Below are 72,089 nucleotides of genomic sequence, written 5' to 3'. Positions count from 1 at the left end.
AGTGATGTTTTTATCTCTTCCCTTCCGATTTGTATCCCCTTGATCTCCTTTTGCTGTCTAATTGCTCCAGCCAGGACTTCCAGTACTATGTTGAATAGGTAGGGGGAGAGTGGGCAGCTTTGTCGAGTCCCTGATTTTAGTGGGATTGCTTCAAGTTTCTTGCCATTAAGTTTGATGTTGGCTGTTGGTTTGCTGTATATTGCTTTTATTATGTTTAAGTATGGGCCTTGGATTCCTGTTCTTTCCCGGACTTTTAACATGAAGGGGTGTTGGATTTTGTCGAATGCTTTCTCAGCGTCTAGTGAGATGACCATGTGATTTTGGTCTTTGAGTTTGTTTATATGGTGGATTTCATTGATGGATTTCCTTATGTTAAACCATCCCTGCATCCCAGGGATGAAGCCTACTTGGTCATGATGAATGATCGTTTTGATGTGTTCTTGGATTCGGTTTGCAAGGATTTTGTTGAGTATTTTTGCATCAATGTTCATAAGTGAGATTGGTCTGAAGTTCTCTTTCCTTGTAGGGTCTTTGTGTGGTTTAGGTACGAGGGTTATTGTAGCCTCAAAAAACGAGTTGGGTAATATTCCATCTGATTCTATCTTTTGGAATAGTTTGGCGAGTATTGGTGTTATATCCTCAATAAAAGTCTGATAAAATTCTGCACTGAACCCGTCTGGACCTGGGCTTTTTTTGGTTGGGAGGCTTTTGATGACTTCTTCTATTTCTTTAGGTGTTATAGGGTTATTTAGATGGTTTACTTGGTCTTGGTTTAACTTTGGGACCTTGTATCTGTCTAGGAATTCATCCATTTCTTCCAGATTTTCCAATTTTGTGGAGTATAAGTTTTTGTAGTAGGATCTGATGATTTCTTGAATTTCCTCAGTTTCAGTTATGTCCCCACTTTCCTTTCTGATTTTGTTAATTTGGATACTCTCTCTTTGCCCTCTAGTTAGTCTGGCTAGGGGTTTATCAATCTTGTTGATTTTCTCAAAGAACCAACTCTTGGTTTTGTTGATTATTTCAATGGTTCTTTTTGTTTCTATTTGGTCTATTTCTGCCCTAATTTTGATTATTTCTTGCCGTCTACTCTTTTTGGGTATATCTGCTTCCTTTTGTTCTAGGGCTTTTAGCTGTGCTGTCAGGTTGCTGATGTGAGCTCTCTCCAGTTTCTTTTTGGAAGCACTTAGGGCTATGAGTTTTCCTCTCAGTACTGCTTTCATTGCATCCCATAGGTTTGGGTATGTTGTGTTTTCGTTTTCGTTGAATTCTAGAAAATCCTTAATTTCTTTCTTTATTTCTTCTTTGACCCTGCTATCCTTTAACAGAGCGTTGTTTAGTTTCCATGTGTATGTGGGCTTTTTGTTGTCTTTGTTGTTGTTAAAGACCAGCCGTAGACCATGGTGATCTGAGAGGATGCATGGAGTATTTCAATCTTCTTATATCGATGGAGGCTCGTTCTGTGTCCAATTATGTGGTCAATTTTCAAGAAGGTGCCATGGGGTGGTGAGAAGAAGGTGTATTCTTTTACTTTGGGATAGTATGTACTGTATATATCTATTAATTCTAGTTGGTTCAAAGTCTTTGCTAGTTTTGCAGTGTCCTTGTTCAGTTTCTGTTTCCCTGATCTGTCCATTGGTGAGAGTGGGGTATTAGAGTCTCCCACTATCATTGTGTGGGGTGAAATGTATTTTTTGAGCTTTAGTAGGGTTTCTTTTATGAATGTGGGTGATTTTTTATTTGGAGCATATATGTTAAGGATTGAGAGTTCCTCCTGACAGATTTCCCCGGTAATGAGTAAAAAGTGTTCTTCCTTATCATTTTTGATAACTTTTGGTTGGAAATTTACTTTATTCGATATTAGAATAGCCACTCCAGCTTGCTTCTTGGAGCTGTTTGCTTGAAAGTTTTTTTTCCACCCTTTTACTCTGAGATAGTGTCTGTCTTTGTCTCTGAGATGAGTTTCCTGTATGCAGCAAAAGGCTGGATTTTGTTTATGTATCCAGTCTGATAGTCTATGTCTCGGAAGGACACTTTTTACTCAATGGAAAAAGGACAGCCTATTCAACAAATGGTACTGGTCCAACTGGCACTCAGCTTGCAGAAGAATGAAAATAGACCCTTTCTTATCTCCTTGTACAAAGCTCAAGTGCAAGTGGATCAAAGATCTCCACATTAAATCAGGTACACTGAAGAGAAAGTAGGGAAAACCTTAGAACGCATAGGCACAGGAGAAAATTTCCTGCACAGAACACTAATGGCTTGTGCTCTAAGGTCAAATATTGACAAATGGGACTTAATGAGATTGCAAAGTTTCTGTAAGGCTAAGGACAATGTCAAAAAAACAAAATGGCAGCCAACAGATTGGGAAAAGATCTTTACCAATCCCATATCTGATAGGGGCCTAATATCCAAGGTATACAAAGAACTCAAGAAGTTAGACACCAGAGAATCAAACAACCCTATTAAAAAATGGGGTACAGAGCTAAACAAAACGTTCTCAATTAAGGAATATCAAATGACTGAGAAGCATCTAAGGAAGTACTCAACATCATTAGCCATCAGGAAAATTCAAATCAAAACAACCCTGAGATTCCACCTCACACCAACCAAAATGGCTAAGATCAAATATTCAGATAACAGCAGATACTGGTGAGGATGCGGAGAAAGAGGAAATCTTCTGCACTGCTGGTGGAGTTGTAAACTGGTAGAACCACTTTGGAAATCAGTCTGGCGATTCATCAGAAAATTGGACATAGTATTACCTGAAGACCCAGTTATTCTACTTCTGGGCATTTACCCCAGAGATGCTCCAACATACAATAAAGACACATGCACCACAATGTTCATAGCAGCCTTATTTATAATAGCCAGAAGCTGGAAAGAACCCAGATGTTTTTCAGTAGATGAATGGATATAAAAACTGTTGTATATTTACAGATTGGAGTACTACTCAGCTATCAGAAACAATGACTTTACGAAATTCTTAAGAAAATGGATGCATCTAGAGAATATCATCCTGAGTGAGATAACCAAGTCACAAAAGAACAGACATAATATGCAGTCACTGCTAATTGGATACTAACCCCAGAAAGCTCAGAACACCCCAGAAACAACTCACAGACTATCTGAAGTTCAAGAAAAAACAAAGGCCAAAAAAAAAAAAAAAAAAAAAAAAAAAAAAAAAAGAAAAAAAAGAAAAAGAAAAAGAAAAAAGAAAATGAAAAACCTATGCTTAATCTTTACACACCAAGAAAACTTTGACTATTTAGGTTACTTCTTGTTTTACATGTACTGTATGCTCATTGTAACTAGTAAGATTTTAATGCATACTATCAAACCTTTAAAAAAATCAAGTACTGACAAAAATGTATTCATATACTTTTATGCAAAAATGCTTAAAATCTGTACATTTCTCTTTGTGTTTTAAAATAAAGTTGTTCAATTTAAAAAAAAAAGAAAAAGAAAAAAAGAAAAAAAGGGGGGGCATATTCTCAACCATCTCCTTTCCTCTTACTATACCCGTGCTGGGTTGAATATGTTTGACCCCCACCACAGACTCATGTGTTTGAATCCTTGGCCCACGGGGAATGGCACTATTAGGAGTGTGGCCTTATTGGAGTAGGTGTGTCCTTGTGGGAGGAAGTGTGCTAGTTACTGTGGGGGCGGGCTTTGAGGTCTCCTATGTTCAAGCTCTGCCCAGTGTGGGACAGTCTTTTTCTGCTGCCTTCAGATCACGATGTAGAACTCTGTGCTCCTCCAGCACCTTGTCTGCCTGCACACTTGCATGCTTCCCACCATGATGGTCATGGACTAAACCTCTGAATCTGTAAGCCACCACCAATTAAGTGTTTCCCTTTATAAGAGTTGCCTTGACTGTGGTGTCTCTTCACAACAATGAAAACCCTAATACAATTCCCTACCTCACAAAGATTCTACAACATTTTAGTAGAGCCACAGACTGGTAACTAAGTCTTTAGTTCATAGATATTTGGGGAACATTTGTGAGTAATCTATTGCATGGTTATTAGGGTTCAGTGAAACCCTGTTTCTATGCCAAACCCCATTCATTCTTCGATTCTCAGAAGCCCCAACTTTAAAGCCATAGCTTATCTTCAGTGTCTAAAGATGTATCCAGGAATGATGAAGGCATTGATTTTAGCTCAGCCCAGCCCAAGCCCTTGACCTCTGGGCCCTCATATAATCTGACTAAGCACCTAGTTTAATGTAACCAATGTGAGCTGAAATAGCCTGTTGAGAAGATCAGCCTCTTCGAGGCTAGTATGCAAATCAGAAATGTCAGAGAATTTCTTCACCGTCTTCCATAACATTCATTATAAAGGCGTCCCAAATGGCAGGAGGCTATTAGCTCATCGTGACCTATATAAATGTCAAATGCAAAACTACTGCCCTAGCAAACATCTTAAAATAAATAACAACAGGAGGGACGGGAGTCTGTTGTCATCAATATTTACAGTGTATGCATTCTCGAGCTGGCAGAGAGATACATCCACCCCACCAGGGAATTCAATTAGCAAGTGCAGCACAGGAAGTGGACTCTCACGAGAACGTTGCACACAGAAGAGGAATGTCTGCCTTTATAAGGCAAGCCAATGACTGGAATGGATGGGGTGGCCTCGGGGCATCAATCAGCCCATATTTGGAGGCTTTGTCTCCAGATTTGTGTTCTTGTGGCCAGGTGTGCTAATGCTAAAGGAAGGGATGTCTTCATCATCACATCCGAAATATCCTAGTGGGAGTATGCGTTGTCATCAAAGGGAAGCTCATGGATCGATATGAATATGCATACGTACATACAGTTATATGGCATTTTAATTTTGTTTGAAGCTTAGAGAATCAACTTCTTTCTTATTTGAAATGCACATAAGCTTTGCCTGCCAACTTCTAGCATTACAAAAAACTACTTCTCACCATGCTCTGTTTGTGTGGGTGCATGCACATGTGAGTGCATGCGCGTATGTGTGTGTGTGTGTAATGCATACACACAATTTATATATACACATATTATATATATATATATGTATTTTTAAAAACATATCAATGTGTCTAGCACAACACAATTTAAATCTCTTTCTCCAGAGGAACAACTGGAAAAATATTTTGCCAATCTGTTCACTGAACTGAAATCAGCTTACATTGTTTTGCTGAGTCTATGGTATAAGGACTCTGCTTGGATTTTTGTCTTATATTTCTAAAGGCTGAGGTGGCCCCAGAAGCCAGGAAGTTAAGCTTAGTGACAGGGAACGGGGAGGGCTGGATGGAAGAGTTTCACATGGGGAACTCCCTGAAGGGATGAGGCGGTCAGGTTTTACTTTGTGGTGTATGATTCTTGAGGTTCTTTGTGCATGGAAATCAGTTAAAATTCCTTCCAACTTACTTTGCTCTGGTTTTTATGCTTTCAGTTAATCTTCTCAACTAACACAGCACGCAAAAACTAGAGGTAAGAAAAAATGAAATTGGAGAAACATTGCTCCTAAAACGGCAGTTCTCAACCTGTGGGTCTCGACCCCTGGTGGGGGCGTCAAATGACCCTTTCACAGGTTGCCTAAGACCATTGGAAAACACAGATCTTTACACAATGACACGTAACAGTAGCAGAATTACAGTTATGAAATAGTGACAAAAATAATTTTATGGTTAAGGATCGCTACAACGCCACAACATGAGGAACTGTATTAAAGGGTCGCGGCTTTAGGGAGGTTGAAAACCACCATCCTAGGGCTTGGGAGTGAACTTCATCAGAAAACCCTGAACAAGGTGGTCTAAAAGTTTCGAGAATGCTTACATACTCTACCTTCCAGACTGGGGAACTCTGAAAGTCAAGGCGGTACAAATGGCTCATCTTAACTGTCAACTCAATGGGATTAGAGTTGTCATGGAAACTAATGGACATGTCTGTGAGGGAGGTTCTAGGCTGGGCTAATTGAAGTCAGAAGACCACTTTAAATGTAGGAGGCACCATTTCACGGGCTGGGGTTTAGATGGACTGAAATGTGAGCTAAGTGTTGTTATTCTCTTTGTGCTTCCTGCTTCAGCACGCCAAGTGACCAGCTACCTCATATTCTTGCTGCCAAGCCTATGCAGCCATGGGGACTGTGCTCTCAAACTGTGAGCCAAAACAAAAGCCTTCTTTAAGTTGATTTTGTCAGAACCACGAGCAAAGTAACTATAAGAACAATGCTTGAATAATCTCACCAAGACAATGGAAACTCCCAAGGCCTGTGCTAAGGTCATCTTTTTCAATGATGAGTTATAGACATGGCAGATAGCTTATTTAAACACTGCCTGCATTTATATAATAACAGTGTTCATTATAAGAAGGAACTAGAGCAGGGAGCCGTCAGTGTGTAGAAGAAATAACTTTATAATTTGACAGCACTTTGTTTTTAAAAACTGGCTCTTTTCTGACTTGCTCTGTGACTTTAAGCCTCTAATTTCTCATTTGCAAAGCAAGAATAGAGTACCTTGGAAATCTGTTGTCAGAATTAGACAAGGTTAAAAAAAAACGTAAAATGTCTAACATGCGGCTTGGATAGAATAGGCACGTAATTTTTATTTCCCTTTCTGGGGAATGATCAGGCCTTACTTAAACCTGTTCCATTATTTTAGTTCTTCGTTTTAAACTGAAGCTAATAAAATACCCCCAGAAATCAATTTCCAATAAAGCATTTGTTCAGAAATGACAGCTGGTCAACTGTAACAGGGAAACCCATGTGTTTATTTTTGTGAGTCCTACTGTGAAATGAAGTCTCTGATGCAAGTGTTAGTTTTATTTTCGCTTTTGAAGATTCCACGAGGCTGATCTTAGTGCCTGAGCAACCGGTGTTCTTTCTGCTCAGGAAATTGTCTCCTGTATCAATGAGTTCAAGGATGTTCCCACTTTCTGTTCTATTAGATTTAGTGTATCTGGATTTACATTGAGATTTTTTTGATTCGTTTGTTTAGGGTGACAAGTATAGATCTATTTGTATTCTACAGGCAGACGTCTAGTTAGGCCAGCACCATTTGTTGAAGATGCTCTCCCTGTTCCATTGTATGGTCTAGGCTCCTTTGTCAAAAGTCAAGTGTCTGTATATGTATAGGTTTATTTCTGGGTGTTTGATTCTATTTAATTGATCAATCTGTCCTTGTCTATACCAATGCCATGAAGTGTTTATTACTACTGTCCTGTGGTATAGCTTGAGGTGAGGGATGGCAATACCTCCAGAAGACCTTTTATGGTTCAGGATTGTTTTGGCTGTTCTGGGTTTTTTGTTTTGTTTTATTTATTTATTTTTTTGTTTGTTTGATTTTCCAGATGCAGTTGAAAATTTTTCTTTCAAGATCTGTAAATAACCATGCTGGAATTTTGATAGGAATGGCACTGAATCTGCAGATTGCTTTGGGTAAGATGGCCATTGTCCCATGTTAAACCTTCTATGAGCAGGAACAATCTTTTCATCTTCTGATACTTTTTTCAGAGATCTGAAGTTCTTACCATAAAGGTCTTTCACTTGCTTGGATAGTTATACCAAAATATTTTATAGTATTTGTGGCTATTGTCAAGGGTATTGTCTCCCTAACTTCATTCTCTGCCCGTTTATTGTTTGTATAAAGGAGGGCTACTAATTTCTTTGAGTTAATGGGTCCTCATGAAACTGGAAAGTTCCTGTAAGTCAAAGGACGCTGTCAACAGGACAAAACGACAGCCTACAGATTGGAAAAAGATCTTCAACCTTGTATCTGACAGAAAGCTAATATCTAATATATATTAAGAACTCAAAACACTAGACACCAACAATCCAAATATCCTAAGTAAAAATGGGGTATGGAGCTAAACAGAATTCTCAACAGAGGAATCTCAAATGGCCTAGAAGCACTTAAAGAAATGTTCTAAGTCCTTACTCATCAGGGAAATGCAATTCAAAGTGACTCTGAGATTCCATCTTACACCCATTAGAATGGCTAAGATAAAAAAACAAAAACAAACAAACAAAAATCCTCTCAAGGAGCAGCACAAGGGGGCAAGGTTGTGGAGCAAGAGGAACACGCCTTCATTGCTGGTGGGAGTGCAAGCTTGTACAACTACTCTGGAAATCAATTTGGAGGTTTCACAGAAAAGTGGGAATAGTTCTACCTTAAGACCCAGCTATGCCACTCCTGGGCATATACCCAAATTATGTTCCACCATCTCATAAGGACACTTGCTCAACTGTGCTCAGAACAGCTTTATTCATAATAGCCTGCAACTGGAAACAACCCCTAGATTTCAACTGAAGACTACGTGAAGAAAATGTGGTTCACTTACACAAGGAAATACTACTCAGCTATTAAAAACAAAGACATCATGAAATTGGAAGGCAAATGGATGCAACTAGAAAATATTGTCCTGAGTGAGGTAACCCAAACCCGAAGGACATGCATGGTATGTACTCACTGATAAGTGGGTATTAGCCATAAAGTACAGGAAGCCCACACTATAATCCAAGGAAGCTGAATAACAAGGAGGGCCCAAGGGAGGACGCTTGAATCTTTTTTGGAAAAGGAAATAAAATAAATGTCAGAGGTTGATAGAGGGAGGGTTCTGGGTGGAGGAGGGGATGGAAAGGGGTTCGGGGCCAGGGGGATTACGTGTAGGGAGAACAGGGTTGGGAGAACAGAAATCGGCGGTGGGTGGGGCATCTCTAGGACATGGGATGGGGGAGACTCCAGGGTGTTTATGGGGGTGACTCTAGCTGAGACTCCTAGCAGTGGGGGATATGGGTCCTGAAGTGACCACCTCCTGTAGCCAGGCAGGACTCTCAGTGGAGGGACAAGGACAGTAACTCACCCATAAAACCTTCCACCAAAAATGTGTCTTGCCTACAAGATGCACAGGGACAAATAAAGATCAGAGATGGAGGGAATGGTCAACCAATGACTGGCCCAATTTGAGACCCATCCTGTGGGCAAGAACCAACCCATGACACTATGATAGGGTATGCTTGCAGACAGGAGCCTAGCTGTCCTCCGAGGGCTCCAGGAAGCAAACAATGGAAAGAAGCAGAGCCCCACAGTCAAACACTGGATGAAGTTTGGGGAGTCTTATGGGAGAGTTGGGGGAAGGAAGGATTGAGGGACCCAGAGGACAGGGACTGCACAAGAAGACCAATAGAGTCAACTAACCTGGACCCTTGGGGGCTCCCAGAGACTGAACCACCAACCAAAGAGTGAGCATGGGCTGGACCTAGGTTTCCTGCACAGATGTAGCAGATGTGCAGCTTTGTCTTATCCGTGTCCCGTAATAACTGCAGCAGGGACTGCCCTGAATCTGTTGCCTGTCTGCCTGAGGCTCCTGTTCCTCTAACTGGGCTGCCTTGTCTGGCCTCAGTGGGAGAGGATGCACCCAGGCCTGCAGTGACTTGATGTACCAGGTGGATGTGGGTAGTGGGAGGTGGGGGAAGGTGATACCCAGAGGGCGGGCTCCCCCTTCTCAAAGGAGAAGGGGAAGGAGTAGTGAGGGCAGGATCTGTGTGAGAGGGCACTGGGAGGAGAGGGGAGGAGCTGATATTGGAATGTAAAGTGAAGGAAGGGAGAAAACAGGAAATTACAAATTCCAGGCTTTGCAAATGGAAACTGAGGGATGTTGAGCCAAGGTTTTGATTAGAAGCAGAGGTGTTCATTTCTAAGGAAAGCCCCCCAGTTCATGCAAAGGGTGCATTGTGTAAATCACAAGCCATGGATTTTTGTTATGCATCTAGTGATGTGGGATGGCTGCTAACGCGGAGGGCCTGAGTATCTTCCCACATACACATACCTTCCATATATTGCAGATAGAAATGTTTTATAGTATAAAGTCAGCATACACTATTTCATTTATTTCCAATCATCATCATCATCATCATCATCACCATCATCATCATTATCATCATCATCATCATCCTCAAATGGCTCCATCTCAGGTGGCTCCTTTGGTGCCCATTCCCAAGTTCAAGTTCAGGTTACTGGCCCTTACACACCTGTACTTAGAGAATAGAATGGAAAGCAGAGATTCGGGCTAATCTGTGAGTCTTGGGATGGAGACTTCAGGGAGATTTTTGAGGAAGGAGAACCCTGGTGGTCTTAGCGGCATATGCCTATAACCTGGAAGGCTGAGAAAAGAGGACCATCAACTTGAGGCAAGTGAAATGGTAACAGAGGCTAAGGCCACAGCTCAACTCAGCATCTGCCTAGGATGCGCAAGGCTCTGGCTTCTGTTTTCAATACCACAGAGAGGGAAGAGAGAGGAAGAGAAGGAAGAAGAGGAGAGGGAGGAGGAGGAGGAGGAGGAGGAAGAAGGGAGGAGAAAGAAAAAGCGAGTCCTTCAGCCCCGGGGTGAGACACATCAAACAGGCTGGTAAAGAAAGGCTCTGAGAATGCCCCCCCCACCCCCAGTTCTTGGCTTGAGGGTTATATGAATTGTGGATGAGAGAAGAGAGGGGGAACGGGAACGTCTCCGATGAGCACAATGGTCTGCAGCTCAAGAGAGGCACAGAAGTCACCCAGGTTCAGGAGGTAGACATCTGGAAGACCTGGTACCAAGCTCTGCAAGGAAAAAGAGAGTAAGGGCGCTCCCTAGCTGGGATGCAGTCTCGTGTGACTGGAGCCCAGCGGACCTCTGTGCTTCGAGTGGCTCACGCTTCTTGATGGCTGTGCTACTTTATCCCATTCAGCAAATGAATCCAGGCATTAGCTTTCTCACCTGCCACTTAGACTTAATACCCCACAGGCTGAAAATTTTAAATGGAAGCCAACATCCAGGCCTTAGGATGGAGGGAGCGTCGAACAAACACCGAACAGGATTGTTACTTGTTTTACCTTATCAGACGGAACGAAGCCAGAGGAGGCACAGCTTCAGAAGGGCAGAGTCGTCAGCCTTAGGGAGAAAGGGGACTTAGGAAAGGGGATAGAAGTGGACCGCGTGACCCTGCAGACGGACCAAGCACATTTCAAAGATACTTTTGGTAGTTCGCGGAGAAGGCGAGGAGCGGCAGCGTAAGAGACGTTAAGGATAAGGTGGGGACCACAGGAAACCAGGGGGTCTCCACCATGGCTCAGGACCTAGATCTTTACTTCGCCGTCCTCTGTAAAGTCGGGATACTCCAGAGCTTTCTACCGTATATGGGCAACAACAGGTAATGAAAGTAAATGCTAATCATCTGCCATTGTCTCTTCTTTCTCTGATGGAGATGCAGAAGGGGCACAGTTGTGTCCTTGCTGTTGGGTGATGGATGGATGGTATGACCACACTATTACATGGTGATGGAGAGAAATACAGATGGGTGGGAGGAAACTTCAGGTATCTATAACTTTAGTTTGCATACTATCCCCAAACAAGCATGAAACTAACAATCCACGGTATTCTGTTGCTGTGTCTGTTTTTGCTTCCTTCTGTCTGGGCTTCCTTCATGTTTCCATGCTGCCTACCATCCCATAGTAAAGGCACCCACCCATAAACATGCTTTCTTTATACTGGTCACTAGCAAAATCAAATAGTATGCTCACAGCGCTTACCCAAGCCTATGTCCCATTGAGTGGAAATGTGTGATTTTGATTTTGGCCATAAATTACTATTTTAAAGGAAATATTAGTTTCTGGACCCCCCATGAATTTCTTGCCTAGGTACTTCAGTGTCTTAGAGCCCCAAGTCTCCATAGCCCCCATTCCCTCTTAGTATCCTGGGAGCTCTCAGCTGCAAAGTGAGGAGCTGGTTCTCTCCCGCAGAGCCTAGCCTCATACCTTCTCTTCCTGCTCAGCCGCCTCCCCCTGGACACAAGGAGAGCTTGTTTTGGTCTTCAGCAGATGAAGACGGAGTTAACATGACCCAGAAGAAATGCAATAAGGGCTTCCTTCTCTTGCTTTCCTGGCATGCTCATTCTTCCCCGCCACATCTATTTGCACAGTCGTAAACTGTGAGCTCAGGAGGATAATCCCAGCCAAAGTCTACATTCGCCGGATACCATAATGTAAGCTGGCTACGCTGTGAGGAGCTGTTAAACAGGGCCAAGCAAAGGAAAAAACACAGGCAGCGCCACTCTTGAGGTTCTCTCTGGAGTCCTTATTCCTTTGCAAATCTAGGCCTTGCCCTTCCAGTCTGACTTTCTCAGGTGTCCATAAATAAGAGCTGGCTTGGCTATCAGATCCTATAGAATTATCCAGGACCGGGCTCAATGCCAGAGTCAAAGGCCAGGCTCTGGTGCCTGAGAACCAACAGCAATGCCCCCATCAGGGAGAAGAGACAGCAAGGAGCACCAACTAGAGCTTAGACTGCATTGGCATTCCTCTCAGACCCATCCCACCGCCTTCTCCCTGGCACTCTGTCCTGCTTATACTGAGAAGTGGGCACACCCACTCAGAATGCTATCCAGGATGGCTCTAGCCAATAGATTTAGTCTAAAGGCAACTGAGCCTCCTTTCTACCAGGGAAACAGACTCATAGGAGTTGTGTCAGCCTTCTTGGCCCCTGTCCTGCCCAGAGTTTCACCAAAGTTCATTGCAATATCAGAAATGAGAATTACCAATATTAAAATCAAGCAATATGAGACATGAGGCAGAAGACATCTGGACTTCAGTACCTATGGACCCTGGTTTTCTCAAGTACAGGACCGCCCATGGGACTGTACATTCTTTCTATCTCTTTGCTGTTGGTTAATGCATGGTGATGCTAAACCATCATCTTTGTCCACATGAGCCTTTAAGCTTCTACCTCATTCTCCTAGCTCCATCTGGGGTGGGCTGTTGGCATGTCTGCTCTTCTCAGGCCCCTCTGGCTTCTAAGGATTTCTGTGGATGTTACCTTTTTGGTGCTTTGTTGCCTGCCCAGCCCCTGCATGTGAAACAGATCCCAGGAACTCAGTGGTCTGCTAACTCCTATACTCTCAGTACCCTCATCCCACCCCCACCCCAGGGCATCAGGCTGTGCTGCAGTTATGGCAGGATAACTGCTGTCCAGTGGGGTTTTCATTTCACAGAGAAGGAAGAATTACATCCCTGGAGGCCAAATGAAAGTTTCCCTCTGTACTGGCTCGTTTTTGGATCAACTTAACACAAGCTGGAGTTATCACAAAGGAGCCTCAGTTGAGGAAATGCCTCCATGAGATCCAGCTGTAAAGCATTTTCTCAACTAGTGATCAAGGGGGGAGGGTCCCGCCCATTGTGAGTGCTGCCATCCCTGGGCTGGTGGACCTGGGTTCTATAAGAAAGCAGGCTGAACAAGACAGGGGAAGCAAGCCAGTAAGTGACATCTCTCCATGGCCACTGCATCAGCTCCTGCTTCCTGACCTGCTTGAGTTCCAGTTCTGACTTCCTTTGGTGATGAACAGTAGTGTGGAAGTGTAAGCTGAATAAACCTCTTCCTCCCCAACTTGCTTCTTGGTCATGATGTTTGTGCAGGAATAGAAACCCTGACTAGGACACCTGAAAGCTAGTAGTTCAGATTCCTGGCACACATGGCTCTCAGCATTTCCCTTCTCATGCTTTGTTTTTCTTTAGCAAGAGGTCCGAAGCTGATTCTTATACTTGAGTGTGACTCTTTACGCTAAAAGAACGAAAGAGTGCAGGTGTTCAGACTTGTAGTTTCTATTGCTTGGGGGCAGGCAGTACTGAAAGGTTGCACTCACTGGGAAGTCTACAACCTTAAAAAGGACAAATGGAAAGGTAAACAGCAGCCATTGAAAATATTTCATTGACTAGACAATATAGATCTGGGTAAGAGAGCCAGTGTTCACACACACACACACACACACACACACACACACACACACACACACAGAGAGAGAGAGAGAGAGAGAGAGAGAGAGACAGAGACAGAGACAGAGACACACACAGAGAGAGACACACACAGAGAGAGACAGAGACAGACAGAGAGAGACAGAGAGAAGAATCTAGAAAGACCTTGATTCTGAATATTGGAGTCTGAAGAAACAACTATTCAGTTAGTTCCCAACAGTGCCAGAAAGCTAAGAAGACTCACAGACCTTTACCAAGTACAGATGCAGATATGGCTGAGTTTATGGGCTCCACTGCCAGGATTCCACAACCTAGAAAGGCTAACACACATGTATGTCCCTCACAACCTTAGAGAAAATACTGGTGAACATGTGTTCTCTATTCTCTCGCGGCAGCCCGTGCTGTGCATTCATTTTTGGTCAGGTGACTTGGAGAACTAAATTATCCAATCCTGCTCAAAGCAAGAACACAGGGACTGAGAGGCAGCAAAAGAAGCTCACAGCAGGAACACGGAAGGGCAGGAGACATTTTTTTAGAAAGGAAAATTAACAGTCACTGAGAACTCTGTAGGCCATACTTGCAGCCCTTCAAACAAAGTCTCCCCAACGTTTATTTCATTGGATGGGTGTGAGAGTTTTGCACACAAGTATGGACCTGCACATCATATGTGCCTGGTGTTGGAGGCCCGAAGAGGGCATTGGATCCCCTAGGACTGGCATTACGGATGGTTGTGGGATCAGAGACCTGAACCTAGGTCTTTTGCATGAGCAGCCAGTTCTCTTAACCACTCTCTGGTCCCAACCACTCCTGCTTTTAAGGAGTAGGAGTGTGTTCCTATTTCACATCTGAGGGCATATTTTGTTTGTTTTTTCTGAACCCAATGAATAAGACTGAATAAGTGATTTAGATTTCTTTGCAGGCTTAGTATTTCTTCACATTCATTTTCAGTCACTATTCAGTAGTTTTCCAGTGATGATCTTCTTTTGCTCTGTTGAAACATAGTTTCATCATGTATCCCTCGAAGACCAGGAACTTTCTCTGAAGACCAGGCTGGGCTAAGATCCATCTGCTCCTGCCTTTCCAGGGTGGGGATTGAAGGTGTACATTACTATCATATCCCGCTCAGAGATGATTTTAATATATGCTTGGTACACTGTGTCTCAGTGATGATTTTAATATATGCTTGGTACACTGTGTCTTTGAAGAAACTCTGTCTTCAGGTTCTATTACACATGGTGCCATTATAATATTATGATGCCCATCTTACTCACCGCTTTAATTGTCTCCATTTGGAAAGCATCCCAACAGTGAAATAGCCTGAACAATTAGTTCTAAGCAGTTTGATGGGTGCCGCCAAATGATCCACTAAACATAATCCCAGCAGCCCACCTGCTAGATTTTTAAAATGCCGATTTGGTTATCCATAAGCTCTCAATCCATGAACATACTGCTGAAGACTTTAAAACATAACTGATTGCTAATTGTGATAACTGTGTAATGACCTCTTCAAATGTCTGTCACAATCCCCAAAACACTGAAATGTTGTCTTACTTGGAACACAGGATTTTCATGTATAATTGTGATGTCTTCGAGGTAAAGAGACTGCTGATCGCAGGTGCTCCCACCACCTCCCACCCCCGAGAGAAAGAGAGAGAAAGACACACACACACACACACACACACACACACACACACACACACAGAGAGAGAGAGAGAGAGAGAGAGAGAGAGAGAGAGAGACGGAGACAGAGTGTACACTAGGACACGTGTATTTATGAATAGCCTCATTTCTGTGTTAAAAATGCTTTTTAGTTATGTTGCTCATCTCTTATTATAAGACTTGTTTTTCTTCTGGATTGCTCAAGTACATTTACAGTCTTATATGCATAAATTTGTGTTTACACATTTCGTCTTTGCCTACATTTTAAAACTTGCTTTGTAGTTTTTGAATAAATACAGATTTGAAGTTAGATTTCGTGTTAGACAATTCAGTATGGTCCTCCAGAGTCTCATACTTTTCTTTATGTGAGGTTACATACCTGACCCCATTTCTTTCTGAGTCACCATTGTTTTATTCTAATATGTTTTATTCAGTTATCGCTCTGCAGTGCTGGAGATGGAATCCAGTTCCCTTGCACTGGAGGCAAGAGTTCTGTGCCTGAGCTGTTTTTTTTTTCTAGAGGTTATATGCATGTGTTTAAGTTCCCATCTTGCCTGAAAGTTCAAAACTGTATGTTAGAAACCATAAAACGCAACGTAACCCATTTCTGTCAGTGCGGAGACTGCCTGCCGTCATCTGGGTTTTAAATTGCTGTTCCTTGGATTCCTTCCCCATCTCAGAGAGGTTTGGAAGCAGTGCTTGCATATCAGACTATTCTGCCTCCGCGGCTGCTGACATAAACTTCTACTGTTTTCCGTAGTGAAACCTCTTGTTCTAACATATTCCCAGCCTTGCTCTCCACCCTGGTCTGCCCTAGGTGTTCCTAAATGTCTCAAAGCCACAAACAGCTCCCATTTTGAGCTGGACATAATTCCTATGCTTTTAGGTCTCTTGGTATCCCAGTTCCTTCCTATGAAAAGAATCCCTTTAAGCCTTTCTCCTCTGCCAGCACCCCGCCTGGGAGAGGCAACGTTTGACTTCAACTCCAAGCTACTGCCAGGCTTCCCAGCCCGTACTGATGCTTTCCTGGTCCCCCTGTGTCAGAATGCAAGCGCCAGGTAAATATGGTCATGGCATATTTATCCCCCTAAGACCTACCGTACCTAGGTCGAAGCGTTAAACAAGTACTTATTGTCATGTTAATTTCTGTCTTTTATATCTTCTCTGGCATACAATAGCATAAGCTTGTGACATCTTTTACAAATACTCAAGGCTTATCCATTGATCTGGCTTCATGCTTTTTAAAATTATTTTTAAATTTATCTTTGGGACATAATGCAGATCAATATTTCATAAATGTTTTATCGATGGTGAAAATAAAGGGTATTCTCCATAGAATAAAAGGATCAATATCTACACATCTACACATAGGGCTTTATTAATTATATTATTCGGGACTTTGATAATTGGCTTATTTTTCTATTTGCTCTATAAGAGATGTAGAAGTGTGTGCTGAGGCTTCTGCTACCTTTCCAACTCTGTTCATCGCATTTCTTCCCGTTTCATTCTCGTTTTCTAAGTCCCATTGTCTGTGCCGACCAGATTTCAATCAGATAGGCATATACTGAGTTCTGACTATGGCTTTATCGTAAACATCAGACATTCCTCCGCTGAGGGGGAGCTGGGGACTATGGCCCTGAAAGACTTAGGATGTCACCCTGTGAGGCCACGAGGAGAATACATGGAACATGTCCGTATCCACAGCTAAGAGCCTCGCTACTGACTTGAACAGAGGCAGGAAGTGGATGGGCGGGGCTAAACGTGAAATGGGCGGAGTCAAAAGCGGTCTGGAAATCTGGTCTCCAGGAAACACTTGAGACACACTATCATAACCTAACATCTTCCAAATTTCCTGTAAAAAGACGGCTTTTCAATTACTACCTCAGATGGGGTGTGGGTGGGGGTGTCGGGACTGTTAAGGAAAACGATGAGAAAGAGTCCAGGGTAGTGTCTCCCCTTGTCAATATGACATCCACACACTTCTCAACAGCAATGAAAGACATAACTGTATTTTAATGGAGACAATGTAAATACTATGCCTCATACAACACGATGCAAACATTACTTATGGAACCCTTTCATCAGCAACCCTGCAGCGTGGTACAGGAGCACCTAACTCTTCTCATATGAGTCTTGGAGGCGAGAACACACAAATCTCAGTGACCATACGGGACGTGGGGGACAGCTCGGGGCTTCTTTATCCTGTGAGTTTCTCCCACGTACTCCGACTGATACGACTGAGAAAGAAAAAAAAATCACCCAACCATCCACAGTTCCTTTTTCCTTCTCTCTTTGTTCAAATGATAGCGCTGCTTTACCGGTGTCCCCAATGTGTTCCCAAATGCCTTAGAGGCAGAAGCCTGTCTCATTCATCCGTCATCAGGGCTTAAGACAGACACAAGCGTATGCGTCTAATTAGCAAACAGAGCATCTTCCTAGTTCCTTATTTGTCTTTCACATTTTGTTACATATCTTCTCCCCCACTACCCCAATTAGTTCAACGTGCCTGATAGGTATCAGTTGTGGTGACAGAAAGCAAACGTCTTCAGAAGAGGCGCAAAGATTGCTTGAAAACGGACCCTGCTAATTGTCCAAAGCAGGAGGGCACACTTCGGCTCCTTTCTTTTTTTTGCAAGAAGTTTATTTTACGACATTGCACCGTAACCGTCTTTTGGATGAAACTTGGAGAAGTCGAGCAACCTTTGAGGGGTCTGATGAACTTTGAATGAAAGAGATAAGCCTAGATTTTAAGGATTTTAAATGCTATCCCCGTTCTTGAGCATTTCCACACAGCCGTTCTGACAAGTCACGTTTTTAACATCCGTGGTGACGAGAGTCAAGGGCTGGATGGCTAAGTATAGAAAGCAGACCACACACTCGCCTTTTATCTTCTCTTCTAGCATCGGCTCCTCCTGACACCCTGCCAGCTTCCAGTGATTGAAATTTGAAAGCATGTAACTGTTCATCTAGGAGTGATTAAAGAGTTTCATTTCTCGGAAGACTCTGTGCTCATCATCGGCTCTGATGAATGGGCCTCTAACATCCCCTCAGACCATTATATTGTGATTAATTGTGCCAGTTTAAGTCAATAATTCATCTGTTAAAAATAGGCCTGCGAAGTCTCATTTGTCTCATGGGTGATATCAGAATAAAAAAAATTCATTTGATAGTTCTCATTAAATTAGCGGTGGAAGTTATATTGGAGAACCCTGTTCATCAAATTCTTATTGCCAGCTTATTTGATAAGAAGCTGTACTTGCCTAAAATTATGTCTGCTAAATGTCATAATGGGCTTCATGTTCCCTATGTTAATAAAGGAATAAAAAGTCTAAATATGTGAATGACTGGAGAAAAGGGTGGGGCTCGAGACTGGAAGTGAACTGACTCCCGTTCTCTTGAGAAAATAGGTGTAAGTGATGTTCTGGTTTTCATGGCACACATTAAGAGAGAGAGAGAGAGAGAGAGAGAGAGAGAGAGAGAGAGAGAGAGAGAGAGAGAGAAAGCAAACGGGTTATCTTTCTCTCTGAGCTCAGAGAGCGACCTGGAAGTGTCAAGCTGGTTTCCAGAGAGATGGATCTTCCTTCTTGCCACTTATCTAGAGGTTGTTACCGACATTGCTTTTGGCCTAGCTGGACTGTGAATGCATTTTCAGCTATAGGTGATTCTGCAGGAACGTAGGATCAAAGAACAGCTCCATAGGGAATGATAACAACGGCCATCCTCCAAGACACAGGATTAATATCCCGGTATTTCCAGAGCTCTGTCCACACAGTCTTAGAAAGACTCCCCAGATGCTCCTGAAACTCTTAGATAAGGGGGTGGGGGATGATTTGTAGACACTCTCATGCCTTTGAAGCTCATTTGTTTGTTTACAACTTGGGGTGTCTGTGTCTGGTATGGGTTTTTTGGGGGATGATCTTAGAATGGTGCAGTTGAGTAGATGAGGGCAGGAAGTCAAGTACCAGGTACAGGTGGGAAACCTTGCAATGATTGGAGGACAAGGTAAGAGAGAACAGCAGGCAGGCTCGAGGGGGGTGCATTGTAAACAGGGAGAGGTAAGAAGGTGAGAGATTGGAGGGACTGGCCTGGCCTTAGCAACAGAGCTTCTACAGCAGCTTCCAAAGTCCCTCCTGAGAACAATGTCCTGGACACAGCATCAGTAGCTTTTAAATCTCAGAACCCCAGGCTCAGCATCAACCGTCCCTTCCCTGGTTCTTCTTATTACAAGAGGAGCCATGTGACCCTGGAGACAGAAGGGCAATGTTTAGATGTCTAAAGAATCCTCAGATCTACCTGGATAGGAGATCTGTGAGCTGACTCCTACTCAAGTCACTTTATGCAATCACTACGGAGATGGCAAAGCGCCACACAAATATAAAGGGACAGGAGAGAGGAAAGGGCAGCCTGAACACAGAGAGGAGAGCCTCTCTTGGTCCTAGAGCTTAGGCAGAGCTCCTTACAAAAGTAGGACCAGTCAGATTATTAAGACAAGTTGAAACCAGAAAGTGGTTATTATTTTTATGGTTCAGAAGTGAACACAGACCCTGAAATAAGGGACAAAAGAGGAAGCTAACAAAAGTTTCAGAACCATAGTGAAAGTGTCCCCAAACTCTTACAACTGTAGGTGGCTGAAGGCTTATGGATACTCCCTTGTGGCCAGAAGTTTAAAGACAGAACCTCAGTCACAAACGTGCTGCACTGTGTAATGCTCCTCACACCAACACTACTGTTTCTGTGGTATAGATCACATTAAGCTAATGAACAAGGAAGGGTATGCCCACACATGAGGAAAGCCACTTCATACACACACACACACACACACACACACACACTTTGATAATGATAGTTAGAAGAGATTACAGTAGGCCATTATCCTGTCTTAATCTCATGTCCCTGAAACACCTTCTCTTTTCAACAAATCTTCCCACTTTCATGTCTTTCTTCTATGCCCATTGCATTAACGGTTGCTTGCATGATCAGGGTGAGGGCAGTAGTTAGTTGAACAAAGGCAACTTACCATTATGTATAACAGTGAAGAATATGGCATCCCCTCCCCAGTAAAAGCTTACAGCAGAAGCTCCCCAGGGAGGGGGTGGAGCCTCATGAGCCCTTCCCCCAGCTATGATAAAAAGTTGATTCGCCTGTTTTGGACAGGTTACCACTTCTGCTATGAGTTCCAGGATGCAGTAACCACATCATGTTTAGAGACAATTTTTCATAGCACTCCTCCCCATCCCCTGGCTCTCCAATTTTTGCTGTACCACCTTCTGCAACACCCCCTGAGCCTTAAAGGAAGTGATAAAGGTGTCCCACTTACTGCAACCCTCTATCTGTGGTGCCACATTAGTTCCCAATAAGTTGCATATTTCAGAGGTAGGGGAATCAGATTCCCATGACAAAAATGTTTGAAATAATCAAAAAGAAGAAAGACTTATTTTGGGGCTCACAGTTTTAAAGATTCCAGTCCATGCCTGCTTGACCCTGACAGTTTGGGTCTGTAGTGTCATGCATGGTGTTTGGTGGCAGGAAGGAATGATAGAGGAATTTTTTTTTCCTCACAATTTCTGGGAAGTAAAAAAAAAAGGGTAGGAGTCTCAATATCTTCTTTTCCACTTACCTAACTTCCTTCCAGTAGGCCTCACTCCTGAAAGGTTGCATCTCCTTCCAATAGACCTATGTGCAGGAGACCCAGGTTTTGGCACATGGAACCTTGGGAGACACTGCAGACTCTAACATGGCACTTCAGAGTTGAGACTTTCTGATTGTGCATGCTCAGATTGCAAGGCAAGAGAGAGCAGATGCAGACACTCAAAGAAAGTAGACACAAGATGGTGACAGGCTGCAAAGGCCATGGGACATTCTGAGATCCATTCCCCCTGCAAACCTAAAGGGTGCTGGAGTCTTTGAAAGTATCAGAGACATTACAGTTCTCTTAAGCAACCCACAGGTAGGTGTGCTAGATAGTTTTGTGTCAGCTTGACACGGTGAAGTCATCTGGGAAGAGGGGGACTCAGTGAGAAGTGTCTCTATAAAACTGTGCCAGACACAAGACTACAAGGTATCTTCTTAATTAGAGATTGAGGGGGGCAGGACAACCCATTGTGGATGGTGGTTCTGAGTTCTATAAGAAAGCAGGCTGAGCAAACCATGGGAAGCAAGGCAGTAAACAACACCCCTTCATGACTTCTGCATCCGCTTCTGCCTCCAGGTTCCAGCCTCACTTGAGTTCCTGTTTTGACTTCCTTTGACAATGAACAGTGATATGGAAGTGTAAGCTGACTAAACCCTTTCCTCCCCAAGTCACTTTTTGGTCATGGTGTTGCATTATAGCAATGGAAACCCTTAAGACAGCAGGCTTCTATTGCCTTCACACATGGGATTCACATAGAACAATTTGCCTCTCTCAATTGACATTCCTTTCAGAGGGATATAGGCATCACCAGAAGCATCTAGAACCTACCACCTGAAGCACCAAGAACCCACCTTTCCCATACAGCTTTCTTGTACATCTCAGTAGACATCCCTACTTCCCTTATAATTTTCTCAAAAATATATTCTTAATCTCAAGAAGAGGCATTAAAAGCAAATGAACAACACTTATTAAATAGTTGCCTCTTGAGATTACCATTTCTACTTGAACTGGATTTTAGCTATTTTGACTGTCTGACTGACAAGGCGTCACACTGCCAGCATCTGTATCTCTGTTCTGTAACTTAAGACCCAGGCATGGAACTCCTTGTGTATGAATTAGTAATGCTGTTTGTACCTCCACTAGGGATAAAGATGCTGTAATTCTTAAGGAGCCTCAGAAATGCCATTAGCCCACCACATTTTAAAGTTTCTTGGGACTGATCTGTAACTTCAGTTTTATTGCTTTTCTTGCACGGTAGTTAGCTGTAAGTGAAGCCTAGCCTCACTATCTCTAAATAAAAAGGGGCATTTTAGAATGTGGGCCCAAAATGAAGCTTCAACAGCTACCTGGTGAAAGCTGTTTTGCTTTGGGGGGGTTTAAATTTGAGTGTTTTATAGATGAGTAGATGTGTTTGTTTCCTTTCCATCCCTGATCCCCTCTGATTTCCTTGCCTCTCACCAACTACTCTTTCTTGAATTCATGACCTATATTAAATTTATTTTTTGTTACTCATGCACACACACACCTGCTGATGGATGGAGAAGACAGCTTTGTTTTTCCTTTTCAAAGATGAGACCATAATACAAAGAGTCATTTGTTGTTGTTGTTATTGTTAATGTGTAAAATTGGAAGCTTGTACACTTTGACTAAGGCTGTGTATCTCTTGGGCGTTATAATGAAGCTCATGATAGATACATGAATCTCACTTACCCATTGATAAATATTTGCTAATGAAATTTCATGTGCCAAGTTCTTTCTGAACACTGACTTATAGATAGAACACAAATACCTATAGCTTCATAAATATGGTTTTTGATTATAGGTCCCTTATCACAATTAAGTGGTAGGTTTTGAAGTCAACAGTAGTCAGTGACTCATACTCTCAACCTCATTGGGATTTGGGTGTCAGTAACTCATGAATATATAGTTCGTTTTAAGAAGGCTGCTGGTAAGTAGATGTTTACATCTCATTTTGGAGTGACAGAATTGGAGACAATTGCATTCTCAAAGCCATATTTGTTCATCTTCCTAGAGCAAAGTGTTCAGTGACACAAGGCCGAATTGGTGTGGTGATTTGAATATGTGTGGCCCAGGGAGTGGCACTATTAGGAGATGTTGCCTACTGGAGTAGGTGTGGCTTTGTTGGAGAAAGTGTGTCACTGTAGGGGTGTGTGGGACCTGGTTTCAGGAGTCCCACACAGATCTTTGCCTGGGGAAAGGCAGCCTCTGTTACCTTTACCACCAAGTCTAGCAGGCGAATTCAGGCTTGGACGCGTGGGAGCAATGCTCAACGCGGCATGGGAACTCTGGCCTGAGTCTTTAAGACCGATGCAGGGAGCGTGAGATTGAAGCTCAGCGAGGCATTTGAACTCTGACCAGAGTTCATAAGAATGCCGTGGCTGAGTTCATAAGGATGCAAGAAACTTCAGGGAGAGAAAAATCTCTTCCTAATAGAAAGTGTTACCAGCTCTTTAGAACAAAGGAACTCAGGTGGAGGAATTATTTCTACATGTTTTTCTTTTATTTTTGTGCTCAACTCCAGTATAAATATAGTTTTTAAAATGGCTTGGGGTCTGACAACCAGCACTTCCTATTGGCTTGGCCTGAGGACTTGGGAAGACCTTGTCTTCATATTTGGGGGCAGTCCTGCTTCTGCCTAGAGCTTACACCTGCACAGTCACGTCTACGTGCAGGGGAGGGACTTGGGGCTTGGCTGATCTGGCTGGGGTTTACGTCACATCCTCCTGCGAAGATGGGACTTGGGGCATGGCCAGTGCCTAGGGAGGCACTGTTTATGGCGGCGGCGTAAAGATTGTGTACTGTTTATGGCAGTGTGAGGATTTCTGATTTCCCGAGAGTCCGGGAGGCTCCTTCCATCTCGTTATCACTTCCGGGGCTTTCAACCGGTCTCAATTGAGAATCAGGGTTCCAAACATGGCCTATCTGCCCCACAAGTGTGGGATTTGAGACCCTCTCCCACCCCCAACCTAACCGCCTGGAAGATAATCTGCTCCTGGCTTCCTTTGGATGCAGGTATAGAACTCTCAGCTCCTCCAGCGCCATGCCTGCCTGGATGCTGCCATGCTCCTGCCATGATGATAATGGACTGAACTTCAGAACCTGTAAGCCAGCCCCAATTAAATATTGTTCTTATAAGAGTTGCCTTGGTTATAGTGTTGCTTCACAGCAATGGAAACCTGAACTAAGACAGTTGGGTTCCAGGTTTAGGAACTCTGCAGCATGGTAGGAATGGAAAAGGAGGGTTTGAGTCTCGTTTCCAATGCCATTGTTTCCAAGGCTGTAGAAGTTGATATTACATTAAAAATCCATCAGGATTCTGAAGAATAATGTAGCTTTAAACTAAGGGGCAACTAGGGACCCGGCCTGCCCCTGCAGAGCAAGCCTGCAAATATAGCCGCTTAAATAGCCGGTGCCTAGTCTTGGCATAGCACTGGCATGGCAGTGACTCAGTGGTGCCAGGCAGATTTCATGCCTCCTAAATTAGAGTGCTTGGGATCTGCCCAAGCAGGCACTTATGTCCTGTCTAATGCCTTCATTGTCTGGAAAGGACCTGCCTGCATATTGATACAAGGCTCTGAAAATAAGTCATCTCCCCACAGAGAAACCCAACACACTTCAGATCTCATGTCTCAAATGAAGTCATACCCATGAGAACTTCGTGGGACAGAGCTTTGAGGATGGAAGTGGATGCTTGGCTGTCAGGGGCGTGGTTATAGAATCATTGGCCCAGAGGCACAGGAAGGCACACATGGCCACAGTACTGTTTAGAGACAGGGGTCTTGATTTTGGCTGCTTTGGAGGGACTCAGTTTCATAGCCCTGGGTCCTTGGCCTTGTGCCAGAGCAGAGATGGTCTGGTTGAATGTTTTACAATTTTATAGATCACATTAACTTGAAAGTCACTTCCAGAAAATTCAATATATGAAGGAATAATTACCAGGTTTGGACCAAGAGCTAGACATGGGATGAAGCAGTCTAGGTCTTTCTGTCTTTGGAAACAACCTTTTCCTGAATGACTAAGATCTGGAGATACAATGCATTTCTATCTCAAGGGTTTGCAACCTTTGGGACCAATTATGCCCCATCCCTTCCCAATCAATTTTTTAGAATAAAGCCAAGCTTCACACATTTCATGTAGATGCATTCTGGGAGACTTAAGACATTCCATTATGACACTTGTCAATCTTTCTCTTGGTCAAAGAATCATCTCACATATGGATATCACAACTTGTTTCATTGCCAAAGCCAGCATATTAAAAATATTTGTCATCCAGCTCTGCGATTGTCAGGATGGCATTTCCGTGCATCATGGTGACCTGACCATACTTGGTTTTTCTTTAAACACACTCCTAGAGGCCTTATAGGACCCTGAAATATTTGTTATGCTATTCTTTGGAAGTTACTTCCACTGAACTTTCTGCCATCTCAGATGCAAGGTATAGTGGTTTGAATAGGTATGGCCCCCATAGATTCATGTGTTTGAATGCTTGGCTCACAGGAAGTGGTACTATTGGGAGGTATGGTCTTGTTAGAGTAGGTGTGGCCTTGTTGGAGGAAATGAATCACTGTGGGGGGTGGAGGAGGTTCTATGCTCAAGCTCTACCCAGTGCAGAAGAGACCCTCCTCTAGTTGCCTGCAAGAGTCTCCTACTGCTGCCTTTGGATCAAGATGTAGAACTCTTAGCCCCTCCAGCACTATGTCTGCCATGCTTCCCACCATAATGATAATGGACTGAACCTCTGCAACTGTAAGCCAGCCCCAGTTAAATGTTTGCCTTAAAAAAAGAAAACATTTGAAGGGATTTTCATAGCCTTGGACTAGGATACATGAAGTCTTGCTCTTTTTTCAGTAATATTGTTCACCTGTGCTGGGCCATTTGATATTGTTGATGCCATTCTGAAAAAGAAAATGAGAAGCGTACTGACTTCAGAGGTGGCTGAGGAACAGGAATCAATTGGAACATGAATCAAATTCTCTTGTCCAGAGCTCTTGGCCTCTGACCAGGAATCGGGGCATGATGAAGCATAGCCCAGCCTACATTCCTGCCAGTGGTACGCTAGCAAAGAGGGAGTGAACATCGTGAAATGATGCCCAGAGCAGCGCTGTGTTCCTCGTGTAAGTTAAAGGGAACAGGCCATGGTTTTTAGAACCTCCACTTCCGGGCTTGTTGTAGGAGATGGAGATCAAGTGGGAAACAGGTCCTCTGAGCAGACACTTGGCAGGGTGTGCTGGGAGAGGAAATGGCAGAACTGGGGGCAGAACGAATCCTTAGCTTCCAGCAGTGTCCAGCAGGCAGTGACAATGCCTTTGTCTGGCTGTGGTTTTCTTTTTGGGGTCTGTGTTACTTTCATGGTTTTCTCTCCTGTTTACTCCTGTTGGGTCCACGTGAGAGGGATGAGGAAGGAAGATGATCTAGAGCCAAGTGGAGGGTTTGGGGTTTCTTCTAGGTCACATGTCTTCCTGACTGCTAAGATTCTTATCAGTGCATTGAGTAGGAAGTTTACTGCTGGACCAGATATGTCCAAGCAGTCAAGTCCTGGTCCTCATTAATTCTGAGTTAGAGTTTGTAGGGCTCCATCAAAGGTTCACAGAGTGTGAAATTACTCCATTGGTATATCTTGAGAGTCTGCAGAGAACAAAGTGCCATAGGAGACTGGCCTGGCATTTCCTTGGTGCACAAAGTGCCACCAGACTTCTGTGACTGCCTGCTGTGTCCATGTGGACAGCTAGAGTTCCTCGAAAGCCACCGGATTTGGAAAGATGCTGACAAATCTTGAGTGCCTTCAAAGCATCAAGAGACATTCTGTTATTTGGTTGGTTTCTGCTGCCCCTGCTGCCTGTTTTTGGAGATAGAGAGTTGCTATAAAGCCTTGACTACAGGAAATAGATGCTCACATCTTGGATTAGCAGCCTGCAGAACATGCCTGCTAATGCCCATTCCTTAGTCAGTATTTTAGTCCGTGACTTACAGTCATAACTGATGCAAGCTGCCTCTGTGTTTTAAGAATCACACACTCTTTTTTTTTAAGAATATAAAGATGAAATCCAAACATAGTTCTGTAGTTTGAGTGTGTCTCCCAGAGTTTCAAGGGCAGGACCTTCGGTCCCCAGAGTGGGACTGTGGCAATGCTAGATCCTTTGAGATGCAGGACTACAGTTAGGCAACTGCGGCCATGCCTTGGGAGGAATTAGTTTAGTGTCCCTCAGTCCCTGTACAATCTGTTCCTCAGTTCTTTGTGTAATTTGTTACACAAAGAGAAAGCAGAACTTGTGGATGTTTTTGTCCCTCCTGTCTTACCCTGTGATCTTTCCACACCTGCTCCAAACATGGTGAAGCCAGAGGCTGAATAGATGGAGGCATTCAACAATGAGATGTTCAGTCTCCAAAACTATGGCTTCCATTATCCTCTTTTCTTTATAAAGATTCAGCCTCTCGTGGGTTTTTTTGTTGTTGTTGTTTTGTTTTGTTTTTGTTTTTTTTGTTATGGTAGCAGAAATTAATTGAGACAGAAAGGGCTTCAATATGCAGATATTTGAGTATTACATCCTTGATAGGCAGTATATGAGCAAAGAAGCCACTTGTTTAACATTAACCCAGGAATATACTGATTGATGTTGCTATATTTTATTGTAACATAAGCAATACAATGATATTGTCTTTAATGGCATATTTTTATAACTGATAAGCAGTTCTCAACCAAAGCTCCAATAAAGCAATAGATTCTGGCAATTTATAAAACTGATGTTTCATTGAAAAAAATCTACTCTTCTGGCTGCTCATTGGTTGGATTATATTCTCTAGCCCTACACATTTAGGTGAATTGTGGGTTGAGATGCTTGGGGCTAGCAGAAATAACCCCCCAGCCTTCTCATGAGTACCTTTCTCATCCCAGCAGCTGGGTTCTTGGAGCTTGCATAAATGCAGTCTGAGGTAGATTAACTGGCCATGGGATGGTGGTGTGGAACACAGTAAATCCTCTGGCTATGATCCTGTTATGCTGAACCACTAAAATTTGGAATTCTGCACTGTAAGAGTTAGCTAGTAACTCTGTGGCTAGTAACTTGGTGGCATCATTTGCCTGTCTTCATCTGACTATCCAGAGGGTACAATGTAGGACCTAAGTACATTTGCGAAAGGTATGGGCCATGAACACAGTTGATGAAGAATATATTCTAAAATATAAAATATAAAAGAACATATCATAGAACATTCTTTCTTACAAAAGAAAGACTATATGGGGATGAAGAGAACCTCAATGTAAAGAGATTATTTAAAAACTGTTTGGGTTCTGAAAGTATCCATCCCATGTGGATGTGGATGGCATTCTGTTGTGAGTTTGATGTAGTGAGACATGTCAAGGACATGTCAAGGACACACACACACTTTTGGCTATGTGTACATTTTTCTCAGAACAATGTTTAGTAAAGTTTCTTACCCAGTGTTTATTACCCATTGGATGATTTGGGCCTAGGCTAATTGATGTCCTTCCTCCCTCCCTGTTCCTTCTTTATTCTGTCCTCCCTCCTCTCCTTTCTGCCCTCTTCATAGAGAACTGTAGGAACTCTCTGTGTACACTGGATACTAGCCTCACATGTGCTCCGTAGGTCTCTCCTTGTATTCCGAAGACAAGCTTTCCCTCTTTTCCACCCTTTTCTCTGTTGTACAGTCAGTATTTGTTTTCTGTGCTCTCTGTCCCATCCAGGGTTGTTTTTTTTTTTTGGCTGAGTAGTGTCAAGTTTTTTCCTCTAGAGGTTTTACAGCTTCAATCAAATTCCATTCTAATTCAATTTTGAGTTTACTTTAATATTCATTATGGATTAAGTGTTCCCCCTTTTCCCTTTACTTCTGTTTATCAAACTCCCTCCAGCTTTATTTGTTGAAGAGACTGTCCCCTCCCCCATACCAACTTTGTTGATGTGTAGGTTTACTTCTGAGTTTTCTCTTAATGTACCAATGGTTTAAATATATAATTTTTCTTTGTTTATTTAGTAGCATGGAAGTGAGATGTTTCTAGCTTGGATCATCTTTCTTAAGATTGGCTACTTGGAGTCCTTCATGATTCTGTAGAAATTGTACATATTTTAAAAATATTCCTGTTTTTTACCTTGGGTAATGTATATGATATTAATTCATACAGTCCATGTTGTTGAGGTGTCTTTCCATTTCTTTAAAATTTTCTTTGTGAATGTTTTTAATTTCTTAATTTATAAGTCTTTTAGTTCTTTTACTAGGTGTGCTGGTTAGATTTTTGTGAATTTGACACAAACTGGGGTCATCTGGGTGTATGGCATTGAAACTGAGAACGTGTCTATATTAGATTGGTCCATAGCAAATCTGCCAGCCAAATAAACCCTTTCCCCCTCAGGTTGGCTTTTGTCGGTATTTATCACATCAATTGAAAGCAAACTAAGACAGTAAGCTAATTCCTAATAGTTTATTCATTTTTTTCTTAATATAAATGAGATTCTTTTTTTCTCTTATTTATTTATTTTATTAGATTAGTTGGGCTTTAATAACTCTTTAGGGGAAAAGAGTTTCATACTATTCATCCCCCCCAACATAATATTTCTGTTGTGTGGGGAACGGAAAACCTATACATGGATGGTAAAAACTTTCACGTGTGTGATGCTATGGAGAGCATATAATATGGAGGGTCCTCAAAAACTCACATATGTCACATTTGTGATGATCTATGCAAAGCAGTTGGCAAGGACCCCAAGGCAGAGAGCTAGGCTGCCATGCTAGCTGCAGGGCTGTTCACAACAGTCAGGGAGTAGAAGACCTAAACTCCTTTTGTCAACGGGAGGAAACTGGATTACTACTTGTGGCAAGGACCTTCCCCTAATGAATAAAGATTTCAGGTGACCAATCACTGGGTGAGGAGTAGGTGGGACTTCCAGGGAAGAGAGGAGGAGAAAAGGGACTTGGGGCTGTTGGAACCCAGAAATTGGGGGACAAGATGTAAGAAACTAGAGGCCCCCAGTAAGATGGCAGATCTGGCAAGATCCCTCACCAGAGGATTAATTTTAGTATGGCTTACTAATTAGGATGTTAGTTGTTGAGCTCAGCGATTGAGTTACCTACTGATTTTAAACTAGGATTGTGTGGTGTTTTCCTTCATGCGGCCAGTGGTGGGAATTGGGATGTGTGGGGCTGGTGTGGCAGTGACCCGCCATGGGAATTTAGCGATTAGGGTGGAGAGGTTTCTGGAGCTTCGGGTCAGAGAGTCTGCCAAGATGAGAACATGTGGCCCTCCAGTGCCCGGCATAGTGTGGGATGGTGCCAGCTTCTTTCTTTCTTTCTTTCTTTCTTTCTTTCTTTCTTTCTTTCTTTCTTTCTTTCTTTCATCGTTTGGCACAACAACTACTAAAGACATGTAATGGAGTAGTATTTTAAGAGGAGGGATGCCTATGGTTTATAGCAACAGAGATGAACCTGGGAGAGAGTATGATAAGAAAACTAACAAAGAAACTCAAGACATAAAGTGAAACATTTCTTGGTCACATTTCCGTGTGCAATCTAGAACAGTCAAGTTAATTAGGACACACAAATTAGGATGGTAGCTGCCAGGGAGTAGAAAGGAGGGAGGGATTAGACACTGCTGATCAAAGGATACAAATAGGATGTGTTCTTCCATATCAATTAGTAATCAAGAAAAGCCCCTACAGACTTTCTATAGGCCATCTGACAGGCATTTTCTCAGTTGAGGTTCCCTTTTATCAGATGATTATAGCCCAGTAGACCTTAAACTGGGGTGACAACCCCTTTGGGGGGTCAAACAACCCTTTCTAAGGGATAACCTAAGACCACTGGAAAACACACACACACACACACACACACACACACTTACACTCACACACACACACACAGTTACACTCACACACACAGTTACACTCACACACACAGTTACACTCACACACACTACAATTTGTAACAGTAGCAAGATTACAGTTATGAAAAAGTAACAAAAGTAATTTTATGGCTGGGGGTTATCACAGTGCGAGGAGCTGTAGTAAATGGTCACAGCATAAGAAGGTTGAGAACTAATGGTCTAGCCTGTTGTCAAGTTGACAATAAATAAATTAATACATAAACAAATCAATAAATATTAAAAAATAATTAACACATGAAGGTACAGCTAATGAATTTTGTTTAGTTTGAGCCAGGGTCTCATGTTGTCTAGGTTGGCCTCAAACTTGGTCTGGAGCCAAGGATGATTACTTCTGGTCCCCAGGCTTCCACTTTCCTGGTGTTGAGGTGGTAGGTGTGCATTTTTCACAGAGGTCAAGGTTTGCTAATTCACTTGAAAGTGCCACTCATTAATGCAGGCATAAGACATGCGCTCGCAATATCTACATTTTCCTTTAAAAGCTCAGCTCCATTTTAATAAGCAGAGGGAAGTGAATACACAAGCTGTCATGTTAGCTGGACACAACCCTTTGCTGACTAAGCAACCACACTGCTCCAAGGTAGTCGATACCCAGGTCCAGTGTGGTATAATTTACTGCTGCATCACATGCAGCATGAATATCAAACTCGGGCTGCTTAGAATACCCAGAGTATTTGTACGTATGTGTGTGCATGCGTGTATTCACATTTGTATGTGCAGGTGCACAGATACCACGCCAGCATGTGGTCAGCTTGGATGTTGCTCCTTCTTTCACCCTGTTTGAAGCAGGGCATCTTGTTTCTTGTCACCACACGCCAGGCCCGTTGCTGCGACTTTCTGGGGACCCTCTCATCTCACTGAGGTACACTGGGATCACAGGTGCACTGTATCCGGCTAGCCCTGGGCTCTAGGGATGTGAACTCTGGTCCTTACGTTTGTCTGGCAGATGCTTTATCCACTGAGTTACCACCCCATCCTGGTTGTTATTTTTATCAACTTAATACAAGCAGTCCTCTGGGAAGAGGAGTCTCCCACTGTTGAGAAAACGCCTCCCTGAAAATGCCCATGGTTCAGTCTGTAAAATCTGTAATGCGTTTTCTTGGTTGATAAATGATGTGGGAGGGCCCACTGGAGACACTGCCATCCCTGGCCTGGGTTATATAGGGAAGCAGACAGAGCAAGCCATGTGACATCATTTTGATGTGGTTTCTAACTAGGCTGGAGTTTTTGCCCTGACTTATGGAAGTGTATGATGAAAGGTTTATTTCTTCCCCAAGTTGCGTTGGGTCATGGTGTTTCATCACAGCAGCGAAGGCCTAAACGGAACACACTGCTTCTCCGGCGCTCCATGATTTTGTTGCTCATCTTACCGAATCCTGTTTAGTTGGCAGTGAGTCTGTGAGTGAGGGGCAATGCGGCTATAATACCTAAGTAGCTCACAGCCCAGACTTGTCTCCTACATCTCTCAGAACCCGTTCACGAGCGGAAGAAGACTGGAAAACCATGAGACTTTTAAAACTACATAGTTTTTAATTCTTGAAAAAATTCATACATTTTACAGTGCACCCAGGTCATAGACAGGCATCGATCACTCCCTCCCCTAACTTCCTCTGGTCCCAATCTCACCTCTCTCCCAACGTCCTCTCCTTTTTCTATTGTGAGTGATCACTGCGGAGTCCAACTAGTGATGGCTGCGTTCGCGTGGGTATGTGGTCGTCCTCTGGGGCCTGAAAACAATACGGAAGCCCAAGGCGGAGAGTTCATAGACTCAAGCCAACTGTAAGATAAACGGTGAGACTTGTTTATGAAATGGATGAAAATAAGCAATAAGGTGGAGGGAAAGAAAGTTTGATTTCAGACCATCATTTCCCCCCCATGGGGGCAAGACTTAGGAAGATGAAGTCCAGTGGGGAGATTAGGGAGCAAAGCAGAAAGAAGAGGGGTAGGATAAATTCCTGAACGAGGCAATTGTAGCTCTACATGACGGCCAGCAGGGGGAGCTGCAGCCCATTCTTCACCTAACACTGCCCAGGTGAGGAGCTCCGATTCCCCAGTCTATTTACTGCTGAAGGACTTGGTTAAGCCACTTAACCTTTCTGTTCAGTGGAGGTTATGAAGTGGAAGTGAGGATTAAATGAGATACTATGCGGGCCGTGAATTTATATAATAAGGCAGCGCAGCAGAGGGAGAAGGGACTGTACCAGACATTCAAAATAAGACCCCAGCCTACTAGAAAACCGTGCCAAGGGGTAGCGCACCATATAACAAGGGAAGCTGTTGCGGTTATTGACCGTTTTAGATCTTGGTTTTGTGGATTACCAGGTGGCTCGTTTCTTCATGTTCAGAAAGAACTCTCATATAGGAAGTCCAGGACCTAAAGTTCCGCACCTTTAATTCTGCAGGGAGACTCTGCATTGAGGCTTCTTCCTCCTTTCCTTCTTGGCAGAAGGGAGCCACATAAGCTTGGGTCCAGGGTCTGAAAACAAGGTTAAGAGGCTAAGCAACGTCCTGACTAGCTGCCCCTGAGGTTTGGGGACCTTTCGGCTCACACATGCCCCGAGACCTCAGAGAGGCTGCACATTTAAAGAGATCAGAGACAGGCTGACTGCATCAAAGTGATCACCTCTCTGGACATCTCCCAAGGCACAAGTCCCTCAACTGTCATGGCAGCTGTCTCCGCCTCCTTAAACTTAGAAGAGAAATAAGATCTGGCCTGTACCGCCATCAAGGTCTGGAGAATTGTGGACAAGCTTCCTTAAGGCGACTATTGAAGGCTACAGTGCCCTTTGTGGGGCCAAGACCCGCATTATCTTTTATTACATTTTCTCCTAAATACCCTGAGGACTTTCTCTGGAATAAATGAAAGACTACGTTTCTTTAGAAATAATACAGCTTTTCATTAAAAACTTTTTTTCCCCCTGAACCCTCCAGTCCCAATGATGCCTTTCCTGCTTGATGTAATTGGGTTTTTCTGCTATAAGAGGTTAAGTGTGTGGCATCCTTGGGTCCCTCTCTGAAAACTCTCCTTTTTAACAGTAGCCCAGGAAACCACTCTGTGACAGGGTATAGAAAAATAGAACTGAGAAGGTTGTTCCCAGACTTCCATAGTCCCGGATATCAGCTGACAACCCTGGGCAAAGGCATATCCGAACAGAGGGCAGTGACTGTGACGAGGTGAAAGGACAGTAACACAGACAAAGGTTTCCAAGGGAGATGTGGCCCATTCGTCTAAGTAAGAGACATGCAGAATTTGTCTCAAGAGCTTACAAAGATGCACAAAGCAGAAACTAGAGTTGAAACGTCCCTGAGCAGGCATATCTGTTGGAACGCTTGTTCGGTACATGAAAGGATGTTCTCAACCCCCTTTCACGTAGGGAGTTTATTTGTTAGTTTTATGGTGCTGTGGACAGAACTCAGGCCCTTGCACAAGCTAAGCAAGTGCTCACTTCCAGTCTTATATAGGAAACGACTAGAATGTCTGATGTCAGTGTCTTACACAATGGACTTGATTTACAGTCTGTGATAGAGAAAAGGGTTGCTCCAACCTTCTAGAGCATTCCGGAGGTTAACATAGTCAAGAGCCATGCTATACAAAACAGTGGCTACTAGCCATGTGACATCAAATGGTAGCCACAAAGTTGAATGATCTAAAAGTAAGCAAAAATAAGTCTGCTGAGATTACAGTGATCATGTGCAGAACCCAATAGCTTAGGGCCACTGTTTTATCATCCTGAAATGGTCTATGACAGCAGATGTGGGGTAGAGCCTCTCCATCATCCATTGATCACCACACTGGACAGTAGGACATCTAGAGAACCCTGGCTTGCTTCACCTCCCAGAGCTGCTGAGTGGCATAGTAGGGATTTTAGGCTAGCTTTGTCTTTCCCAGCCCATGCTTCCTTGCCCGCTCAGCCCAAGCATTCTACGGTGGGGCATGGAGCTGAGTCACAAGCTTCTTCCAGTAGGAAGGTTCCTGCAGAGTCTCAGTCTTCCACATGGCTTCCCTGTCAAGCAGTTCTGTTCTCCTTCTGGCGTTCTGACCTGTCACCAAAGCCAGCAGTAGCAAAGGGAATTCGGAAGACTAACCATGTAAAAAGTTCTTCAGTGGTGGAGGGCCGAAAGGCAGGGTTGTTTCTGGCTTCCTGAAGGGCTTTTCTGAGTGTCTGGTAGGGCTAACTGCAGGGGTCTTTAGAGTAAACTCACCAATGAGTCTCAGGCACAATCTCCCTCAGGACCACAGAAGAAGGGAGCTGCTTTCAAGTTGGGTCAGGAACCTAGGCAGCCTTTATGTCCAAGCTTCCCAGAGAGATTTGGGGTCACCTGGGGTCTTGGAGCCCGAAGTTTACTACAGTATTTGTGTGTGTGTGTGTGTGTGTGTGTGTGTGTGTAATGCATCTGGGCCACCACTGTCCTGTGTGTAGTGTAGAAGACTAGGAGGTCTCTCCCCCTCATCACAGTGTGCCTGTGTGTGTGTGAAGGCATGCACACTTATGTAGTGAGAAGGGAAAGGATTAAGATGAGGTAAGAAAGCGTCTAAGCTAAGAGTGGTGGTACATGCCTTTGATCCCAGCCCTGAGGAGGGAAAGGCAGGGGAGTCACTGGGAGCTGGTCCTCTCTCTCCTTGTAGGCTCTGGGGTATTCAAGTTCTGCTGGCAGTCCCAGTGAGCTGACCCTAGAATGTTTCTAAACACAACAAATGTTTACATTCGAATTATTTGCCCATTTCACTGTTCCGGAACATTTCAAAGACCCAGGGAGATATTTAAGGGTTAAGCTCTGGAGTCAATTGATTCTAAACCAGCGGTTCTCAACCTTCTTAATCCTGTAACCCTTGAATAAAGTCTCTCTTGTTGTGACCCCTAACCATAAAATTATTTTCTTTGCTGCTTTATAACTATAATTTTGCCACTGTCATGAGTTATAATGTAAATATTTACAAAGTCAGAACTTTGTCAAAGGGGTTCTGAACCCACAGGTTGAAAATTGCTATTCCAGACTGATACATAAATAACTCTTACGGTGATGGCTTTAGACCACTGACTAATGCATGTGAGTGTTGTCCAGTATTTCCCATGCTTTCACAACTAACTCAGGTACAGGTATGGCTATCCCAAATCAGTTCTACCTTCTTCTATCATCAACCTTTTGCACCCTGGTGAGTTGCCCAAATAGTGAATTCTGGGCTGGTAAATTGTCCAGTAGCTCAAAGACAAAGCAAGTGACTTGTGAGTGTCCTGACCACTGACTGGGCTTATTCAATTAGTCCAAATCTATTCCTTGTACATAATTTCAGAATCATGCATGGTATTATCCTGTGTTACTGTCAGGATTATGAGTCACATTATTATTTTACAGATCGGGGCTTTTGCCCTAATAATGCTGACAGCCAGTTTTGGTGACGTTTTATTCTAATGGACTAATCTGGCCGCAATTGTGATATAAATAGACAAAAGCACTTGGTTAATTTCTACAAAAATCAGGATAGCAGCAAGAGCAAATATTTGATGGAGAGATACTGCATCCACTTAGGCCACAAGCCAAAGTCTTTATAAGAACATGAAACAGAGGCCAAATTCCAAATTTAAAACCTGCTAATGGCAGCTTCACCCGCCTCTCTCGATGAAGGGCTTGGACCCAGAGATCAACATATGGCGAAACCGCGTGACATTTCCCTTCTGCCTGAGGCATCTCAGAGACCCTGGGCAGCCTAAAAGGAGCGGCTCAGCTCACCCTATATGGGGTTTACCCACAAACCTAGCACCCTGTGTCAGGAGGTAAGGCAGTTTTTGCTTCTTCCTGGTGACTGCCACTTCTAAGGTGTCTGGTAAGGCTAGCTGCAGGGGCCCTTCTGAGGGTTCTTTAATGTCACAACACAGGAAACTGTCACCTCCTGTGGGACACTGAAACACCAAGACCAGTGCTCTTCACAGCCTATGAGATGCATGGCCTACTGCTCAGGTTGTTGGCCAAGTATGGAGAAATTACTCGGGGCCTAACACTTAAGTTTAATGGGTGTAGTCCATTATTCTAGGCCAGGGTCATAGGAGGCTTCCATTAGATGCATTTGGGGTAGATATTTTTTATTATTATTCCAGCAGCAGGAGAAAAGGGAGTCACATTTAGAGGATCTGCTCTGTTTTTTCTAAACTGGTCTATTCTTGTTTTAACAGCCAAGTCAGCCATAGTAGGCAGCCATGTATTGATTTTTTTGGGCCCTGCCAGAATCAATCTGGACAAAGCCATTCAGCGCTACATAGAAAGCCAGCTGAACTCAGACAAGTGGGGGTGAACTCTTTCCTTTAAGCGCTTGAGCAATAAGCAAAATGGTTTCTATGCTGTTTCCACTGGGCAAGTTATGTATATAACCATAAACTCCTCTTTGAATTTTAACCCAACTCTCTATATCCCCCAAACAGACCTCCCCTCCACAGTGCATCCCCTCATTCCCTTTAACTGGCGTCTTGCTTTATACCCCCGAGCCCCTGAGAAGATATTCATGAAGGCAGCAGGTAAGAATACAGGGCAGAGAGGCTCATGTATGTTCTGTCAAAAGTCTCTTTCTGTGGGATTATGAAACCCCTGACCTTTGACCTGGGGTTCAATAGCAGATTGATTGTTTCCTTCAATAAAATTGATCACCTGGGCTTTCATTAAGTGGATATTTTAAGACATTCCTGACTATTTGATCATCAGCTTACCCCTTCACCTCACTGATAGTCCTAGCCCTTTCTAGGTGAAAAAATGGTGACTATTAAGAGAGATTTTGGTTCTTTTCTTTGCGCCATCCTGTGGTCATATCTGGGTGTATCATATAATATTTCTCAGAACTCCCTGAGTATTGGTTGACCCAGAAGGCCGATAGAACATAGTATTAATGTCCTCCTGGGTAATTAAGTAACTTTTATGTAGCTGTGACCAAAATACCCATGAGAACAACTTACCAGAGAAGGGGACTTTTTGGCTCACAGTTATGGGGTCCTATGTGCTTGGGCAGAATATTATAGTGGTAATACCATTTGGTAGAGGGCCCTCTTTGTCACAGGAAGGGACCAGGGAGAAGTCCTAAGGATCTCAGCTACCATGACCTACTTCCTCTAGCTCGGGCTCTTTTCCTAAAGTGTCTAGAACATCTGAAAATAACACCAATTACGAGGGGTCAAGTGTTCATCAGATGTGCTCTCTGGGGGAACAGTTTGTATCCAAACCGTAGTTCATCCAAACAAGGATGAACTAGGGCATTTCTAGCAGCTGTCTGTCTGTCTGTTGGCTATGCCCTGTCTGTTCAGCAGCTTCCTCACCAGGAGCTCAGCTGGCTTGAAGTGAGTGCTCTCTGAGGTCGGGGTTGCTACTGTTAGTTTTTAGTTACATGTTCTGCTAAGGTTCGCCCGACGTGCTTACTTCCTCTTCAGCAATTTTGTTCCTACTCTGATGCTTCCGAATGGCCCATTTTAATTTCTACGGAAACACCACCCTGCCTGATGAGATGAAGTGCCCAGAGCTCCTTTAGAGTGGATTTGGAGCAGGGTTAGGTTAATGTGGCTACCTTCATGAAGTCCCAGTGATTTTAGATTCTTCATGCCCAAGGATTAATACCACCTGTCAGAGCCCCATGGGGATTGTGCTGTGTCTCCTGGTAGTGAGTTTTAAGCATCTCATGCTAGAAGGCAGAACATTTCTTCCTTTTACTTTAGCTTTTATTGGGACTTTAACTGTAGCCAAGGCATTAAAGAAAGAGGAAGGAGGGGGGTGGAACTTGGAAGGCTTTTATACTTTTTGTGAAAGGAGAAAAAAATAATTTCTTTTTTTTTTTTTTAACCATTACCCAAATCTCCTCCAAACACACAGACCCTACAGTATCCCTATTAAATTATATAGAGCGAGTCCAGCCCTTGACTGTCAGCGGGGCCCATCATTCCTAATTTATCGCCCCAGGAAACACAGTACAATTATGGTAATAAATAATAATAGGATTCAGTACATGACAACATGAATGATGGAGCCTCTCAGAATTCATTTACATTGCTTTGTGTTGCAATCATTGTCCCTCTAATGTAATGCCAAGCAAATGAGCCCCTTTGAATATTGTGCAATCTATCGCAAGTCAACTGGCACAAAACTCACTCAATAAATCATGTTCAAACACATGCCTGTAATGACAGGTAAATCAACAATGAAGTAATTGCATTTAATGTATTGAAATACTGGACCAAAAAAAAAAAAAAAAAAAAAAAAAAAAAAAAACAAACAGTGACCTCAAAGTGACTTTTTGTAAAAGGTATGATATAGTTGCAGAGGGAGAGAGCTCCTTCCCGAGAGGCTTGCTTTGCTCAGATGCACACTCCATTTCTGAGGCGGTTGTCCCTGGCCAGCCCCTGATTTACTGCCTCCACTCCGCGGTGAACACGGGAGCAGGCTGCCAGACACTTCAAGAAGGTGTTCACCAGCGTGAATGTAAGAGTCACAAGTCATAGAGTCGAAATCAGCCCTGCGCAGCGCAACCCCTCCTCCACCCGGACTGTCACCCACTCGGAGAACCTTCTGAAGGGGCCGAGAAAGAGAGAGCAGAGGAGTCAGTCAGAGAAGATGTGGCTCCGCCCTGCTCTGGGACTCACTAGATCCCTCCACAGCCTCAGCCAAGCACTTCCAGCTCTCGGTCCTTTATGAGCCGAAGCATCTGGTTTGTCATGTCTGAAATTCACTGCAATTCTGACATTCTCCGAAGTTCTGATTCCAATTAGGGGGTCTTTGCTTTTAAGCAGAAAGTAAAAATAATAAAAGCCGGGGCTTGCCCCTGAGTGTCGAAGGCACTGGTTTGAGTCGCTGAGGACCTGTGTGCTTCTCATTTCTGTGAAACTTGGGCCTGCCCCTTTCTGGGCAAGCAGACAAGTCTGAAAATAGGTCCCCAGGGGTTCTGTGGATGGATAACAGACAACGTGGAAACGACAACCTTCCCTACATTCCTCATCTCTTCCACCCCAGATCCCCTCTTCCCAGAGACCACGTCAAAAGAGAGACAAAGCAGAGCCTCTACTAAGCCAAAGGCCACTTAAGAAACTTTTCCGCTCTTGTAGAAAACTCACTCTTGGCTGAAGGCTGCTCCGGATCAGCCGTCCCTGCAGAGTGTCTGTCCCTCCCCACCCCTGACCCCTCTCAGGAGATCCAGCTGGTCTTGTACTGTTGACCTATGAAGACATGGGAGGAAGGAGGAAATCACAGCCCACTCTGAGTAGAAAGGCCTGGCTAAGTTCTAGCTCTGCGATTTACTTGAAAGGCAGCTTTGTAGATGTCCTTGTCCTTTGCTCATGGCTCCCTCTGTGCTTGTGGTGGTTCCAGCCAGGTCTTTGTAGGGTATGTGACAGATGTGAAATGGTTTATACTGGTCGTAAAGCACAAAACTAATTTTTTATGATGCTAAGGAAGGGGAAAAGACATTCTGAGACAAGGGCTATGCTCAAATAATACTTCTTAGCAGAAAATTATCTTGGTTATTTAACTGGATATTGTTCTCATCTGAAACTCCAATGTGTGTGTGTGTGGGGTGAACAGGGGGGGGGGTTATGGGGACCTGGTCCACATCATTCTTAACTTTGAAACCCCTAGAGCAAGAGTGACCAGCAGTTACTGAATGCACTGATAAAGGATAACTTTTCTTTCCTTAAAACTCTTTAAGGAACTTGTCACAAACATATTTGACACCCACTCACCTCTCTCAACTCACTGTATTCTTTTTCCTTTGCTGAAATGGCATGCATTCTTTTTTTGTTTAGTTTTCCTTTTGTTTTTTGGATTTTGTTGTTGTTGTTTTGGTTCTGTTTGTTTGTTTGTTTGTTTAACCAAAGGCCTCTACTGCAATGACAGCAATCACAAAGCCTTTAATTCCCACTCAGGTGCCATCCAAGATGAAACTGGGACATAGTTTTCCCAGACAACAACAGTCCAGAAAAGGAAAGCCAGCTCATTTCCAAGAAGGAAGGAGTTCAGGGAGCTGAACAAATTCAGATGGAGAAGGAAGGAAGCCATAGTTGACAGGCTCACCAAAGCCCTTGAGTAACTGCTGACGGGTTTCTTAGTATGAACCCTAAACCATGCCACCTTCTTCTGTATATACTTTCATCACAGAACCACAAAGGTTGGCGCAGAGACTGTCGTAGGCTTTCACAGCCGTATCCCTAGCTCCCAGTTGAAAGATGTCAAGATGCAGAACAAAGGCCTAGTGAGCAGAGCTGGTTGATGGGGGGGGGGGCAAACTGAGGGCCCCTGGTGTGGAAGGGAAAGAGCCAGGAAGGTTCTAATCCTAGAAAACCGTTACCAGCTTTAGGAGGTAAGTTTGTGTCCTTAATAAGGAAACTGTAGGTTTATAATGTCTATAAGCCTGTGTGGGCTGACACAAGTTAGGTCAAGGTCATGCATGATTGGACAATAAAAAAGTAAGGCTTGGACAATAGAAAGTAAGGTGGGGACAAAGTTTTTGTAAGGAGGGAGAGAAGGGGAAAGAGAGAGAATCAAGATGGATACGAGGGATGACTGAGATCCAGGTCGTCTTAATTGACCCTAGGTAATTATGCATATTTTTAAGGGATGGATTTCTATAGGCCAATTTATCTAGTGGGCAGTTTATATCTTTATCAACTGGTTGTGAGTTATTGTGTGGATTTATTGTGGATTCAGAATTTAACAAAATCTGATTGATAAATGACAAGTCTCTGGAGCTTTGATTTGGTCGGGCTGGTGATAGCAGAGTCTGTGGCAGGGAGCTGAGACAGGACAGAGCCTGGAGTGGGGGTGTGGGAGGAGATCCCAGAGCCACAGGGGACCAGCTGCTGCTGGGATCTCTGGAGTCCTGATTTTATCTGGCTGCAGGGAATGTGAACAGAGTTACAAACTAAGTCAGAGGAAGCTGGGGTCTGCCCACGTAGCTCACACGGCTCTGCGCAGAACAGACCTCTCGGAAATTGGGGGCTACAACAAGGAATATTGGAAATTGGGGGACCTGGCTTCTTTAGCTGATCCTAAGGACCAAGGGAACTTTTTTTTTCTGAGTGTTCCACACTGTGAAGGGTTCAGGTTGGTCCTGCAAGAAAAACCAGCATTTGTCAGGAAAAAAAAAGTCAGACACCCACTCCCAACTTCTGAGGTTCAAAGGTCCCCTCAGGGAAACACCATCAGCAAGCTGAATTTAGGGGTTGGAGGGAGAGATCATCCTGTGGCCTAAGGCAATCTTGAACTGATGGGACAGTTTCCTAAGCCTGCTTCAACTGAACATACTGTAAATACATATTTATAGAAAGCCTATCAATAAAAGTGGCCAATAGATGCTCCCTCCCATATCCCCACCCTTTAAAACATTGCTTTGCCCTGATTTCTTCTTACATCCGGCCCAACCCTCACCCACCACCACCATCCCTTTCCTCTCAGGAACTCTGTGATAGCAAATAAACTCCTGCCTCTTGTCATTTTATTAGGCAGCTCCCAGGAGCCAAGAAGCCGCAGCCCTGGCTGCGGAGCAACTCTGGTGCGGGCAGCTTGATTAATGACTGAGGGTCAGCAGATGCCACCTCCCTTGCTGGATCCTCCAGTGCACACAGAACCAGCTGGAGACGAAGGAGAACACCAGCTCCAGGCCCTGGATGAACATGAGAACTAAGTGCAAACTTATCTGGGCAGCTCTAACTCTCTCCCCATGACAGAAAGGGCTGAAACGTCACCTCCTCCCGTTGCTCTTTTTAGGGTGGATAGGCAAACGGAATGCAGAAGTAGAAAAGTTTTAGTCCAGAACCTTCCAGGCAACGTTAGGATGACAGATGAACAACTCTTTCTGAAAATGCCAGCAGCAAGTGGGAAGACTGGACAGAATCTCCCCAAAGCTATATTGCCATGGGTTCTGGGGAAGGAGTGAGTACCCAAGCAATCACCATTGGACATTCATTCATTTGAATGGCCATTGTCCATAGCCAGGGACATTCGGTTTCTCTGCTTGTTTTCTGCTGTAGTAATTAACTTTTCATCCTGCGACTGAAATACTCAACAGAGCAACCTTAAGGGGAGGAATGATTTACTTAGTCCATGGTTTCTATGGTGATTCACAAGGATAGCCAACTTGAATGGATTTGGAAGATCCATCCATATAAGAGGTATATATACCTCTGGGTATTCCCTTGGAAGAATTTCTAAAAATATTTAATTTATGGATGGGGCGGGAACTCTTTTTAAATGGGGGGGAGGAGGGCAGAAGATTACAGCAGCAGGTTACAGTGTGAGCACCCCTCCCCTACCCAATGTGCTCACACCTCCATGCTTTCCTACTGTGATGGACTTCATCTTTTCACAACTGTGAGTCAAAGAGTAAATTCTCCTCCCTCAAGCAGTTCCCACCAGGCATTTTGTCACAGAGATTAGGAAACTAACTACTGTCACTTCAGAAGTCCCAGTCCACCAAGCAAGGCAAACCTGGAGGAACAGTCTATACCATGGTGGCAGTGGCAGCGTAGGCAGATGATTCCTCACTTCTTGGTGGCTAGCAAGGGGTGTGCATAACAGGAAGAGGCTGGAAATAAGATTCCCAAAGGACCCACCCCTGGAGTCCAACTTCCTCTAGCTAGGTCCCACCTACTTGGGTTTCCAGACCCTCTGCTAAAAGCACTACTAGCTGGGGACCACACATTCCTCTTGTGAGTCTGCAGAGACAGTTCACAGGCAAATCACAGAGGCTCTGAGGATCTCTCTCAACCCAACTTACTATCTTCTGTCAAGGGGGACTGAGGATCTTTGCTAGATAACTAGAGGACAGTGCCACACCGAGCACCCAGATGGGAGGTGATATGTGGAGTAGAAAAGAGACAAGCTGTAATGTAGATTTCCCCTTTCAAAGTGTCTTTGTCTTCCTTATTTATGAAGTGTCAGCACCCGGGGAGCAACCACTTTTCCAATTATGCTTTGTTTATTTCATCTGAAACTATTAATTAGGAAGGATTCTTATATTCCATCGGGATACTGGGTCTGATTAGAATAACCTTTAAGAACGGAGTCGAAATCTAGAGCACTTGACATCAGTCCCCTGCAGGACATGAGCAGATCTTGTTCCTCACATTTCTTCCCAATGTGGTCAGAACTCGGAAACGGTCAAAGAGCCAGAGGGTTGACGGAACCCCATAGGTCACTGAGTTTGTACTACCACTTAACATACGTGCAGCTAAGATCCAGAGAGAAAAACTGTTGACGGCCATTCCAGAACTGCCGTTGAACCCAGGGCTCATGCCTCTAGATTACTTTTCATTCTGAAATAAAATGTTTTCCCTGGTCGTTGAACACCGCAGAGGTATAGGTGACATACCTCAGCTCCAGATATTTTAAAAGTATTATAGGAGAAGAAAAAAGAAATCAAATCTACTTAACTTATAACCCAAGCTTTCCCAAGTTCTCCAGTGGAAAACCAACCTTTCTCTTCCCCTTTCTTTCTCCCAAACTTTCATTTCCCTTTCCCCTCCCCTTTTCTCTCTTCATCCTATCTTTCCCTCCCACGTTGCCTCAAATTCATGTGAGTGCCAGAGAATAGGTGTTATTGCACAGAGCACATTTGGGGGGGGGGGTGTTGGGAAAAAAAAGATGGGCCAGGAATGGCAGGATGAACTCTGAGACAGAGGCAGAAAACACCTCCCTCTGGTCAGAGTCACTGGGCAAGCCACGAACAATTCATGTGAGCTCCCTGGGACATACAGCCAGGGAGACTTGCCACATAGCTCAGCTGTGATTCAGAATGAATACTCTGTGTCCCAGCTTGAGGTGAGGAAAGGAAACCATGGGCTAGTGTTCTTCAGCCAGGGAAGGTCAGTCAGTGCCCCTGGAAGCCCCGGCTTTCAGGATCATTATTGCAAGGTAAAGGTGTTGTCCTGCCAATTTAATAATGAACTCTCATTTATTCAAATGAGCTCCTTTCTCAAAAAACAAAGTCTCCCTGTGAGGAAGTAAACAAAACCTTTTGCCCTCACATGAAGCCCTCATCCTCCCCCGCCCCCCCCCCCCCAATGCCAAGCATACAGGACGGTTCTCTTGGCTTTCATGGGACTCAGTAAGACCCTTCCTTTCCAAATTGCATGCCTGAATTTTACGTTTTAATCATCATCAGATCTCCACCCTCTTTTGTAGCAGGTATATTCTGGTTAAGCATCAGAGTCCCCGCCAGGAACAGCTTCTGCTTCTCATTTTCTGAGTGGTCCCCACACCCTGGCATGATCAGAGTCCGGAAGTGTCAGATCAGGAAGAGGAGTTCCTCTTGCCTGCTGACTGGGAGGCTTCCACCCTAGACAATGGATGTGACTATGACAAGGCTCTGCCAAGGAAGGGGCACGAATGGGGAACTATGGAAGGAGAGAAGCCATGTTGATGGATGGAGGAAGGGCCTACAGCCTATGAATTCACATGATTTTTTTTTTTTTAATCCTCCAAGCAAAAGAAAACTAAAAGCTACCCCACTTCCATGTACACCAAGGGATTGTTTTTCTAAGAGAGGAGGGAAACTGGAAACAATTTTGCAAGCAAAAGGCTGTTTATTTCTGCCAAAGTGTAGACTCCCCCCCCCCCCCCTCTGGCAACTGTATCAGAATCGAGGTTTCAGCAAAGAAACCCATTCACTTGTCACCACATAAAACCTCTGCTCCACAGAGGAAATGGCAGAATGTCATCCGTAACTGGGTTTGTCAGCTGAGGGGAGAAGGGAGTGGAGAAAAGAAGCCAAGACGTCTTCAATCCAGAGACATTTAGTGACCTCACTGACATGTGAAGAGAAGGCTGTTCCCTTAGAGAGGTCTTATGCCATCCAAAAACAAAGGCAGAGAGGAAGGACTTAGCACAGGGGGACCTCAAGTTCTCAGCCCCGGCCAAAAGGGAGATGCCATTCCCATCACTGCAGAGGGCCACGGGGGCATGTGTGTGAAGAGACCAGAAGAACACTGATCCTCCTCTTGAGCTGCAGAAAGCCTGGTACCCGCTTCAAACTGACTGGAGCGGTTGTTTGGTGAGTGAGTTTAGCATGAGCTATAGGCCATGTGCCAAAGGCTCATTTCTCATTTGCGATGTCCAGCTACTGACATTTCTCGATACCACCTGCCTAGCCAACTGGATTTAGCCCCATCTGCAAAGACTGTTAGATAGATGATACGAGGGAACCCCAAGATGTCCTTCTGCACTGCTTAGTCCCCTCGGGTCAAAGGTTCACTGTACTCTCCGTGCGGATGCGCTCCCACCTTCCAACTCTTTGGATTGCTCCCTTTTCCATTTTCGATCAGGGTCCAAGTACAGCAACTGCGGTGGTGCCCTGAGTGTCCCCTGTGTCAAAAACTCCTGAGTTCCGAAGGCTTAAGTCAGCATCCAGAAGACTCAGAACCAGAGGAAATGAGTTGCTAGGATGCAGGATTGTTTATCACGCTCTCAGCCTTAATTAGGTGTAAGTAACATCTTGTCAATGATCTGCCACATGTGCTGTTTGCTGGTGGGGTAATCTGACCTAGCCTGACAGCTTAAATCAGAACTGAGAGTCAAGTCGTCAGTGATGAGGCCAGATGGGATGGACGTATTAAGAGAAGCCTGGAAAATTCTGGACTTCATTACAGTGGCCCTGCTTCTCAAACATTTCTGTCAAAAGAATTTTGGCCTCACTGGGGGGTTCCACCAGCCCCAGGGCCTCCCACGGCCACCTGGACACAAGGGGTTTTCTGCAAAGGGATGTTTTGAAGAAGTGATTGAGGGAAGATAGGAGCTGGGAAATTGCTGATTTGGGTATAATTTCTACAAGTGGATCTATTGAAATTTAAGAGGTGCAATAACGACATTTTGGGTGAGTTAAAAAAAAACTGCTTAAAACTTGGTTTGCAGCTGTTTCTTTTTCCAGCTTCGCCCTGGGCTCTTTTCAAAATGAAAAGGATGAGATCAGGTCCGGACCAGGGAGGCAGAGTGGAAGGCCATAAAAAAAAAAAAAAAAAAAAAAAAAAAAAAAAAAGTAAAGCCTTGAAAGACTAAGGCGATAAGCTTTGGAAGGTGTTAGAAGCACATTTGACTTATGAAAGAAAGTTTCTCAAAGGGGGGAAAAAGCCATTTGGGCCATGGGAGAGAACATTGGCTCTAATGATCAGCACCTTAGCAGCCTGGCCCACACAGGAATCCTTCTGCCAAGTCTCCAAGTACTTTTGTATGGAAGGCATCTGCATCCAAGACCCCAAGTAAAGATAGACCATGAAGGCCATGGCCTGAGGAGAGGAATGAGGAATGTTGTCATACCTGGCCAGGCCAGAAAGTTCTGTGATTCTGGCAACTTAATAATCTGGTGATCATTATGCAGTGAGGCTAGACCCAGGTGCACAGTCTCTCTACGGGGTGTAGGGCTTATATCCAAAGCAATGGAGAATGTAGCCAAGGCTGTACAAAAGAAACTCTCCCTCTCTCTCTCTCTCTCTCTCTCTCTCTCTCTCTCTCTCTCTCTCTCTCTCTCTCTCAATTTTCTTGCCCTTTTCAAAGTAAGAAGTGTGTGCTCATATTGCTGAGCAAGACTTGCTGTAAGGACTCAGGAGTAGTGTGTGGTTGACCCACAAGGCGGCAGACTTGGCAGACATGGATAAATAAACTCAGAAACAAAAGCATTTGTATAGTGTTTGGTAAATAAATACTCATGTTTTTAGCACTGGATGATGATGATGATGTCAACTCCCACACGGGGGAAAAAAATAAAAATCCCTAAAAGCCATGTACCTTTCCTTTGCCCAAAGAGCTCTCAGTCATTTTGTAAAAATCTTTTCTCTTTTCTTGTTGATGTTGATGCAAATCGTCTTTCTTGCTGTCACATTAGAACATTAGATGTGACTGAAAACCTCTTTCCAACCTACCTGGAGGCAAGGCATAGTCAATGCTGCTCACCCGCTCAGTCTTTTGTCAGCCCAGCCAGGGCGCAGCAGGCTTTCTTGGATGGCCTTCTCATCGCTTGCCCTAATGCTCCTGATAAAAGCAGTCATGGACACACAGTTTCAGAACATAGTGACCTTAGGACTACTTACCTTTCCTTTAAAGAAACACACACACACACACACACACACACACACACACTGTGCTTCACACACACACACACACACTCACACACACACTGTGCTTCACACACACACACACACACACACACACACACCGTGCTTGGGTGGTGATGGCAGATACTTTTATTCCCAGTGCTCAGGAGGCAGAGGCAGAGGGATCTCGTTCAAGGCCAGTCCGATCTACAGAGTGAATTCATGACAACCAGGGCTATACAGAGAAACTTTGTTTCAAAAAACACAAAATAAGACAACACAAAACAACAACAAAAGGAAAGAAAGAAAAGAAAAGAAAAAAGAAAAGAACAAGCTCTCACCACCAAGTGGGCTTGGTTTTTTTCTTTCTCTGCTATGAACACTACAGATGGAGATTAGTCTTCTCAAAATCTCCAGTCCTCTGACAAAGCCTCCCTACATCACTTGAGCAAAACATAGTAGTGTCACTGGGGAAAAAACTTTTTTTTTTTTTTTTTTTTTTTTTTTTGCTGTGTTCAAAAACTTTCTGTTGATCCAGGTCTGGTAGCACAGGTGTCTAAGACCAGCTCCTTGGGAGGCTGAAACAGGAGGATCACAGGTTGAAGACCAGCCTAGGCTCAGAGTGAGTCCAAAGCCAGTCTGGGTAACTTAGCAACATTGTATCTCAAAATAAAGTGTAAAAAGGGTCTGGGGAGATAGATCAATTGGTAAAGTCCTGGCCAAGCAATTGTGTGGGCCTGAGTTAGAGTCCTAGTAGCCACATAAAAGCCTGCGTGGTAGTCCATAGTTGTAATATCAGCACTGGAGAGATACAGGTGAGCAGACCCCTGGGGCTCAGTGAGGAATTAGCCATCCCCAAGTCCCAGTGAGAGACGATATGCCCCCAATACCAAGGTGGACAGTTCCTGAAGGACACTGGAAACTGACATGGCATATATATATATATATATATCAAATTCACACACACACACACACACACACACACACACTGAGAGCAAAGAAAGACGGCTGGAGACATAACTCAATACTCAATGGTAGAGTGTTTGCTTACTATACATGAGGCCCTAGGATTGATTCCTAGAACCACAAGGAGAGAGAGAGAGAGAGAGAGAGAGAGAAAGGGGGAAGGGAGGGAGGGTGGGGGGAGGGAGGGAGGGAGGGAAGGAGGGGGGAAGGAAGATCTATGGAGTTCATCATACATATCAAATTATTCTAGATTCTCGGAAATAAGGAAGCTAATCTAATAGCCAGCACTGATAGGATTCTTACTGTCTCTAGCCTCATTCTAAGTGCCTTGCATAAAATATCCCGTTACTATAGTAATTTCCATCTTGAAGATGAGGAGACTAACCAACTTATAGGTAGAGAGCTCACAAGTAGAAGAGCAAGGGGATACATCCAAGCATCCCTCTCTAACCACACCCCTGCACCACCCCGCCTGCCAACCAGAAGACATAGCCCCTGCCCCACAGGAAGTCACAGTCTATCAGTTGAACATTATGTGTTCATACAGTTGAGTAATTGGGCCACTGGGCATCAACGAATCATCCTGTGACATGTCAGGGCATAAAAGCCCACCAGATATTTGCTGAAGTCTCTTCTTAACCAGATCATGTCTGTGTTGGTCAATCCACAGAGTACACAGCTCCCGTAGCACGCACAGCCTACTTCTTTCTTGGGCTCTCAACAGCCATTCGTGTATCAGGAACTTCCCTGAGCTGAATTGTTGCTGGTCCCAGATGACATCCGCATTGCCTTCCGTGGGCCTTCAGAACAAGGCAGAATGAAATCACTGCAAACAAACCTATACTTTTTGTTGTTCCCAGTAGCATCAGGAAGCCAGGCCTGATGGCATAGGTGAGGCTCTATCTCAAAAGCCAAGCCAAACAAACAAAAGCAGCCCATAGAAACACAAATTCTGATCTAGGCACTTTCCTATGGGTGTTAGGTCCATTTACTTTAGTCTTTCCTACTGTCTGGGAGATGGGACTATTCTTTCCCCTTTTATGGATGAATAAAGCCCAACTTTTGAGAGGGAGTGGTTTATTCAGCCTGACACAATGGGATAGGCAAGTCTGAGGCTTGAGGGGGGGGGTGGGGGGGGAGCTGCAGAACCAAATGCTGCGCCTCCGTTCCTACCAGTTGTGTTTCAGCCACTGCAGCCTCTTGAATTCCTAGAGGTAATACTGGGCTGGGACCTTTGAAGTCTCACTTCCTCCATCACAATGCTGAGCGCCTGTGGGGGCCAAGGTGAGGTCTGGTGGCTCAGGTGATGGTGAAGCTCAGAGTGTATTGCAGCCTCTGCAGCTCCTGCTTTCAACCTCAGCTCTCCTGGGTTGTACCCCGCAGACACCCCAAGCCTCTCTGTGGAAGACTCCCCTTCTCGCCTTCCCACATTCATGTAGGTTTTTGGCAGTTTTCATTAGAACCAGCAAGGGCAGGACTAGCCCCTGTGTGAGGGCCGCCATCTTTCTAAAAACTTGGACAGAAAATTTTAGGAGTTGAAGCAAAAAAATCATTACAGTTCAAAAAGGGTTCAGAAACTCACCTGAAAACCTAATTAATCACAGGCGGCAGGCTTTAGTGTTCCAGTTAATCAGGGGCTTTCTGTTCTCTCTTTGTGTCGCCAGCTCTCAGCTCTAAGGCACCATTCAGCTTCAAGTGGGGGTTCAAGTTGATACTTTTGACTGACAAAAGCAATTAAAAGCACAATACAAGTTCTTTACAAACCTTGTTATTATTGTGAAGGTGTTCCGCTTATGCTAGGCACTTTTAACAATCCTTCTGATTAGTCATTTGCCGAAGTATTTGACTAAACATTTCAAATCAAGTCAAAATAATCACAGAGGAGAAAAACACTTACAACATCGCTTAGGGAAATTGTGTGTCATTTTCTTTGCTTTTCGGAATTGTGTAAATAAACCGTCTTAGTCCACTTTGTGTTGCTACAACAGAATAGCACCAACTGGGTAATTTGTAAATGACAACAACTAAAGCTCATTTGGCTCACAACTCTGGGGGCTGTAGTTTGCCTTTTGGTTGCATCTTAATATGGTGGAGACCCTGACAGGCAAGACAGAATGAGCTATGTATTCAGTGCCCAGTCCTACCCTTGGTCTCCATGCCCATGACCATATCTGATCCCGGTCACTTTCCAAAACTCTCACCTCCCAGCATATGATTTTGGAAATTACACGTGTAATTCATGAACTTTTGAGGGTGACAGTTCAAACAATTGCATGCTGCTACTCCTGTCCCTTCTCAGCTTTAAGAAGTAGAATCGGGCATTTTCCCTCATTGTCTTGGTGCTGGCCAGTTGGCTGAAAAAGTGAGGCTAAAACTTCCTTAGTAACTCGCAAAGGGAAGGAGGGGCTTTTATGACAAAGGGCAAAAAAAAAAAAAACCAAAAAAACAAAAAACAAAAACAACAACAACAACAAAAAAACCCAGCAGCCCAGCAGCCATGTCCAAGGGGAAAGAGAGAGAGAGAGAGAGAGAGAGAGAGAGAGAGAGAGAGAGAGAGAGAGAGAGAGGGAGGCAACCTCCTGTGAGGAGATAGCAGCCCAACTCTTAAACTCTTCTCCCCAAGGGTAAGGCTTATGGGTTACTTACAGGATAAAAACTAGGGATGTCTAAGACAGGAGGAAAGGTGACAGGAGGCAAAGTGAATAAATTAGCAGTCTGGACATGCAAAAATCAGACTTTGCATCTTCACAGGATGCATATTCAGAAACTGGCTGTGGAAGAGGCTTTGAGGATGAAGTTTTGAATCTCAGGTGTTAAAAGGTAACCCCTTGGGTACTTCCACAAGCCCCAATGAAGGATCAGTGGTTTCAAGTGGTTTGATATAGACAAAAAGAATTTCCTAATTCATTAAAAAAAAAAAAAAAAGAAAAGAAAAGAAAAAAGCAACCAACAACGTAGGCAACTGTTTCCATGGTGACCTATAAGCCTGAGGTGTTGTGTTCAGCTAAGCTACACCACTTAGCTTAAAACGGGTGTTAAAAGCCAGGTCAAAAATAGGCAAAGATGGAGAGTTTATCAGTGTTATCCCGTAGCTCCAGAGGAACCTCTCAGTCACTTGGGCCAAACTGGAGGTGTGGATGCTTCTCTAATCTGTTTGCCAGATGTCCACCTTTGTTTCCAGCCTCAGCTCTTCTGACCTGGTGCAAAGGATGCAGACAGTAATTGCCATCAGTGATCCCAGGTTACCAGATTGTGTCTTGGTAATGGACCACTTGACTCTGGGTAGTATCTGATATCCCATTTTGAACTTCTTCTTGCTGTCATGGCCCCTCCCTTCTCTGGCTCCTTTCTTAAGGTTGCTGGCTTTTTCACCTGTACTTCCCTCCCCATACTCCTCCACATCCCCTGTGAGCCTCTGGCTGATCACACACACACACACACACACACACACACACACATTTTAAACATCTTCATCCCAAAACACCTTAGAGGGCACAAGGCCCTCAAGCTCACAGATTACACTAAGAACATCAGGACCATTAAACTCTTCAGTAGAAAGGATTGACAAAAGATGGATGTAATTAACAATCTGGTTATATTTTGCTGTCTGTAGATCAAGGCTTCGCCTGAATCCCCTAGACTACTATGTTTATCCTAACTCCTGTGTATTGTTTCTCTGTCAGTAGAATCCATTCTCATGTAAGGGACCCCATGCACTTTGCAAAAGACTCAACTTTTATGCTTATTCCAGACCCTTGTACCCTAGACCCTAGTCCTACACACTGTTTCTCCGTCAACAAAATCCATCCTTATGGAAGAGGTCACAGGGCAAAAGTTTGAACCAACACTGGCTAAACGAGTCTTGCTAAACTGGATTTCCTTCTTGCCTCAATTCTTGGCCAGTGGGGACCCCGACCCCTGCCAAGAACACCGCATACATTCCTGAACACTTCACAAGGTCTTCAGTAAGCCCATGCCTTTCCCTTTCGCACCAGCCGGAGAGTCTTGCTCCTACTTGCCTTAAATACATAACTCCTGGAACTCGAGAGATGGCTCAGCTGTTACAAACACTTCTTGCTCATCCAGAGCACCCGAGGTCAGTCCTCAGTGCCTGCCTGTCAGCTCACAGCCATCTCTAACTCCATTTTCAGGGAGTCCCACACTCTGCTCACACACTGCTCACCTTCATGGACAACAGACACTCGTGTGGTTTGTAAACATACACAGGGTTAAAATATTCACATCCATTAAATAGGGAAACACTTTTGAAAAACATGTAACTCCCCATCTGGGGAGATGATTCGGTGGGTAACAGTGCTGCCATTCAAGCCCGACCTGAGTCAGGACCGCAAGATTTCACAGAAAAGCTGGAGTAGGCAGAGAAATGTCTGTAAAATTTGTACCTGCCTCTGGGGAGATGGAAGGTGTCATGGAATATTTGAATGCTACTGGGGCAGCTAGCTTGGCTTACATAGTAGTGAAAAGAACATCTCAAACAAGCAGAAAGGCAAGGGCCATACTCAAAGGTTGCACAACATCACACACGCACACACACACACACACACACACACACACACACACACACACACACGTTTAACAAGTGTAATTCCCATTTACTTTTGCTTAGTATGTGTGGGCATCAACCTAGTTTTCAAAAAGAATTTTTCATTAGAGATTTTTCCCCCCTCCTAGGTGGTTCTTGGTACTGTTATTTGAAAGTTTCATACAAACTGTTTCGATCATAGGCGCGCCTCTCCTCCATCTCTTCTCAGGTCCGCCTTCTTTACACATCCAGCTTTGTTGTCAAGAGTGAACAAGGCAAAGCAACCTTCAAGACTAGTTTGTACACCCCAAGTACTCTTGGACGTGTGACATTCTTCTTGAGAATACATTCTAAGAGAAAACTGTCTCTCCCTCTCTCAGTAGCTAGCAATTGCCAACACCACCACAACTTGGTGTTTAGCTATGTGTCTGACTCCCTTCTGCAGGCGTGAGTTTGCTGTGGCTGCCGCTGTCACACCCTCTGTGAGTCCCTATTGCAGTTGCCCTGCTGTGTACCAAGGATGGTGTTTCCTCAGAGTCATATTCTGTCTCTGCCTCTTACACCCTTTCTGCCTCCCCCCTTTCACAATGATCCCTGATTCTCAGGAGGGGTGTAGTATAAACATTCCCTTTATATATTCAACATAATAAAGGTAATTTATAGGAATCTGACAGCTTACCTCTTGTTAAATAGAGAAAAAACTTAGGGAATCCAGTAAGATCAGGAATAAGACAAAGATGTTTACTTTTCCCATACCTGCTCAATATAGTACTTGAAATTTTAGCTAGAGCAGGAAGGCAAGTATATAAATAGGAAAGAAAGAAGGCAAAGTATCTTCATATGTGGATGACATGATTTTATGTAAAAGGCCCTAAAAACTTCACCAGAAAGGTTTTGACTTCAGCAAATTAGGAGAACAAAAATTGAGACCAATGTTAGTAGTTTTCCTATGTACAAACACATCAAAAAAAAAAAAAAAAAAAAAAAAAAAAAAAAAAAAAAAAAAGGAAATGATACCATTCACATAAACTTACGTATATGTCTTGAAATAAATCTAACCAAGGAAGCAAAAGACTTGTTGACTGAAAAATTTAAGACACTGAAAACAAACTGAAGAAGATACCAGAAGATGAAAAGACGTCTTATGCTCATGGATTGGAAGAACTAATAATTAGAAAATGCTTATCTTACCAAAAGTAATGAACAGATTCAACGCCATCCTCATCAAAATTTCAGTGCAATCTTCGTAAAATTGGACAACAGCAACAACACCTAATTTTATATGGAAATACAAAAGACTCCGGATAGTTGAAACAGTTCTGAATAATGACAGTTAAAAAAGCCTACTGGAGTTATCGATGTCCCAAATTTTATGTTATGCTACAGAGCAATAGTTAACAATAGCAGCATGGTGCTGGCCTAAAGACAGAATCATTGGCCAATGAAACAGAGTTGAGACGCCATATTTAAACACACACTTCCACGGCTACCTAATTTTTAACCAAGAGGTTGTCTCAGTTACTTCTCTGCTGCCATGACAAAATACCATGATCAAATTAATTTATTAAAAATTATTTAATTCTGAATTCATGGTTAAAGAAGGTTATAATCCATGACCATCATAGCTGGGGACTTGACACTAGGCATACAAAACATGCTGGAGGAGAAGCTGAGGGCGTATACCTGACTCACAAGCACAATGAAGGGAGAGAGAGCTAATTTGAATGGCATGTACATTTCAAACATCAAAGCCCACTTCCAGTGACACATGTCCCCCAATAAGAACACACCCCTTAATCCTCTCCAAACAAACCCACCAACCAGGAACCAACCATTAAAATAAATGAGCCTGTGGGTGGATGTGCTATTCAAAGTGCCACAAAGTCACCAGTGCACACTGGGGAAAAGATACCATCTTCAACAAATGGTGCTAATGGACCTAGATAGCTATATATAGAAGGATGAAACTTGATCCTCACTTCTTACTTTGTATGGTAGTTTGATTATGCTTGGTCCAGGGAATGGCACTATTAGGAGGTGTGGCCTTGATGGAGCTTGATGGAGTAAGTATGGCCTTGTTGGAAGAAGTGTGTCACTTTTGGGGTAGGCTTTGAGACCCTTCTTCTAGCAGCCAAGAAGTCAGTTTTTTCCTGTTTGCTTTCAGAACAAGATGTAGAGCTCTCAGCTCCTCTAGTGCCATGCCTGCTTGGATGCTGCCATGTTTCCTACCATGATGATAATGGACTAAACCTCTATACTTGTAAGGTACCCCCAATTAAAGGTTGTCCTTTATAAATGTTGCCTTGGTCATAGTGTCTCCTTATGGCAATGGCAATCCTAAGACAGATTGCTGTGATAGGCCTGACCATAATTTTGTTTGGAGAAATGTGGATTTGGGGACGTTGGATTTGGAAAGTGGTAGAATGTTTTAAGTGAGGCTTGATGGGCCAGCCTAGTAGGAATGTGGAAGATATTAGTGTTGAGCGTGATTTGAACTGTGGGGGCCTGGCTCAAGATATTTCAGAGGAGAAGAACTTTAGTATGTGACCTAGAGACTGTCTTTGTGATATTTTTGTGAGGAACATGACTACTTTTTGACCTGTCTGAGGCTAAGGCTAAAGTGAAGAGAATTGGATTAATTACACTGACAAAGGAAATATCAGAAAAGCAAAGCATAGACTTTGTCCTCTGGTATAGTCTCATGAAGAGTGTTTTGATGGGGTGTATCAAGCTTAGAAACAAAAAATGCAAAATGTATGGTTCAAGTAATAAAGGGGCACCAGGAAGTAAAATGGAACTGGATGCTGTGTTCAAGGAGGTAAACACATTAAGAGAGTGGTGATCTGAGGCCAAGATCCCACCCAGCTAAGCTTATTGTTTGTGTTTACAGTTGAACAAGAAATAGTTATGTTAGGTATTATTACCTGGTTATTGCTTTTGTTTGGACTTTTAATCTGGAATGAACTACAATCCAGAAATGGAGAACACACGTAATTCAGATCTTGAGGCTGGAAGGCACGGCTTTTGATATAGATCTTGAAGAACAGTGGCCATGCAAAGCTTTGGCCCAGTCATGATGGCATATACCTTTAATCCCAGGAGACTAAGGCAAGTGTATCTTTGAATTCAAAGGCCACCTATAACAATTTCTATGTAAAGAAAGATTTAAATCTAGACATGGTACATTTCTTTAATCCCAGAATTCAGGAAACAGGGCTATGAAGATATTGGAGTTCAAGGTCAGTCTAGAAGGCAAGTTCCTGGACAGCCAGGCATAGACAGTGAATAAAATACTTGAAAACAGATGGTGAAGATGTCATAGAACAAGTGGTGCCATGTCCCAGTCCCAGCAAACAGTGGAATTTGGCAGCTTTGGCCACATGTCTCTAGCTTTAGAGTTAAGAATTTGAGAGATTACCTGTACAATTGATGCTGGTTAGCTGGAGCTAAGAAATTAGTTGTGATTAAGAAGAGACCAATATCACTGAGGTAAAATCTTCTGGGAAGTGTTTCCTGAGAGCACAAAGAAGCTGTTTTTCAGAGATAGCCAAGGTTGTACTCTGGGCTTCAGCAGGGCTTGTAAGGATCACCCAGGTGGTACTGTTTTGAAGTCAGCAAGAGGCCATGGAGAACAGCTGAGGCTCAGAACTGTGAGAGAACAGAAAAGGGCATTGGTGAGGCACAGGCTCAGTTGCAGATGATGACCCCGAACTGAAGAAGTAATGCAAAGAAGTTGAGGCTTGGTACAGTGAAGGAATCCTATGAATGGGTATTGGTGAAGCCTAGTTGCAGAAAAATATCCCAGCATATTGGGAATGTCAGTACCATGGTATGTCAGTACTACTATGAAAAGCAGCTGCTGTGCAGTGGAGTCAACCAGAGCCTAGAGTGCTACAGAAGGCAGAGCTGGAGAAGTGACCCCAAGCTCTTTGGAGGAGCCCAAAAGATTGTGTGGATTCTAGACATTGGAACAAGAAGTTGTAACACTGAAGTTGGCTTAGAGACCCCAAGATGTTCCAGATGTCAGAGCCATGGTATACCTGCTGAGGAAAGCTGCTAACAGGGAGTGAAACCAGCCAAAGAAAAAGATTTGTGCTGTAGTCAACAAAGCAAAAAGGAGTTGGACCTCAAACATGGAGATACAGAGTTTGGAGTTTGCCCAGTTGGCTTTTGATCTTGCATTCATCCAGGATGTCTTCACTACATCATTTTGGGATGCTAATGTATATCCTGTGGTGTTGGAGGTATGTGATCTGCTTTTGTAGTTTGATTTTATTGTGGCTTACAGTTAAGCTATTGGATGAATCTCAGAAGAGACTTTGAGCTCTGAACTTTTAAACATTGTTGAGAGTATTATAGACTATGGGGACTTTTGAAGTTGGAGTAAATGTATTTTGCATTATGATATCTCTAGGTATGGCCCCCATACACTCATGAGTCTGAACAAAGGTATGCCAGGAGTGAAATGTGGTAGTTTGAATTTGTTTTGCCCAGAGAATAACACTATTAAGAGGTGTGACCTTGCTGGAGTAGGTGTGGTCTTGTTGGATGAGGTGTGGCCTTGTTGGAGTAGGTGTGGTCTTGTTGGATGAGGTGTGACCTTGCTGGAGTAGGTGTGGTCTTGTTGGATGAGGTGTGATCTTGTTGGATGAGGTGTGGCCTTGCTGGAGTAGGTGTGGTCTTGTTGGATGAGGTGTGGCCTTGTTGGAGTAGGTGTGGTCTTGTTGGATGAGGTGTGGCCTTGTTGGAGTAGGTGTGTTATTTTGGGAATGGACTTTGAGAACCTTCTTGTTGCCTAGAAGTCAGTTTTCTCCTGTTTGCCTTAGGAACAAGATGTAGAACTCTCAGCTCTTTCAGTGCCATGCCTGCCTGGGCACTGCCATGTTTCCCACTGTGATGATAATGGACTGAACCTCTGTACTTGTAAGATAGCTCCAATTAAATGTCCTTTATAAGAATTGCCCTGCTCATGTTATCTCTTCACAGCAATGGGAACCCTAACTAAGACATCCTGCACAAAAATTAAGTCCAACTATATCAAGGATCTTAACATAAGACCTGATTCCGTGATAGAGGAGAAGATAGGAAATGCACGTGAACTTCTTAGCACAGAAAAAAATGACTTTCTAAATAGGACCCCCAATGTCACAGGCATTAAGGTCAATAATTAATAAATGAGACTGTTGTGGAGCAGGTTCTTGCATGATGGAAACATTACATCTTGCTGGGAATCTCTTTAAGACAGATGGTACATAGTTCGAAACATCTTCAGGAAGTCCCTGAAACTGACCAAATTCACTAGATACCCCCACCTTCCCAAGAGTAAACAATAAAGCTGCCGAGAGTCACTCTCTGACAAACCAAGCTGCAAAGAAGGCTCTGAGACCAGACCAGCTGCCTGGAAGATATTAAGACCAACTAAGTCACTTGAAAGATATTCTCTTGAGCTTGTTAGCTGCCTACGTGCTGTGCAGTATGCTCCAGGTTCACAGCCTCTATGAGCTGTCACCCATGCTTGGATGAGCTTAGGTGAGACAGCTGTCTTTGAGTCATTTCTGCTTCTGTCAGTAAACCCTCACCCACATACCCATAAGAAAGAAACCCCAACAAAACTCACTGGTTACCCACTTTGAACTTTGGTAACATTCATACTTTGGCCTGTCCTGGGCTCCCTATCTAGGATACATGTGTGTTGTATCTCCCCAGAAAGTGTCTCATCATGCAACACAGACTTCGTGAAAATAAAACCTTTTTGTAATTCTTAAGATGCATCAAATATCTCTATCACCCTAAGATGAGAAGGTAAAATGTGTAGAGAAGGCTATCTACAGATTTCCAACCTTTGAACTTGGCTCATGCCCTCAGTACATCTTTCATGGATGTTCCACATCTTTGCTCACTATCTGCCACACACATCTGTCTGTGGATTTGGGCTGTGCCAAGCCTCTGACACCATGACATACCCCTCGTTACCATGAGTTTGACTTATGCTTAGCTAACTTTGACTGGCTTTTCAAGGATGAAGGTTCTAACCCAAATGAGCTCAGTAGTCAGCTTGTTCTTTTGTGCCTTCTACTAGACAATCACAGGAATCATGACCAGCTTTGCATCTATGCACACACCTCTAACACACACCTTCTTTACAAGACAAGACACACAGTAGATAGTTACAAAGATTGGATAAGTAATGTTTATGGCCATATCAAAGTTTGTACAGCAGAAATTTGAATTAAATTAATTCTATATTCCTGTTTTATTTCAATACAAGATATGTGTGGTCCTCTTAAAAGGGGAAACACTGTGTACTCACAGACTGACTTCATTTACATTTAATATATGGAAGATTTTATATACTAGCAAATTTTATTGATGTTTCCCATGTTTTGATATAATCAATGTAATCCTGCCTTAACACAAATGACTTCTTTTTGGAATGCTAGGAATTAAACAAAATGTATGTTTCTCCACTGAGTTATACTTCCAACCTGTACTTTCAAAAACCTATGTTCCTACTGTATGTCAATGGAGAATTACAGCTGGGTATAAAACTCCCTTTCAAGCTTTAGCTGCTGCTTTGGTTAATTAGGGGTGAGGTGTGACTACCACTGGAAGTAAACAACCCTCCTTGCCTCACTTACCCAGTTTTACCTTATTTCCATGACTCTTGTACTGTGTTTTTAGGGTCTAGTTGTGGCTCCACATCCTCCTCTTCCTCTATCTCAAGGTATGTAGACACTAGTCTAGAAGGATGAAGCTGAGTTCAAAACAGTTGTGGTCTGCAGGATTCTGGTCTAGCTGGGAGTGAGTGTCAGGGATTGGGGAGAGACAAAGCCTTCTCTGAGGATCTTATTGTTACAGCTCTTTTAGGTAAAGGCTTTTTTTCTGACAGTCTTCAACAAAACAGCTCTATGAAATGATTTTAACTTGTGTATATTTCTTTATTCAGGGTAGGCTTGCACACACACACACTTTATTTGGGGTTAATCAAGGGTTATATAGTTTTAGGGAAGAGGGTAGGAATATACAGGGTGGAAAAAGGTCATTGGCTGAGGGCTAAGGTGTAAGATGCCTCATTAGCATGGGGAGGCTTTCCAGGAATTTCAGGTGGTTGCTGACCTGGTTCGTATTAGGAGATAGGACGCTGAACCTGGAATGTCACCAGGGTTGCATGTCATTCCACAGTAGAGGGTATGTGGGTTTCGAGTTCCCTGGACAAGGTCAGAGAAGGAGAAACCCTTCTGGCAAAGGGTTAAGTTGAGCTCAGAGGATTTCCAGACAATGGCAGACTTAGGTGTCTTAATTACCAGGGCCCAACAACTCTAGTAGAAAATGTTGACATATCAGAGAACTCTAGGATTCAAGACACTAAAATGACTGAACTTAAACCTCATTTCTAGGTACCAGCAAATGCCTTGGGTCACCCAAATGGGAACATATGATGGCACACATTTAGAGATCTTCAACTTCCACTGGAAAGACTTGGTGCTCTGCCATATGTATTAGAAAGTTTAATCAAAATTTTTCCACAGAGGATGCTTCCTGTTCTGCAAAAGTATCTTCAGGAGGCAGGAACAGGTGTCTCTTTTCTGTGTGCTTGACAGGAAATATCATTTGATCCCTGTGAGTCAGCAGAAGGGGGATGCTGACAGCCACACTGATATAGAAGGTATAGAAGATGCTCTAACTCAGCCATGGGAAATGAAAGCGCAAGCGTCTGATGTCTTGACCTATCAGAGGAACTGAGATGATACCACTTACACTGCTAAATCTGGATTCCCATGATACTTCCTGGAAGATCCCTTACTTGCCACTTGAGTAGGTGTGTTATGTGCTAACGAAGGACTGTATAGTTTGGAGGTGTTCGGCTGGATGTTCCCCTGGTTCACACTCTTAGCAGCAATATGAAAAATAACGGAAATATCAAGTGTTCCAATAGCTGTCTCCCAGGCCTGCCCCCATTTCCTCTTACTTATTTAGAGTTAGAATGGTACATAAAAGACAGATCTTTAAAGTTTATTTAAGTGATGGTTAAGAGATGCCGTATTCTTTAATAGGGACTATAATTTTGTCTTTTCAGTTATCTTCAGAATAATCCTGTGGGGTGGATTGTCTTTTTCTTTTTCTCTCTTCCTCCTCCTCCTTTTCTCTTCTTTACAGATCTGGAAACTGAAGCAAACCCAATCCAGTGGGCAACTCTACAGTTTTAAACTGAGCTCTGAGTTCCAAAATCCTTGTAACTTTGATACTTTCTTTCATCTTAAGATGAAATAACTTTAAAAAATATTTTTAATGGGACTGAGATATGGATTAACAGGTCAGTGTTTTTCTGTCCAGACTGACAATCTGAGTTCCATCCCCAGGACCCACACTGTGGAAAGATAGGACGAACATTCTCACAAGGCACCCTAGTGTGCCATGGCATGTACCTATGCACAAATAAATGTAAGAATCAATAAAATGACATCATAAAGGTTTCTATGGTGGCGCATGCCTGCATTTCTAAGCAGTCAAGAGGCCAAGGACACGACCCTATCTCAAAAAACAAAAACAAAAATACCAAAAATAACAAGACATTAGTGAATAACACATTTGATAAACATGGAGGGTGATTTGGAAAAATTCTTGAATACTGATGAGTTACCCTGGGACTTATCCATGGATCTTAGAAGAATTAAATATGGAATTTTCCAAAGCCATAGTTAGTCCTGAGGTCCTGTTTATGAATTATGGCTTATCTTCCCTGACTTCTCCTTTTCTTCTGTCTACCTTTCTGGTACTTGGGCTGCCGGAAGCTTTGGAGCAAGGAATAGAATGAAACATTGGATCAACCCATGCTAACAGCTTTCTCTAAACTGGAAAATTATGAAATGACAGCCACTTTAGAGAGCTTAGTAACATGCAGAAACTTACCGGGTGACAGCTAATGTTTGCACTAAAGTCAGTTTAGGAAGAAGAGGAAACTTTGCTCTTGGTCATAAACGCAAACATTTACCATACTTCTTTCTGGCAGCAGAGGGTGCTACACAGCACAGAATTGAGAAAGAAGAGAGGAGAGCACACTTAGATTTGTGCACAGTAGGTCAGACCTTAGCAACTCCAGTTCAAGTTGGTTTAGTATTCGTACATAAAGACATATCACATGACTCAAGTCTTTAAAAAATTCTCAACAACGAAGAGCACTTAAAATATGAAGCAAAAATGTTTTAAGGTTTGACATAATTAGATATGCAGCAGTTTGTTTGATTTTAGTAATGTATTTTATCCCCTGTGGTAGGAACTATTGACAAGGAGGAAGGGAGATAGAAACAGAAAGGGAGGAGGGAGAGGGAAGGAAAGAAAGAGTCAATCTTTATAAGCATTTATTTTTATGGCCAACTGATCTACACAGCCTTGTGTTCCTCAGTCTAGTTCCAAAATGTCACCGTGGATAGGCTTTTCATCTCGGAAGAAGAAAAGAAAGTGCCGTGGTGGTAACATTTAAATGGTAGGGCCTGGGCTATGGTAGAAGCAGCCTGTAATCCCAGGTGGCTAAGGCAGAAGAGCTGCTATGAGTTTAAAGCCAGCCTGGGCTACATAATAAAACTACACCACAAAAGAGAGAATTAAAGAGGGAAAGAAAGGCAGAAGGGGGAGGAGGAATGGGGAAGAGAAGCAGGTAGGGAAGGAAGGAAGGAAGGAGGGTTAGGAGAAGAAGAAGGGGGTGAAGATGAAGGGGAAGGCACCTTAGTCCTTAGTTCCTAGACAGTTCTCTTAGGTTTCTCAGGGCAGAACAACGCTGAGACCCAATACTGAGATTCAGCTCCGCCATTTCTAGATCCGCTCCTGAGTTTACTTTGTGTGATTTTGCTCTATCTCCACCATGTGTAATTTCCCCATCTCTACATCCTCTGAATGCTGCAGTAGCTGGCTCCTGCCTCCTTTGCACACAAGCCTCTCCAGGTCCCCATTCAGCTTCCCTCCACTCACCCAAACAGCCTTCAGTCTGATGGTTGGCTAGCTCACGCTGCTCAAGCTTTTAAACCCGTGTCCCAGCCAAATACTGAGGTCCAAGGGTCAGACATTCCCAGGAGGTGGGTACACAGCAGAGACTTTGAGTTCACTCACAAAGATAGACCAGGCACCTGTTTCTTCAGATGTTATCAGGCATTCAGTATGCAGTTGGGAACAAAATGGAAAAGAAGGGAATGCAGTCTTCTCAGAAAGCTGACATCCTCGCAGAGGGACAGACATGTATATATCCATTGCACGGGCATGAATATGCTACATAAAAAGGGAGCAAAGAAAGGAGAGGTGGGGGGGCGGGTAGGTGGCTGCTAGGTGCGCAGATCTCATCCAGAAGGTGATATCTTGTTAGCAAAGATGGAAAGGAGTTAGCCAGGATGCTCTTTAGGGGAGAAAAAGCTGTGGGGAGGAGCTTGTGCAAGGATTGTGGGTGGAGTTTGCATGGTGGGTCTGCCTGTGTGTCTGAAGCAAGCTGAGAAGTCAATACCTAGGACTGAGAAGGTTCTTTTGGTGACCCTGAGCTTGTTTGTGTGTGCGTGTGTGTGTGCACGTGCGTATGTGTGTCTGTGCTCGTTTTGGGTGTGTATATTTGTGTGTATGTATGTATATATGTTAGATACAAAGAGGGCTTGGCCACTGAGAACAGCATGGCCCGTGCCAGCAGGAGCTTGGTGAGCATCTTTCCATACATCAGCTGAGTAGAAAGCAGGTTGGAACCAGTGCTGGACCACCTCCATCCTCAGGCCCCACAACCTCAGAAAACAGTGCTAGCAGCCCAGCTGGAACCAGGTGTGCACATGAATGAGATCTAAACTATAACACCAGGAGTAACTTTCTCCTACCACCCACTTAACCCTTCTGCCAACTTACCTGCTCTGCCAATGGAGGGAAAACACACCCTGTTACTGTACCAGCTAGGATCAGCCCTAGTGCTATGTTGTGTACTGGGAACCAGTGTACCCTGTCAACTCCCCCAAGACCATGGGCTCCTAACAGAGCTCTGTAAACAGAGCCTTAGGTAGTTATCAAGCATTAATATTGCTTTATGATTATTATAAAGCCAATAAGCACCAACCATTGTTAGTGGGAGTGGTACCAAATATCTCACCTTGAAAATCCTACAGAAATTGTTTTGTTTTGGTTTCTTTAGCAGTAGAGAACCTTGGTGGGGGAGGGTTGGGGTGAAGGAGGGGTGGTGTGTACTAGAGCTCTCAGGCCCCAGTGCCTGACAGTACTGTAGCCACTACACAGGACCCTGTCACTTTCCTTAGGAGGAAAGGTTCACATGGTCTGCCTGGCTAAGAAATGCTTTGAGTGTCTTTCTCCCACTTCCTGTCTCTTCCCAGCCACCATTCTGCCTACATTTCAAGTTTGGGCCAACTTGAGGTTCCCAGGCTGAGAGGGAAACACAGGGCCCTTTCTAAGTTCTCTGCCAATTTTTTTATTTCTTTCAATAATATAAACCCTGTTAAAAATCAGCCAAATAAATAGAACCAAAAGAGGCGGTCACATCCAAAGGAGAGATTTACGAGCTTGGTGCTTGAAGGGGCCCCTCCTCCTCTTTGCACGCAGCCATCCCTACTCCCCAGTTGGGCCCTGAGGTCTCCAGGCCCAGCCTTGTATTTCTGAGCCAGTTACAGTCCCCAGTCCCTCCCCTCAGCCATTGCTCCTGCCACCCTTCCCTTTTCTGACCTCCTTCCTCCAGGCTGGGGTTTACAAGGTGCCACCCTGCCTGGCTTTCTAAATGAAGCCCTTCAAGGTGTCTGTTGCTTGGTTGGAGGCCACGTGGAGCCCCATGAACAGACTTTGTGGCATTTATTAGCAGAAGAGGGAAGGAGTTTGGCTCATCAGAGAGCAGCTGGAGACAAAGCTTTGCAAAGGCATTCACTGACCTCTGGCTTAGCTGCTGTGTGTCTGCAGCTGCAGACTCAGGAACAAGATTTCTCTCTTTTCTCCTAGTCCTCTTCCTCTCTCTCTCTCTCTCTCTCTCTCTCTCTCTCTATCTCCTCCCACCTCCTCTTTGCAGGAGTGTCCTGACCTTGCAAGGCCCCATCCCACCCCCCCCCCCATCCATCTCTCTACATTGTGTCTGTCTGGTGAACTCATGCTGGGAGATTAATTGCCGCTATCACCCCTAATCCATCACACTTCCCAAAGATTGTTTTGACATCTAGTTAATTTTTGGCTGATGATTTATCAAATTCTTATTACGGAGCTCTGAAGGGGCTCATTTATTGTGTTGATTCATGGTAATGATAAAGGGGAAGCATTTTGAATTTTAACTACATTTCCCTCATGCTTCTTCTACCCCGTGTAAAAAAGAATTAAAGGGGAAAGCAGAGAGGGGGGCAGAGGAGACCCAGCCAGGAAAGTCTTAAACAATTCAAAATTCGAATTCAGAGGGTGAAAGAACCAGGAGAGGGGGAGAAAAATCCCCCTCCCACACACATGCGCACACATATGAAGTGTTTTTAGCATCTGGGTCTGAACTGCTTTTGGAGAGCTCAGACCCCTAAGGCTCTTAAACATTTATTGCTCTGTAATATTACCTAAATGTCTACTAGCGTTTTATTCAAATAGAACTTAATGGTAAGCGACTTCAGTCATACACCAGTCAGTAGAAATGTAAAGTGAGTGTCTTCGACGTGCCAGATGGCCGTCCCCACCTTCTAAAACTGCAGTGAGACTTTTGTTGGCCACTCTGGTCACTCCAGTGAGCTTTTCAATTTCTCATTCACCACTCAGCTTTTAAAAGTAAGCCAGATGGTGGGACCCAAAGCCAAAGTCAACCCTGCCTTTAGGATATAAGAGAAGCTTCTCTCCCTCCCTCCGTCCCTCCCCCCCCCCCCCCATCTCTCTCTCTCTCTCTCTCTCTCTCTCTCTCTAGGCCCAATCTGAGAGGCAAAGGCTTGAAAGTGCTCCTAGTCCATGGGACCTGAGGCCATTCGGACCAAATGCAGTAAACATATGGAAAAAGTTTGTTCATCCTCTGATGTTCCAACAGGACGGTTTCACAAAAGGGGTGCATGTTGGGTCTTTCTGGATGAACAGGCCTTTTATCAGCTATGGCTGGCACCCAGAGTAGACTGGAAAGATGCCTTCCCCATCCTCTTGTCACAGGCTTCCCAACTTGGGGACCAAGTTCCATTTCAGTGGCTGTCCCTTCACCAGCCTTTCCTCACTAGCTCTTCTCCCTCAGCCCTCCCCCACTACCCCTCCCCCACCAGCTCTCCCTCACCAACCCTCCCTCATAAGCCTTCTTTTTTTTAAGTCTTCAAAGTTCAAGGGCTCCCTGTGGAGAGTCAGACCCACTTATAAAAGTCTTTAGATTCTAAGGGTGTCTCAGTGGTATGACTTGGTCTTTAAAGGGCTTGAGAGGAAGAAAGCATAAAAGTTCCCTTCTGCACCCTTACAAACAGGACATTTTTCTCATTTTCTATTTTCTAAAAAATACATTAAAATGCCTCTTTAAAATAGTCCAGTCACAATAAAAAATCTGGGAATAGTTACACACTCAAACACACACACACACATGTCAGAGCTAATAGTGAAGTTTTTTTTTCAGTTTTAAAACATTGATATTTTTCATTAATAAATGTTGTTTTTGGACAACTTCATACATGGCTGCTAAGCATTCTGGTTATCTCTCCTCTTTTTTCTCCTTGAAACCCATTTCATGGATATTTGCTTACTGTGGTATTTCCCAAACTCCGAAGTGTTTCATAGTGTCTACACTGACTCCTACCGTTGAGCACCCCAAATCTGAAAATCTGAGTCTGCATGCTCCAGAGTCTGAGCATCGATTGCCAGGAAACCATGATAGAAAATGCCACACAATAAAACTATGCGCCCTTTCCCATTTCATCTACGAACAGGAAACGTGTCAACCAGCTTTTTACCATCGTAGCAAATTGACTGAAATACTCAGTTCATAAAGGAGTAAGTTTTATTTTGGCTCACGTTTTCTGAAGTTTCTGTCCATGGTCATTTGGTCCTTGTACTGGCTGGTTTTGTGTGTCAACTTGACACAACCTGGAGTTATCAAAGAGAAAGAAGCCTTCCTTGAGAAAATGCTTCCATGAGATCCAGCTGTAAGCCATTTTCTCAATTAGTGATCAAACATCCCTCCATGGCCTCTGCTTTAGCTCCGTCTTCCTGACCTGCTGAGTTCCAGTCCTGACTTCCTTTGGTGATGAACAGCAATGTGGAAGTGTGAGCTGAATAAACCCTTTCCTCCTCAACTTGCTTCTTGGTCATGATGCTTGTGCAGGAATAGAGACCCTGACTAAGACAGCTCTAACCCTGAGTTTTGTGAGATGCGCATCATGGTACAGAGTGTGTGGTGGGGAGGATATTTGCTTCATGGCACCCAAGAAACAGAGAGACAAGAAGGGTCCAGGGTCTCAATATGTCCTCATGACCCAACTCTCTCCTCAAACCCCAAGTCCAGGTCTTAAAGTTTCCACACCTCCCCAAATAAACACAGGTCAGCATTAAACACACAGGCTGTGGGAGGTTCACATTCAAAGATACGGACGATAAGAAACCAGGTGTCAAGAATGTCTCCCGAGGACTTTCTCTCCATATTCCCTTCCCTTGTCTAGTATAAAATCCCTGGCAATCACACTTCTATTGTGTCTGAGATAAGGCATATCTCACTTGGGTATCGATGAATGGGTCATTCCATTCACTGTCCCCTGATGCTGCTTTATTTTCCCTACCTAATCCTTGCTCTCTTCTGTGTTCCCTGCTGTCACATCTCTCCTGACATTTCTTTTTACTCACCAGTGTTGAAATAAGACCTAAGCAGACCTTATTATGGTACATACCTGTGATTCCACCATCCAGGAGGCTAAAATGGAACAGCAGTTTCAAGCTATCCTGGACCACATAGCGAGACCCTGTTTGGGGGAGGGGAGAGGGAGGGATAAAGGGAGAGTGAGAGAGAAGTGGGGGGGGGGAAAGAGATTTAAAAAACAGGAAATAAAGGAGGAATCAGAAGTAGAAATTCTGCATTGGATCAGTGGTCCCTGCTCCCGCCACCCTTAGGACCAATGTTCTCCATGGAAACCCCACTCCCCTTAATTCCACACCCTTCTCACTCCTCAGTGCATTTTGGTCAGACCTCCAGCTACTATCTAATCCCACCGCCTCCCTGTTCCCTAAGTTTCAGGTGCCTGTTCAGTGCCCGACTTCTGAAGCTCTGTCTCCCTGTCTCCTTGCAGCATTTATCATGATAGTTGACTTCCTGATTCCTAAAACTCATCTTCTGCCAACCTGGCTCTCCCCAGAAGTGAACAACTGTATCCTTTAGTGCTTGTAAGTGTTACCACACCCATGGACTCCGTGACTGTTCTTCTCAGACATCTTTATGGTTTCCTCTCCTTCTGACTGTTCTATAATACCTCCCACATGCATTTGCCTGCATGTCTTGTGTTCAGCTCCATTTACAAAATCTCACATTGTAATATATAACTTCAGTAGCTGTCTATATGTTGATGCCTTCCAGACTCTGTTATAGATAAAAGTTAAAACTATATTATTTATATCAAGAGAATCTATATTAATTAAAGCTACTTTTTCCATTTCCATAGAAGAATGACCTTTTTCATGTAGCTCCTGCTCATTTGAGGAAAAAAATTAAACTGAATTTTATTTTTTTTACTTAATTAAAATATAGTTATAACATCTCCCCCCTCCCTTTTAATTTCATGACCTCTTATTCTTAACTATCATTGTTACGTGTGTGTGTGTGTGTGTGTGTGTGTGTGTGTGTGCAAAGAAACAAAGAAATATATAAATGCAACCTGCTGAGTCTGTTTAGTGTTGCTAGTATGTATAGTCTTTTGTAGCTGACTACTTGAGGTTGGTTAACCATTTAGGGATGCTTATCTCAAAAAAAAAAAAAATCAAAACAAAACAAAAAACCCAAAAAACCCCTAAAACCAAGCCAAACCAACCAACCAAACAAAAAAAAAAAAAACCTAATTTTTCCTTTCTCAGAGATTTTTAATTGCCTGTCGCTCTTCATCTAGGGGTTGGGGCCTAAACAATGTCCCTATGTTGGCACATCAAGTTCCCTTGGGTTACTATTGGGGTCTCATAGCTGTACTTTCCCCCTCATATTTAGAAGATACAATGTTGCAGCAGGCTTTCCAGTCCTGCAGCTCTCACAGTTGCTCTTCCACATCTTCCTCATCATTCCGAGCCTTAGGTCTAAGGATGTGCTGGAGATTGACCAACTGGGGCTGGGTACTTCATCATCAGTGGTTCTGTGTGTTTTGACTAGTTGGGGCTTTTAGTCATGGTCTTTGTAAGGTGTAAAAAAAGGCTTCTTTGATGAAGGAGAGAACTCCCCTTATATCTGAAGACCGGAAGCTAGAAACTGCATAGGACAGAAAATACAGGGCAGTTTTCTTTCTGAATCTGGGTTACTTATCTCAGTGTGACCTTTTGCAGGGTCACCCATTTATTTGAACATTTAATTGTTTTGTTTTCCTTTACAGCTGTATAGTATTCCATTGTGTATAGGCACCAAAATTTCATTATCCTTTGATCTGTTAAAGGACCTTTAGGTTGTTTCCATTTCCTGCTTATTATGAATAGAGCAGCAACAAAGATGGCTGAACATGAGTCTATGGAGTGGGATATCAAGTCTTTTGGGTGTAGGCCAAGGAATGGAAGGGCTGGGTCATGTGGTAAATTTATATTCAGTTTCTTGAGAGTTCTCTGCACTCATTTCCAGAGTGGATGCTCTGGTTTGCCATGTTACCAAAGGCAGGGTGTGCCACACATTGGGACAGAATTTGTTGTCAGCTGCTTTGTTGATCAAAGCCACTCTGACTAGGATAGAATGAAACCCAGGGTTGTTTTAGTTTGCTTTTCCTTAACTGCTAGGGATGATGACCATCTTTTTGAAATATTGTTTATCCATTTACATTTCTTCTATTGAGAACTCTGTTCAGATCCATAGACTGCTTTTAATTGTGTTATTTGTTTTCTTGACTCTGGTTTTTCTCCCCCCCCCCTTTTTTCTGCACTAAATTTGATGTTCATTTAATTCCAAATAACAGGAAAATTAACAACTAGTGCTAGACCCTTACCTCTTACCATATATTTCAAATAACATTATTTTAAACTTATATACAACAACTGATGGTTACTCTACTAGAAACAGGAAGTTAATCCAGACCTGTATTTCTAAGGAACAAATGTTGAAATGTCATATAATTAGAAAATCACTTGTACAACATGAACTCTTTCTCTCCCTTTATGAAAATCTTTTAAATATGTTTTAGGAGACTTGCAAATAAATCATAAATTTAGATGAATTCCAATTACAATATTAAATAGTAAGATCTTCAGGTAAGAACGTCTAAAACATACTGTTGTTCTGTACCGATATTATTCTCTGAAGACGGAAACTCTTGCCTCTTTGGGTGCGCTGGTGACTGTGTGTACAAATCAGGCTTTATTTACCTTCTAAGCATTCCTTTACTAATTTTTTCCAAAGATATGTTACATCATCTGGCACAAACTTCCTAATAGAATCTGCAAGTTCAAAAAGATGTTCTGTACTTCTTCCACTTGGACCAGCTGCATTAAAAATGTGTTTAGTAATGTCTTCCAGAGGTACAGGTCCAAGATAGTTAGGATTGTCACATGTTCCAATGCAAAGCAAAGCACTGAATGGCTTTGTTGTGGAATCTTTTGGATAAAAAACTGACTGTCATAGTTCTATAGCCTCCTTCCTCTCTGAAGTCAAGGTACGCTCTTTACTTCCGCTTCTTTTCCTACTGGTTGTTTGTAAGCAACACCTCATACACTGCCCCCAGGATCTTCAACAAGGGCCACTGCTCTTCCAGGTTTAGCGGGGATCCCACGGTGGTCAGTGCTGCCTTGGCTGTAGTTTGTGATGTAACCAACCAGCTTGTCTGGTAGGGGAAGTTTACCTTCCAGATGAGGGACCCATAACCAAACACCCACATCTTCTGGACCCTGACCTGCACCCGGACTTCAGAACGAGACTGCTGTAGAGAGGCGTAACTGCTTGTGCGGCGCAAAGCACACTGGGATTTCAGAGAACTTCGTTTTTCTTTACATATTCTGGATAGTAACCCTCTGTCAGATGTATAGCTGACAAAGATTCCTAAGCCCCCCCCCCCCTTACCTGATTTTTTTTCTTGTGCTATGTGCAGAGGCCTCTTAGTTTTATGAAGTCACACTTGTTAAGTCCAATTCCTGGGCAAATGGGGTTCTATCCAGAAAATCTTTTTAATACTTGTGTATTTATTCTATAACTAGCCACCTTATTAAATATTTTGATCACAAGCAATTTCTAAATACTTCTTATGAATTTTCCAGGTGGTCAGAAACGAAATATCAAAATTATAGTAATTATTTTGTTTTTCTTTCCAATATTTAAGATTTATATATTGTAATACTTAAAGATTTTTATGCTATTATATGTCTGAGAATTTAAAACTTTGTTAAGTAATAATGGTGATAACTTTTGTTCTGGACTTTAATGACACTGTCTCTTATGCTGTATTCTTTAAGTAATGATGGCTCATTACTGAATATGCATAC

This window comes from Micromys minutus, assembly GCF_963924665.1.
Source record: "Micromys minutus genome assembly, chromosome: 14".
Lineage (NCBI taxonomy): Eukaryota > Metazoa > Chordata > Mammalia > Rodentia > Muridae > Micromys > Micromys minutus.
This window is presented reverse-complemented; position numbering follows the sequence as displayed.